Source organism: Ictalurus furcatus, chromosome 12, assembly GCF_023375685.1.
Source record: "Ictalurus furcatus strain D&B chromosome 12, Billie_1.0, whole genome shotgun sequence".
NCBI classification, from domain to species: Eukaryota; Metazoa; Chordata; class Actinopteri; order Siluriformes; family Ictaluridae; genus Ictalurus; species Ictalurus furcatus.
This window is the reverse complement of record NC_071266.1, coordinates 19,342,419-19,414,507: the sequence shown is the minus strand read 5'-3', so window position 1 is coordinate 19,414,507 and position 72,089 is coordinate 19,342,419. Positions and strand designations below refer to the sequence as shown.

The following is a 72,089-nucleotide window of genomic DNA, read 5'->3' as shown; positions in this document are numbered from 1 at the left end:
AAAAAAAAGAGCTCATCTCTACTCTTTGGCCTTTGAGTCCATATAAGTCTGTGGTGTGTAAATATATATCCCCCTGCTGTGTTTTCTCAAACTTACAGTCTACCCAACCTATAACCTCCGATTCCAATCTTCTGCTTATGCTCAAGTGTGTTATATGGAATATATGTACTCATTGTACATGCCTCTGAATTACTGATATGTACTGAATAAATAAAATGTAGTATTATTATAATTAAAGTGCCTAATCTTATATTGTCATTTCACATTTTACCATATTATTACTCCATCTTTTACTGCATATTGTGCTATGTACTGTATATACTTTTATAGTAGTTACTAGCATAATTGTTTATTGTGCTTCTACACAATTTATAACACATTAGCAAATTTTATTTTTCTTTAACCCTAAAAGGTCTATGAATATTTCTACCTCTCTTTGATACATAGGTTTAACAGTCAATAACAATTTCAAATAGATACTGTATGTGGTGTTTTATATAATTTATTATTTCAGCATAGATCTTTCAACGCTTAATAACCAGACTTATGATTGGTGTATGGACTGAATAATTAAGCATGTGCTTGTTTGTGGGACTGTGAGTTTTAGTACAACTAACATCTAGCTTAATAAACAGCAAAATAAATAAATAAATAATACAAAAAATCTGTGTGTGTTTATAATATGAATATACAGTATTGTGCAAAAGTTTTAAGCACCCTACTTTTTTAGTACAAACTTTGTTATAGATTTTTATTTTATGACTTCTACATGAGCAAGTCAGTATTAAGTCAATATCAAGTCAACATTTTCTAGCACAAAATTAAATGTTACATAAAACTGTTTGCAGTCAGTAAAGTCAGTAAAGAAAGCAGCATATTACATAAAAGACACTTTCCAGACAAAAAACACAATGAAGGCTGCTGGGTTTTGCTGCAAAAATAAGAAGCGAGTGTGACAGTCAAAGTCTCCAGAAGAACCATGTCTGCTTCTGTAAGATGTTCAATAAAACTTACAACTCATTTCCTTATAAAACTGCACTAATCGTACCTGAGACTACTATTTTTAGTTTTAGTTTTTTGTCACACCAAATATTGACTTTGTTGAATATTGACTACTGTTTACTGCTCTTTACAGGATTTATTTATTTATTTATTTTTTTAAATGTAGAAAAATTTTATTTAATTATTTTTGAAGGCATCTTTCCTCTACAGCATTTCTCTGCATGGGGCTAAAACTTTTACCCAGTACTGTATATGATATATGAATATTTAATATGCTGGTTTATAATATGAATAAAATTATTTTCTTATTCCTATGAGGATATGAGGATTTGCAATGATGTTTTTTTTTTTTCCTGTTATGCCACAGATCTCTGTGACAAGATGTGATTTAAAGTAAGTATATGCCAAATAATTCCTAAATTATGAAGCAATATGTAAAACATAATCTTTCAGCGTGGGTGCCATCACACCCACTTTTAGAATTAGCAAAGGTTTTGCTTTTACAGTAGACTCAATTTGAACTTATTGTACAGTTTTTTGGTTTTTAAATCAGCTCTGCGAACAACCTTGACTTGTTTCTTTCATGTTTCAGTATAATTCAATATCTGCAAATGCTGGAATTCAAGCTTTGGCAGATAATGGAGCCAAGCACCTACGCATTCATGCTGGAAAAATCATTTGTAGTCTTGTTCCAATTTTACAATAGGACATTTTGACATTTTTCATATGGCTTTATGCTGTACTCCTTCTTACATTGTTGGGGTGTGAACTTGTTAATGGCATCTCAGAATAACAACAGAACAGAGTAATGGAGATAACAGGATCATGTACTGTATGATGATCTCTAAGTAAAAAAGCAAGCCAGATATGGGGTTAGATTTGGGAATGGATGATTGACCAACTTTAAGTTAGCATGAATTGTCCCGAACAATATTTTGAGCAATATACAAGCTCATTCTAATCAGTTTAAATCATGTTAAATGTTGATGGTTACATTGTTTGTGTCTCTTAATAATTAACTCATTTAATTAGCTTGTAGAACAACTCTCATAAACAACGCCATCTGACATTTGTTTACATAATCATGCTGCAATGTATAGTGCAGAAGCTAAGTCCATTCTATTTATATAAAAAAAAAAATAAAGTGCCAAAAACATAATGATTTTGTTAACTCTTCCAAAAACCTATTTCCAAAGGCCAAAAGATGGACATCAGAATGTTTTCACCAATCAGCCGAGGTTTCCAAAAAACTGCTAGCTGAGACAAATAGCTACATAGCTAACACTAGTTACACTGGTAGGCTAGTAAGTTAGTTAACATTAGCAAACATATATTTCCTGTCATTTAATATTAACAGTAGCTTCCCAGCAGTGAATTAATAAATCCTTGGACTGAAAGAAACAAAAAAGGACCAGTGTCCCAGGTGAGGTTTTAATCATTTTATTGATTAGTCAAATGTAGCTAACTATTGTATTAACTGTAAAATACTGTTGAAAATAAATAATTAATTAAAAATAATAATAATAATAATAATAATAATAATAATAATAATAATAATAACAATAATAATAATAAAACCTTGGAAGGTAATATCTCAATATATCAGTATTTGGTAGTTATTATACACAAAGTTGCATTTCTTAATTTTATTAACATTTTGTGTTAATATTAGCTGAGAAAGTTTCATGCATTATTTTATCAGGAGATAGCGATGTGCATAGGATTATTATTATTATTATTATTATTATTATTATTATTATTATTATTATTATTATTGTTATTGTTATATATCCTGCTCCCATCTCCACCTAAAGGAATTCTGATCATTTCTGCCCACTCCCACAGAAAGTTTCAACCCCATCTGTTCCCACAGTTATTATTACCGTTTGTTCCTGCCAGCAATTGATTAACTGACAAATTAACAAATTGCTCATTTAAATCACTCTGACCCTGACCAAGATAAATCAGTTTCCAAAAAATGTACGAATAAATGCAATAAACACGTCACTCAATGTTGCACGGGCACCCAATGCGCTCCCATGTTAATGTGGCCTTTCTTTGTCCTGTGAGGTTCATATCTGACTGTCTGCTCTCACCCCCATGATAGTGAAAACCAATCACTCCCCCTGATGCACACCTGTGATACAGATTATTCCCTATATCTTGGTCATAATGTGTAGTAATGCTCAATGGTTTTCATAGGAAGGCCTATATACATGCATAATTATACACTTACTGTATTTACTGTATATAAAATATATTTAATTAAATGTTGAAATATATTACTTTACTACACTGAGAGGAGGCACGAGGGAGTGGTCTTGTTTTGCCGCATTTGTGCGTGTATGTGTAGTTTTTAAAGGGTTGTTTGGGAGTCAAATGCAAATATAAGAGAGGCTGCTTTCTCTGATCGTGGGATGAAACACCTGCACAAACTGTCATGTCACTGATGCAGACTGTTGAATGGACACACACACACACACACAGAAAAAAAACCCAACAACAACCACACATGCATAAAGACAGAGCAGTACCCATGCAACATTCTACTATTAATGTACGATTATACACAAAACATGAATTCATTGAAAAAAAACTAAACATCTAGAAATGTTAAGGGTTCTTCATTTGTCCCTCTGTGGGAATGCTTAAAGTTTCTATGTATTACCCTGAATAACAACCCCTTACCTATCAGAAATGGTACCAGATAGAACCGACTTATGAAGCTAAGAACCCTCAAGAATACTTCCTTGCATAACTATTCACCCCCCATGAACTTTTCTACAATTTGTAGTGCTACAATCTGGAACTGAACTGGATTTGGGATTATATGGTATGGATCTACAAATAATACCCTTATAATATTGAGGTCCAAAGGAAAACTATGGTTTGCAAATAACAATATTAAAAGAAGTGATTACATAAGTATTCACCTCCATTCCTGTGCAAAGATACTAGAAGTCAAATGATAAGTTGAATGGACTTTAGTCTCTTGGTTGCTTCTCTGAGTAATGACCTCTTTACCCAATCACTGACTTTTGGTAGGTATGTTGGTTGGCAGGTTTTAGGTATAGTCTGTTTTTTCTTCTTCTCCCTATTTTAATATTGTGGACTTCGGTGTAGATTCATGACATATAATCAAAATTAAGTCCATTTCAGTTCCAGGATATAACACTAAAAAATGAGGAAAAATTCAAGGGTGGTGAATATGTATGCAAGGGACTGTATCTAAAGCATTTCTTGAAGAACACTTTTCCTTGTAAAGTGTAAAGACTTTTTCTTAGAGTGTATAATTGGTTGTTGAGTATGACGTCCTGATGTTTGAGCTGATTGACACCTGGGATTTGACATTTCAGCTCAACAAATTACAGAGCTTATATGTTTAAAAAAATCATCAAAAGAATAGTTCTCATTCTAAACGACAAAGAGCAAATGTTGTACTACCCAAGGTCACAGCAATATGACTAAAGCCGAAATGCTAACTGTTTTATCCATTCAAACCTGTGGCCTTCTTTACACAATCTCAATGAAAGGGCCCTCTCATACAGCCAGCCTCTCGGCATTACTACCATGACCCGCATCTAGAATGACCACGAGAAGAAAAGAATGGCAGAAATTGGAGGATGAAAAATGGCCCTTTCATTCTTTGAATGTCCTTGAGAGAATATCTCTCCCTTCTGACCCCTGGTGACCCTCCAGACTCACTGGACTTTGGCAAGGACAGTGGCGTCTATGTGAAAGCAGCGGTTGCTCCCTCTCTGTCAATCGCCCCAAGGGGACGGCTGTGGAGCTCATAGAATCTGAGGAGTGGCAGCAGACGTGTTTACCGCCATCAATTACATCCTCGGGCCTTCGTCATGGGGTAGCAGCCCACTTTCATGATGGAGGTCGTTCTCATGCCCCTCGCCCTTTTTTTTTCTCTGTTTTTCCCCCGGGACCACACAGAGATGTGGCTGTAAATGGGAAAGAAACAGCCATCCCCATTCTCCAGGTGGAATATGGACCTGCGACTTGAGGGGAACAAATGGAAAGAGACAGGAAGTACGTACAGCTGTGTGTTGTGTTCCCAGAATTTTTTCTATGATTACGTACTCTGTGAGCTTGTTCAGTAGGTGTGAGAGAGACAAAAAGAGCTAGAGAGATATAAAAAGACAGATAGAGGGAGGAGGTGATGGGATGCCAGGCTTACAGTCTTGATACCTTTATCCTCTTATTCATCCATCTCTGTCCCTCAGCACAGTTGCCAAAATGAAGATGGTATGATGTGTCAGGTCTGAAAGGTCAAAATGGTAGAAACCCATAGAATGATATGAGACATTTAGTGAACTGCTGCTCTTATTGCATGATCCAGATCAATGACTGCGATCACAAAAAAGTAATTCTCTGATACAGAAGCCCTGAACTGCAAAAATGTCAAAATGCTATGGCATTATTTAGACTCATTATTTCAAGATAGTGTGTCATTATTTTAATTTATTATCTCATTGTTTCAACTTATAATTTCAAGATATTAAGTAGTTATTTCATGTTATCTCATAATTTCAAGATATTAAGTAGTTATTTCATGTTATCTCATAATTTAAGATATTAAGTAGTTACGTTGAATTATTCAATCAAGATAGTATGTCATTATTTTGGGCTATATCATAATTTTTAAAGATAGAATCTGATTATTTCAATATAGTATTTAATTCTCTCAAGTTATCTAATTATTTCAAGATAGTATGTTGTTATTATTTTGAGTTATCTCATTATTCAATCTAGTGTAACATTATTTCAAGTTATCTCATTATTTCAAGATAGTATGTCATTACTTTGAGTTATCTCATTTGAGTCAGTCACAAACAGTGAACACTCTCCCTCCAGACCTGCCTGATTCATCCCGATGCTCTGCTTCTTAGAGCTCCTGCACTTGTGACTCACCTTCTGCTAGATGATCCTGCATGGATACCTTAAAGATCTGCACTTCTCAAAACAGTTTATGCCCAAATCTCAGCCCTGCTTTAGTGGATAGTCTCACCTGGATACCGTAGACTTGTACCTAAGAACTGTTGCTTTAATCATAAATAGTGTCCTGTGCTCATCCTATGACTCTTATTTACAATACGCTCAAACTAAGCATCATTTCAACACACTTTTGTGTAAATGAAAGTTTGTTTGTCTTTACTTTTCCACATTTGTACACTGTAATGATTTATAATCCTGTTATCCAGTATGAACATGCTGAGTCTGGTTCCTCTCCAGGTTTCTGTAATGATTTCTGTAACACTTTGTGACAACGTCAATTGCTAAACAAAAAACAAAAAAAAAGAAAAAGTAATTGCATTGAATGTAATATGGAAAACTTGGACTAGTCTAGTAAATACAAGAACAAAAGTATAGCTGCGTATGGTTTAACCTGTAGTTGTTTAAAAATGTATTTTAAAATGGCTTTTAGATTAATTACAACCAAAAAGCATTCAAAACACTATATTAAAGAGTGAGAATATTAAGCTTCGTTGAGTAGACATGATTGGGGTGAGGTGTAGAGGGGCAATTCTATGCTCACGTGCCTTTTCCCATCAATCACTGCTGTTTCCAGTCTGCATTTTAGTGCATGGCCAGAAAGCTATTAAACACAGAGTGCTTTTTAAGCAGTGCGCAAAGCATTTGAGTCTTAATTTCCATTCAAAGCTGCAAAATATTCCAGTACCACTCATCAGACCATAAAATTGACTGCATAAATAAATTAATTATCTTCTTTCAATTCTAGAGCATGCATATTGCCAAAGAACATTCAAAAAAAAATTTTTTTTAAATAATAATAACACCTACATCCATTCAAATAGTATGTGCAATAATTTAGGGATAGTTTAATACAACCTGGCATGTTGTCACAAAATGTTATAGTCAGATAACTGTAAAAAAATAAAATGTAAAACAGTACATTCCCAGAATGGCTTATCCACTGGCTTATATTTTGTCAGCTACACTTTTCCCCAGGAAACTCCCTGTCTATCCTAATCACCTTTGGGTGGAGTGTAATGCAGGACTGTGTCTTCTCTTCCATAGCATTAATTCCTGTTTTGACAGTACAGGGTTGACCGTAGTGTTCTGGGGAACATCCTCAGATACACATTACAGGGTGAAAAATTCCGAGTTCATTACCATGAGCTACAATACTAGTCAAAAGTTTGGAAATACCATAGCTTCACACAGAAACATTCTTTATGTTCCTACTGATAGAGAATAATAATGAAGACAATAATAGTATGGAGTAACACATGTGCAATCATGTAGTGACCAAGAAAAGTGTTGAATCAAAACTATTTCACATTCTTATAACACTTCCACCCTGTGTGCGGAGTTTACATGTTCTCCACATATTCGGGTGTTTCCTCCAGGTTCTAAGGTTTTCTCACCCAATCCAAAGACATGCGTTGCAGGCTGATTGGCATTTCCAAATCGTCTGTAGTGTGTGGATGGATTTGTGAATGTATGTGATTGTGCCCTGTGATAGGTTGGCACCTTGTCCAGGTGCTCCGAGTTCCCTGGGATAGGCTCCACTTTTTGGTATCTTCTCAAAGTTCTTCATTAAGGAGCTTCACCTAGGAAACTTTTCTTAAAGTTCCCAAATACATAGAATTTTTTCGTTTTTTCTAAAATACATGAAGTTGGGATTTTTTTAAAGTTACATTAACTTTACAGCTTATAACTTTACAAGTTATAACTTCAACCACCTTTTTTTGTTGATGTTTTCACAATATTAAATATTCATACTATAAATGGTTAAAATGTATGACATGTTGTTGGTGAATACATTTTTAGAAATTGTCACCAAATTTCTGTGGTATAAGAGAAATAACATCCTTTTGGATGTCTTATTATAGGAAAATAATCAACTTCAGGATGTTGTTCCCATGTAACTAATAACAAGCTATATTTTAGTTTATTTTGTTTTTGAGTAAACACCACAAAAAATACATTTTGATTCAGAAATAATCGTACACATGGACATTAACATCTCTACCTATATTAGTCTTAGAAACAGATTTTTTTTTCAGATTTTTAAAATGTCTCACTCAAGATCTAGAACAGAAAAAGGATTTATTACAGAGTGACGGCAACTTATACTAATGATTTAATATGTTTATTTAACACTGTGTATTAGGAGCAAATATTTGAATTAAATTAAATTTATAATTTGATATGAGGATTTCTAAAACAGCTAAAAAAAATCTGATATAATTTAGATAATATATTCTTGATTAGTAATAAGCATAGATTAAATAAAATGATGTATTATGTACTAAAATTATAAATTAGATAAATATGTCTGGAAATTGCCTGTTAGAGAGAGCAGAGAGTGTGTGTGTGGGTGTGTGTGTGTGTGTGTGGTTGCTGGTCTGGACAGGAACTGGCGCTGTGCCATTATCTGTCAGCCAGCATGCCCAGGTGCACCTAGCCCAGGTGTGTGACTATGAATAACACAATGAGCTATACACACACACACACACACACACACACACACACACACACACACACACACACACACACACACACACACAGAGAGAGAGAGAGAGAGAGACAGGGAGAGACAGAGAGAGAGAATGAGAACAAATGCAAATGCACAGGGCCTGGTGTTATGGCTCACCTGTTGTACACCTGCAATATTCAGTGCAGCACAAAAGCTCATTGCACAGCCACTTATCACATTTTAAGGACGCAGAGCTCTTTGTTCATTCTCCGACCCTGTTTACATCCTGATTTGCATTCAAGGACGATTTCTTATTAATCATGTCTCTCTGTGTCCTTTGCATTACGCATTCTGCGTCTGTTTCACCTTCAGCCAATAAAACACACACACACACACACACACACACACACACACACACACGCACACACACACACGATTGGATTAGGGAGGCAATCAAAGTGTATAGAGTGAAATCCTTTAAGTCAGCCATTACAACACACCTCACAGAACGCAGAGGTGCTCTAATCCACACACACACACACACACACACACACACACACACACACCAATCTCGCTAATACATTCAGAGCATATTCAAACGTGCTACTAGCAGCACACACGCATTTTGATTCTTGCTATGAGCCAGGCCTTAATATTCTATATCAATCCTCACGGCTGCCTCACATGTTGATGAGAACAAATCCAATATTACATTGTATATTTCATTCTCTTCTCCTTCATCCGTTTACCCTCAAGTTCTGTTCGCTACTCTGCAATGGATGCCTCATTAACCCAGGGAAGTATCATTATTTCAATCACTTTAAAACATCTAATCAATCTCTTTCTCTTAGCTGTTCAATGCTGTTTCAGGAAAATAATCCAAAAGTGTAAAAGAGTCTCATTCCTTGTATACGAAAACAATTTACTTATAACTATTACATTTATTAATGAATTGTGCTTTTCAGGTATGTATTTATAGTTAGATTTTATGTTGAGGACTGTTCACTTACAGTTTGTTAAATCAGCTATGAACAGTCATTCTCACACCAGCCTCTATTCTTTTTTTTCCATTCTCTTGAAGTTAATAAGACAAAAGCTTGTCATTTTAAATCCACTGTCCTGAAGACTCTCCCGTTACAATGCACTGACGCTGGAGACTCCTTCCATAAATGTTAAACAAGTGTCTCCTTACACAAAATTTAACCACATCAATGATTATATTTTGTTCTTTGTTAAATAACAATACATTTTATTTATCAATTCATCATTATCCTTAGATTATATATGAAGCTTTCACAATACAAGTCCCTGTTACTATAGAAATGTATTAGAACAATGACATTAATATAAACCTATCATTTGAATTACATCCAACAATAATGTAAGAGCTGTACTTTTTATAAAAAAAAATTCAGCAGCACCTTCTGATCAATCAGATTCAAGAATTCAACAGCACTGTGGTATAAATATAAAATATTTATAGGAATAAACCCAAGAAGCTTGGGGGTGGTAAGCGCACGCACGCCTGCGTGTGTGTGTGTGTGTGTGTGTGTGTGTGTGTGTGTCTAAGTGTAAATGAGACACGGGGGTCATATGACAGGGACTAAAATTAACTATTTCCTTTTGTAACCCATTTTAAACATGAGTTTTCATTATTCTTTTAATTAATTAAAGACCTCGAGGAACTCTGTTTATATTTTTCTGGTCTTTTTATAGCAGCATTTCAGTGCTGCATGACTGTATATCACCTATGAAGCATGGAGTTTACAGACATGTGAAATTAAAGACATATTTATGTATATGTGTGGATTGTTGTTGTTGATCTGACACCATTTTTTATATAACTGCTAAAGGTGTATATTATGCTTGGGTGCTTTGCTATGCAAATTCTAGGGCAGCCAGACAGATTGGTGTGTGTCACTCATGATAAAATTCTATACATGAAGGAGGAAAGAAGAAAACAGAGAAATAAGCCAGAAAATACACTTTTACTGAGATTCATACATGATAGAAAGAAAAGCAGGATGAGAAATATAGAGACGGGGAGAGAGATGAAGGGATGGATGAATGGTGTCTCCCGTCAGCCATTGCAGCAGGTACATTTTCTCAAAGAGTGTAAACATATACAATAAAGTCAAACAGTTTGATTTCAGCAAACTAATGCAAAAAAAACCCTTGCATTAATAATGTATTATGTAAGGAATAAAACACAACTGAGCATGCTATTCTAGGAGAATCATCAATAAATCAATGTTACCACACTGAAGCTGATTATTTACCAATAACAGCACATCCCATAGTGTTTTATTACTTTTATACCACAGAAATTTGCCAATGTTAACCATGTTTCATTTATTAAAGAACAACATACATTTTATCTGTCCACAAACATCTGCAAATAAGTTATTATTTACATTATAACCATCAGAAACGATTGTTCCTTCACTAGCATCTCATTTTTTCCTCTCTCCTGAAGTTAATATGACAAAAAATTGCAGCTTGTCACGTGACTGAGAAACTGTAAAGTACTCCGTCCTGAAGATGATGGTCACCTCTGATTGTCTGACACTGGTGACTTCATCCGAAAACGTTAAATAAACATCTCCTGACAGAAAACTTATCAACATTTACACACATGTTGTTCATCTGGAACATCCACTATACAAGTCCCTTTGTAAAATAGAATAGAACAGAAGCTTTTATTTGTCACACATACATTACAGTACATGCTGGGGTATGCGAAGAAAAGAATTTCACTGTGCTGTAATGTACATGTGACCAATAAAGACTCATTATCATTATCATTATCATTATATTTTTGGATAACAGTTCTTTGGAAAACAGTGGCAGCTTAATGGTGCGGGGGCTTAAACCCCCTTCTGATCAGCAACCCAGAGCATTAACTACAAAAACATCAGTGCAACTAACCATGGTTAGAGCTGCCATGAAGTATTTTGCAGTGCCTTAACCATATATGTGTTCCTAGCCTCTTCTGTCCTTGTCAAGAGGAAGTAATAAGCTCGCTCTAGAACACAGTGAGGACATGGCAAGCTGGGTGCTTTGTAAGGCGTGGTACATGCCTAGCTTGGTAGGAGAAACCACTTTGGGCTGCCTTAATCAAACAGCAAAGTTGTTTCTATAGAAATAATAACACATATACAGTGTTTATAATAGTGTGTAGTGTGCGATTTGAGTTATAGCCGAAGTCATGGAAATCTGAACTGAATCCAAGGTCTAAGTCTAAGCTCAAAGGTTAATATATATGAGTCAGATCATGCATTGGTTGTTTTAGCAGCACTGTATTCCCTGAGCCAATCATATACTGGGCATGTGCACCATGTAATTAATGTTCTATGAGTTGAAATTTTACCATCCATGCAAGCATAGCTGTCATATAAAAAATGTAATAAATGGAACAATACAAATTATTCAAAATTACTTAAATAAAACCTCCCAGATCCACGACTGCTGCTTACACATTATGATTTACAGGAGTGCAAGTTTAAGTTAAAAGTTTGTTTATAAAAGAAATAATAAGAAAAAAATAAGAAGAAAAATAATCCAGTAACTTGAAACCTTTTTCTTTGTTGAAATGTCTCAATTTATTTTTGTTTATGATAGGATGCTTTAAACACATAACTGGCAATTATCTATTAATTTGATGATTTTTACCAACATTTAATGTAGTTGGTTATTTATAGTTTTCAAGGGTAATCATGATTAACAACTATGGTATCAGTAACACGTATGAGTTTTGTGTTTGTAGTATGTGCACACACACACACACAAACACACACACACACACACACATGCTGTCGCTCAAGTTAATTTGATCCCTTGTTCAGAAGTCACATTCATTTACGTTCTACTGTCATCCAGTTATGGTGATGGCAAAAACATATCACATGGTGATCAAAAACACCAGCTACTCAAACAGAAAGTTTGTTCAATCGAGTTGCAGGTACATATTTGCTCAAACTTTCACTCTCTTATTAGACAGATTTTCCACTTCACAACTTTGAGGTCATAACAGAACAGAAATCAATGCCACCCCACTCCACATCTCCGATCATCAATTGGTATCCTTTACCATTACCCTCCCTATCCTGCCTCTAACCAGCTATCAATACTTCTTCCCATCAAACCTCCATTCTATCTCTCCTTCCTCCATAGTTTCCTGCACCCTATCATTCCTTCCAGCCCCGACTCATTTTTGTCCTTACCATTGCTGTTAGCTACAGACACTTTCCTCTCCTCACTTTCCTCATCCATGGACCTCCTCTGGCCTATCCTCTAAACCTAGGAAGCTTTCTTACCCTGTTCCTTGGCTGTCGGATGTGTTATGCAACAATCAGAGAAAACTAAGAACAGCAGAGAGAAAGTGGAAGAAATCACAACTCTACACAGATCTTGCCTCTTACCACGCTCTCCTGTCCAAATTCTCATCTGAAGTGAATTCTGCTAAGACTGCCTTCTACAAGAAAAAACTGGAAACTTCTGCAAAAGACCCTTGCAAGCTCCACATCTTTTCTTCACTACTCAACCCTCCAGCTCCTCCACCAGATACTCCTCTGGTATCAGTTCTCTCTTTTCATTCTAAAATCCTTGAACGCACTGTCTACAATCAACTGTCTCTCTACCTTTCACAGAATAACCTCCAAGATCATAAACAGTCTGGCTTCAAAGCCCCACATTCCACAGAGACTGCCCTTTTGGCTGTCACTGAGAAGCTACATCCTGCTAGATCAGCCAAACTACTGATCAGAAGGTCGGGGGTTCAAGCCCCAGAACCGCCATGCTGCCACTGTTGGGCCCTTGAGCAAGGGCCTTAACCCTCCCTGCTCCAGGGGTGCCATATCATAGGTTACCCTGTGCTCTGACCCCAACTTCCTAACAAGCTGGGATACGCAAAGAATTTCACTGTGCTGTAATGTATATGTAACCACAAGATTCTGTTATCCACCATCATGAGTCTCGGAATTCATGGTGCCGCATGTCAGTGCTTTGCTTCCTACCTGGAGGTCGCTCATACCAGGTGATGTGGAGGGGATCCACATCTGCTCCCTGAAGACTCTTCACTGGTGTCCTGGACTGGTGTCTCTTCTCACAAGGCTCAGTTCCTGGTCCTCTTCTATTCTCCCTCTACACTTGATCTCTTGGTGAGGTCAAATCCTCACATGGGTTCTCATACCACTACTATGTGGATGACACTGAACTCTCCTTCCCTCCCTCAGATTCTCTTGTTCCTGCTCACATCTCATCATGGATGGAAACTCATCAGGTAAAACTTACTCTAAGCAAAACTGAACTGCTGTTCATCCCAGTTGATTCATCACCATGACAGGATATTGTGATCTCCCTGGACAACTCTCTGATCCCGTCTTCGGTTACTGCACGCAACTTTGGGGTAACCATGGACAATCAACCTTCCTTTTCCACACACTGCTAATCTGACATACTCATGTTGATTTCTCCTTTACAACATCAGAAGGATTAATCCATTTCTATCCAAACAGTCCACTCAGGTGCTGGTTCAGTTTATTGTCATTTTGAGCCTGGATTACTGCAACTCACTCAAGGCAGGTCTGCCTCTGCGTGCCATTTGACCTCTGCAACTGAACCCGAATACAGTTTATCAACTTGTTTTCAACCTTCCTAAGTTCTCCTACACCACCCCATTGTTACACCCCCTCCACTGGCTTACTGTAGCTACCCACATCAGATTTAAAACTCTGATGCTTGCCTACAAATCAAAAATGGACCACCACCCACTTACCTCAAGTCACTTATCACACCACACACTGCACCACATTCCCTGTGAAACTCTAGTACTGCTAGACTGGTGCCACCATCTCTCAGGGTACAAGGAAGACATGCATCAAGACTCTTCTCTGTTCTGACACCGAGGTGGTGGATTGAACTTCCCCTAAATGTCCGAACAGCTGAGTCACTGTCGGTCTTCGAACAACATCCAAAGACCTACTTCTTCCTGAAGTACTTAAATTAGCATTTTTCATTAAAAAAAAAAATAATAATTTATTGTTGTCTGTGTTTTTCGTACTATATTAACTCCCAACAGAGTTATAAGACTGATGGCATTCTTAGTCCATGACCTAGTGAACCAGTATCAGGATGTATTTATTGATAGAGACTTCAAAGCACTTCTGTAAGTCGCTCTGGATAAGGGCATCTGCCAAATGCCATAAATGTAAATGTAAATAGAGGATCTTACTATTTGAGTCAGTACCTGGGGTTTCTCATTAGGGGACAATTAACACTGTGTGTAAGAAGCGTACACGTCACTGGTTAATGTAAGTATCTTGTTACAGTTGGGTGTAAACAGGATAATTTATATATACAGTATGTGGGGGTCTGGGAAAATCCATCACTGTCACTGTGACTGAATTCTGGAAAATGGGAAAAATGGTTTTGACAAAAAAGTGAGTCTATAATATACTTAGACAACTTGACTTGATGAAAACAAAACATTAATTTAACAAAATGACAAGGAAATGTTTAGGCTTTGCTTGGCATCTGCCATAAGTAAACATACTTCATAAGGAGCCAGTTTAGCAGTTTGGAAAAACATCACCTGGTGTGATGAATCTTGATTTCTGCTGAAACCTGCAGATGGTTGGGACAGAATTTTGGCATCATCAGAATGAATCCATGGACACAACCTGCCATGTGTCAACCATTCAGGCTGGTGGTTGTAGCGTAAATGTCTGGGGAATTATTTATTGGCACACATTTCACCAGTTAATACAAATCGAGAATTGTTTAAATGCCACATCTTATCATATTGGTGCTGACCACATGCATCTGTTTATGACCACAATTTTCCCGTCCTATAATGGCTACTTCAAGCATGATAATTTGCCCGAGGCATTGCAAGCAAAAAGTCACCTCAAACTGGGTCCATGAACAGCACAGTAAGGTGAGTGTACTTCACTGACCTCCAAAGTCACTGGATTTGAATCTAATAGAGCTCCTTTGAGATGTGGTAGAATGAATAGATTTGTGCTGCTGTCAAATCTGCAGCAAATATGCCATGCAATCACAAAGCTCAAAAGAATATTTCTAACACCTTGTGGCATTCATGCCATGAAGAAGCGAGGATGTTCTGAGAGCAAAATGAGGTCCTACCCAGTATTAGTATGGTTTTCCCAATAAAGTGGTCAGTAAGTGTATATTTTCAAATTAATGTGAGAATTTCTCAAACATCTGGTTATTTTAGCTTTTGCTAAATGATTAAATAAAACCTTACTTACTGTGGATTACATGTGATTATTGTGAAGTCTGAATGCTGTGTGTAGTTCTTCCACTGCAAATAACTCCCATTTGCACCATTTCTATGCCATGATTATGATTCATTACAAGACAAACGCAGGATTTTTTATTTTTATTTTTTTTGTGGGAGGCATACTCCTGTACATGTTTGTGGGAAGGAGGTAGCCCCAACCAGCTGTAATTACTCTGCTTGACATACTTCACATGACTAATGCGACAATCACAGGCCACCAGAACCAGTCCATTTGTCATCCCGGAAATATGTTGTCGCAGAGCACGTCTCTTAGCAGTGCAGCTAAGGTCAAGTTAAACAGCGGCTTGGTAGTGCCTGATTAATTCCAATGTAAAGACACAGGGATAAAATCTAATAGATCATTTCTAATTAGCCAGGTTCTACAGCTGCCAAAATCACAGAGGATTCTGTATTAATTGATGTCTGTGGTACAGACAATGTGTGGTTACTGAAAGAAGAGTTGGAGGGAATCTGATTGAGGAAAGTCAACTGATTATGTAACTAATAGAAAAAATGGAAATAATGTTTTTTACATACTAATTTGTGTGGCAGCCTGGGAAAAAACTTAACATGTTAAATCTTGACATTTTATATTTTATATATATATATATATATATATATATATATATATATATATATATATATATATATATATATATATATATATATATATACAAATATTTTGACAGCCGATATCTGATTAAAATCTGAATTATTAGACTAATTAATATGTAGGCTTATGTCAGTTTCTCTGCAACACATACTTGTAACTACATATACAACAACTTGGTCAAAGCCTGACATTCACTGTGTGAGGAAATCCCACTTGGTGTACGTCTACATTTATCCGGCTAGATCTGAAAACTGCGTTTTCATTTTAAAACACTCTCCATCTACACTGCCATTTTAAAACGTTTTCCAAACATTGGTCGTCCACACTGAAACAGCTGAAAATGCTCACATTTCCCTATACTGCGTATGTGTAAAAAAGTAACAAGCTTTGGTCTGTTACATATATATATATATATATATATATATATATATATATATGTGTGTGTGTGTGTGTGTGTGTGTGTGTGTGTGTGTATATGTATGTATATGTATATATAATGATAATGAGTCTTTATTGGTCACATATACATTAGAGCACAGTCAAATTCTTTTCTTTGCATACACCAGCCTGTCAGGAAGGTGGGGTCAGAGTGCAGGGTCAGCCATGATACAGCGCCCCTGGAGCAGAGAGGGTTAGGGGCCTTGCTCAAGGGCCCAACAGTGGCCCTTGAGCATATATATATATATATATATATATATATATATATATATATATATATATATATATATATAACATTTTAATAATTAAATAATATCATTAAATAATAATAAAATAATAATAAATAATCACTGAACATGAAATGTGGCACATGTCCAGCTTGGCGAACTTATTTGCCATTTAAAACACTCAACAAGTCAATAACACATTAATATTCATGGTTCAACTCAAGTCCATTGTGAACATAAAGCTCCAGTGACACTGTGACAATGGCGTCACATTCATAAATGCATGGGCTTGGCTATAGAAGTGATTATGAATGGCGTGCCGTTTTCCTCCACTAAGTCGGGCTCCTGCCGCTGCTCTCTATTTGCCACCTGTTGCTCCTAATGAGTGTGTGAATTTGAATCGTGCCCAGCTGCAGCGCGGGGTTAGTGAACTAACACGGCCCCACTGGCTTGAATTGACATCGGTGGCACTGGGCACAGGCAGGGCACGCTCCTGCGCTATAGATGCCAGCGGCATTAACACCCTTCCAGCACGAACAGGCCCTCAACCAGCCAACACGGGCAAAGGTGGCACCCCGGGAGAACTAACAACGTGAGTTGCCATGGTAGCAGCTGAGGCTCTCTCTCTCTCACATACACACACACACACACACACACACACACACACACACACACACACACACACACACACACAAACAAATTAGTTATAAAGCTAAGACTTGATACACAGAGGGCTCCAAAACTCAAGTTGCACTAATAAGATCTGCTTTTTCGTAATCAGTTATAAAAACAAACAGAAAAATTATTCAGTTCATAATCTGAATATCCATGGCAATATCATAATCTGAATTTCAGTGGGTGTCTGGGAAAACCATTCAGGTGTTGCTGCATCCGAATTTTACCAAACAGCCAAAAATGATTTTAAAAAATCAGGCTGTGTTTATGCTTATTGCTTATTACATGCTTATTACATGATTTAACAGCTCTAATTGAATACTTTAATAACCAATAAATATATTTTCCCACAATCATGTAGAAATGTTTGTATTTACTGTACTTTCTAACTTTGCCAAGGCTTTCTGCAGAGACCATATTAGATAAATAAGAGTCGGTTTAACAAACAGCTGTAAAAACAGCTGTTTTAACTGCTAGATTGTGAGCTACAATATGTGTACTTTTGTCACACAGTGAATGTCATGCTTTGATCAGGTTGCTGGATATGTGCCCTAAGCCTTATAGAGTCAGTTTGTAAACGGTATAAATACCAGCTGTCAAATTCACCGCAACACACACACGCTGTCAGTGATGCTGTGGAGACGGCTGCGGACAACATTGTAATGTTTAAATGCTAATCAAGAATATTTGAAATTTAGCCAACAAACTAACTGATTATTTCATCACTGATATAAGAGCGAACCTGAGTCAAGAGCAACGCTGAGGCTCCTGTTTGTCAAATGACTGGCGTGACTGACATTTACCTCAGGAAATAAGACTACACTGACTGATGTGAATGATTTGTGTGATTAAAGTTTTTACTCGTTTTCCTTCCTTAAGTTGTCATATTAGCCATTTTTATATTTTTTGTGACATTAAATTAAATACAAATTAAATAAAAATCTAGCAGTTGCTAAATATACAGTTCACACACTGCTTTGACTTAATTAGGATGGTTCTCTAGACACTGTTGTCACTACCTCTTTTGGTAATTAACACACTTTTCTGACAGGTTGTTTATTTTCTATAAAAATGTGACACAACAAACAGTGAATTGTTGTGTTCAAACCTTGAAATCTACAGTGTGCTGAGTAATTAAGAGTGAGTTAAGAGTCACAGTTTCTTGCTGTTTGCTAGTAATCATCACAAACAAGATAACTATGAACTGCCATTATATATTATAGTACAACCCCAATTCCGGAAAAGTTGGGACAGTATGGAAAATTGTAATAAAAACAAAGAGGAGTGATTTGTAAATGGACTTTGGCTTGTATTTAAACAAAAAAAATGTATAAAGACAAGGTATTTGATGTTTTACCTAATCAACTGTATAGTTTTCTGAAGATAAATTTTATTTTGAAATTGATGCATGCAACACCTTCCAAAAAAGTTGGGACAGGGGCAATTTAGGATTAATAGTGATGTGACAAGTTGAAATAAGAAGGTGATGTGAAACAGGTGAGGTAATCATCTAATCATAGTATATAAGTAGCCTCCAAAAAAGGCCTACTCCTTCAAGAGCAAGGATGGGTCGAGACTCGCCAATCTGCCCACAGATGCATCAGCGAATAATCCAACACTTTGAGAACAACATTGCCCAAAGACAAATCGGTTGGACTTTGGGCATTTCACCTTCTACAGTGCACAATATAATTAAAACATTCAAGGAACCGGTAAAATCTCAGTGCGTAAAGGGCAAGGCTGAAAACCACTTCTGAATGCGGGTAATCGCTGATCCCTCAGACATCACCGTCTTAAAAACCGTCATGAGTCTGTAATGGATATCCTGACATGGGCTTGGGAATACTTTGGTAAACCTTTGACATTCAACACCATTTGCCGCTGCATCCACAGATGCAAGTTAAGGTTTTACTATACAAAACAGAAGCCATTCATCAACACTGTCCAGAAGCACCGCCGACTTCTCTGGGCCTGGTCTCATCTAATTTCAAATAGTTTTTGGACAAAACAGCCGTTGTGTTCTCTGGGCCAAAGAGGAAAAGGACCATCCAAGTTGTTCTTAGCATCAGGTCCAAAAGCCAGCATCTGTCATGGTATGGGGGTGTGTCAGTGCCCATGGCATGGGTAACTTGCACATCTGTGAAGGGACCATTAATGCAGAAAGATATGTACACATTTTGGAGCAACATATGCTGCCATCCAGAGCAGCACTACACCAAACCACATTCTGCCCTGATTACAAGTGCTGGTTGCATAAGCAGAGAGTGCGGGTGCGAGCATGACCTGCCTGCAGTCCTGACCTGTCTCTGATTGAGAATGTCTGATGCATTATGAAGTGCAAAATAAGGCAACGAAGGCCCCACACAGTTGCACAGCTGAAGAAATGCATAATGGATGAATGGGGGAAAATTCCGCTTGCTAAACTTAACTAACTTAAGTCTTCAGTGCCCAAACACAAAATAAGTGTTATTAATAGAAAGGGTGATGTTAAACAGTGTTAAACAGTCGACTGTCAAAACCTTTTTGGAGTGTGCTGCAATCATCAGATTTGAAATTTGAGTCTATATTTTCAAAAATATTGAATTAAATTCACAAAGTAAAACATAAAATAATATGTTTTCAATATACTACAAGGTGAAATTAATTTTCAAATGACTCTTTGTTGTTGTTTTGTTTTTTGCATTTTCCATACTGTCCCAACTTTTTCAGAATTGGGGCAAACACATATATGTATGGTTTCTTTGTTAAAAATGTTGATGTGCTATTAAAATACACAATGTGGGATATTGTTATTAGCTATGACTTAGCACTCTGTTAACTAGCTAGCTAAGTGAGCAGTGTTATTGCTAGGCAGCAGGAGTATTTGTTGCTAAAAACTTGTTGCTAAACAATTAATGCCTGGAGAGCAAAGGGAACTATTTTGTTTTTTATTGTTTGTTTGTTTTTCTCTTTTTTATTATTTACAAGTTTTCATTGAGTTGACACTTTATAGCTGAGACTAATATAAATGAGTAGTTGATGGTCAAGAGTCTTGCTCAATATTACTCAGTAGTGCTGGGATTTGACCTAAGATTGATATCGGCAATCCGATGTGTTTAATTTCTGAGCCACCACTGTTTATATGCTCAAAGATTTGTGCACTGTACAATGTAAATATGGTTATTTACAGCAATACAAGTGTCTTATTTAACATGCGGTCCTAATTCATAATACAATACTGACCCTATGCTAGCAGGAGACTAGTCACTAGTGTCACTTGTAATTTGTTTCTTGTGGTTGTGTAGAGACTGATAAGAGTTGTTGCTTGTGGGTGTGCACTGTCCAGCATTTTTATATTTATGTTTTTTTTTTGTTCTGATGAAAAATGGTAGTAGACAAAATGTATAGCCCACTAAACCGTTTATACACATCCCTTTTTTAAAAAAACAAAACAAAATGTATTTAAGCTTGTTTTACATGCTCCTTGCTCGGCTATGTACTAGCTTCATTGGCCAATTACTAAGTGTAGCTTATCAAGCTAAGTGTAGTAGCTAAGTACACACACCAGATGCAATGGTCTCTGCTGCTTCCTCTTCTTCATAATGTCTCTATACACATTTAATGAGAATTAGACGAAACCATGGTTATACATTTTCCTTCCATTTTTGGAAGTAATTGGTAGGAACTAAAGTCAGGAATTGGACAAACATTGGACTGCACACAGCAAACATTTGGTCTGAAGAAACATTCGAGGCAACTGTTTGGATTTGTCACTTTACCGTTAACATAACGAATTTGCTTAGAATTGACAAAATCTAACATTCATAAGCAAATGTTGCCGGTTGCTCCATGCAGTACACGTATAGTACACAGAAAATGAACAGTCGCCTGTTGCTTCATTGCCTGCTTGTGTGAATGTAAGGTGAGAAAGCTAGCTTTTATCAGACAAATTAAGCATTTCAGAAGAAGCAAGGAGGAAGAAAGAGCATTACCGTACATCCATAAACAATTCATGTTTTATTATAGTCCATCAAAATCCTTCAAAACCAATGGAGTACAAAAATGTTTCTTTGAGTTAAACATCAACTGATGAAAACAGCGATCCTTCCTAGCAAAATGTGCTTAACACTAATCCTGAGCAAAAGAAGTTTCACACAGGCAATAACACCATAAACCAACTTCCAGAATTTGGACTAAAACAAGTCAGTTCTGAATGTATACATGAGTTCCAATATTTAAAAAATCCAAATTCATCTGGAATGTCAAGCTTTATATTTCACACATGCATACAAGTGAACCATGCAGGTTCTTAAGCAATAGAGGGCTCAGTAAGATCTTCATGACATGTCCTTTATTGCTAGCGATTTATAGACACTGATTATTTAAGGTTCTAATAAGGTGGGCAATGACTCTACACACATGATCAGTATTCTTCATACACACTCATGGCTTTATGTCTTTAATATCCTGAGCTGTGGAAAAAAAAAAAAAAAAAAAATTAACACTAAGATTTCCATAAATCCTGGAAGATATAAAAACAAAGAAAGCACTGGAATAGAAAAGAATAGTGTTAAGCAAGGAAAGATGTAATCGTGGTTCACTCCTTGGACTCTTAAAAGCCATGTATAGTGCCTGGATTTTGATTAAATACCCTCATTTAATTAATTTTTTCTCCCATAGGAAAATATTGCCCTTCAAAGACAAAACCTAGGGTTCCATCACTGGGTTCTTAACAGACACAAGAAGGGTTCTGTTGGAGTAGAACACTTTCTGATTGTAACACAGCCTCCATCCTCGCTGATTCCTTTGTGATCTGTTGGGTTCTTTAGTCCAGGTCCGTGTCCAGATTCAGCTCGGTGCTCAGATTGAGGTAGAAGAAGGCGTAAACCCCCAGCAGGAATACCAGCACGGCCATGATCACCAAGATGGTGTCCTAAAAACAGGTACAATTCAAAATCCATACCAAACCTGAACATTCTTTTAAAGCAGATGAATACAAGCACTTCAGTCATAACTAAATTACTATGATAAACCACTGATATGACATAAACCACTCAGATTTGAACTGCAGCCAGTCACAGGTTCTCATACATACATTCTAGACCGCAGTAAGTGCACTTAATGTGCTTTAAAATGTGCAGGTGTGTGTCATATGCCAAAAATAAATGCTTTTGTGCAAAGAGCTCGATCAACTTCCAGAACTCAAAACACCCTAGCAATGACAGTGTGCTACCTTTATGTGAATGAAACAATCTCCAGACCAGGTTTGCAAAGCTTTTCAAACAAAAAAACTATTTTGATGAGGCAAAGTGCAGGAAAATTCAACCTGCAATGCTCTCATCACTGAAACCTGTGTATACTTTACTGTTTATATAGGCAGCTCTAAAAGCACATACGACATGCATATAGAAATGTTGACATACTGCAGTGTTCAAGCCTACCACTACCATAAAAATATTATTTGATCATTTATAAAATCTCCATGTGGTCTGTTAATTGTAGTATTTCTCAAGTAAGGAATAAAACATGACAAATTTATTATTTTCCAATTACAGCCTGTCCTGAAGTGTTTTATTCCTCTTATGCCACAGCCATTTATCAATGCAAATATTATTTAATTTATTAAAGAGCAACACATTATACGTTTTATCCATTAATAGTTATATTTAACTTTGTGGAAAATCCAAGAGCAAACAATATCATATGGCAAACATATATGTAGCATCAAAATAAACAAACAAAATTAAATACAGTGAGGGATAAATGTGCATTTGGACCATTTTGTTTTTCTTATTTGATATACTCCCAGGGTATATATCCACTTAAAATTTACACACACACAATGTCTTTTGACTTTGTACTTACACTGATCAGTGATAACATTAAAACCACTGAGAGGTGATGGGAATAACATCGATCATCTCGTTACAATGGCACCTGTTAAGGGGTGGGACATATTAGGTAGCAAGTGTACAGTCAGTTCTCGAAGTTGATGTGTTGATGAAAAGTCTGAGCGACTTTGACAAGGGCCAAACTGTGATGGCTAGACGACTGGGTCAGAACATCTCAAAAACGGCAGGTCTTGTGGGGTGTTCCCAGTATGCCGCGGTTAGTACCTACCAAAAGTGGTCCAATGCGACAGGATCACGGGTGCCCAAGGCTCTCACTAATGTGCGTGGGGAACGAAGGCTAGACCATCTGGTCTAATCCCACAGAAGAGCTACTGTAGCACAAATTGCTGAAAAAGATTGTGCTGGCTATGATAGAAAGGTTTACAAATGTAAACACAGGTATGAACACACAGTACATGGCCGCAGACCGGTCAGAGTGCCCATGTTGACCCCTGTCCACCACCAAAAGCACCTACATTGGGCACGTGAGCATCAGAACTGGACCATGGAAGAAGATGGTCTGATGAATTTTTTTTTACATCATGTGGACGGCCAGGTGCATTTGACTCGATTATAGTATATATACTATACACGATACACTATATACTATAAATATACTATATAATACAGGTATTATATGATATAGATGTCCAATACTTATTTACTATCAATTTTTTTTGTAAACATCTATTTTATGCTTATACTTATAAGTACTTTATAAGTCAAAAGACAGTAGGTGTGTAAATTTGTTATATGAAAAAGTTATATGAAGATATAAGTATTGGAAGCAAATTAAATAACAAAAACAATCATGCAAATAGAAAAATTAATACATAAATCATTTTCTTATTTATTAAAAATAAATATATTTTTTTAAGGTAAACTCAGGCTTCTGTGGCTCAATTGCGAAAATAAGCAGAGGAAAAAAAAAAAAAAAGCCTTTTCTAATAAGCCGAGGAAAAAGGCCTTTTCTAACTGAGGGTAGAAAAAAGCTGAGAGAATTGGCTAATCTCACAGAAAAGGCTACTATAATTAAGACTTTTCCTGGGTTTAATGGCAAAGTTAAACTAATGATAGCTGCAAGACTGGTGTTCAAACATGAATGAGATTTTTTTTTAAAGAAAAGAAAAAAAAAAGTTAGTCATTACAATTCTCATCAACCACGGTTTCATTAAGTGCAATCGTGTAGTAAAGCAAATTAGCAAAGCCGGTGTTCTTCATCTTGACAACTTATTATCAAACTTGTAATCAAATTTGGGTACTTTAGGAGACTTTCTCTGTGCACAATGTGTGCAAATTGCTCAGATACACACCACAATGGAAAGAAAATTGCACTAATATATTGGACAGTGTATGTAGATTTTTAAGTGGAGAAATTCTCTGGTTTGCTTTTGAACCTCTGGGCTTCTTGCTTTGTCTTATGTGGCACATGGTTCAATTTATGGTCAAATCTGAAATTTGATTTGGGACAATGCTTAATCAGCGACATTGTGCTAGATCACAAACAGCAATCCCAGCTCTCCTTCAACTCTTCGACTAAGAGACCGAGAAAAGTATAAGGAAAGGAAGAAACAAAGTATATCACGCATACACTCGTACAAAGGCACATTATAAAAAGTCGCTATAATGGCCATGACTATCTGTGTACAAACTGCAGCGGCCATCATAAGCACGCTCATCCTCATTAGCACTTACTAGCTCCTGCATTTCTATCTCATCCACCCAGGCTCCAGACAGCTTTAGTCAACCATAATTGGAAAACTTTTACATTTCATGCCCTTTAGTTTCATTTATTGGACCCATGTTGATTTAGCTGTCAAGTAAACTGCTTTGTGCGCAGGCATAATTGCTATTGCATAGAGTGTTTGGATTGTTTTGCATTTGTCTCTTATGAGATGTTTCAGCAATATTTTCGCCACCTCAGGCAAGTGTAGTTTAGTCATACTTAGAATAAAATAGTATGTTATTTTATACATTTGAAATCTAGCCTGTGTCTCAAATGCTAGGATTAATGTCTAGTTAGTGTTTCTACTAGAAAAGCATCCATTAAAAAAAAAATAAATAAATACTATAATACACAAGACATTTGGTTGTTATTTTCGAGTGTTCATACGTTGTAGTAATAAGTCCTTCCAGGATTTTGTAGATTTTGAGATAGCAAAAATTAATCAATGCAATATAAAATAAAAAAAATTATATATAATATATATATTTAATAAATATAAATATATAATTATAATAAGTCAGAGTGAAATTGACTAAAATTAATAAATATGATATGATGAAATGTTGATTAATATAATATATAATAAATATAAAATAAATTAATGCAAAATCAAGCAAACTTGGCAATACAGAGATTTTCCGCAGATCTGGGTGAAGACGCGTCATGTGAAGTCATCACAACGTGCATTCAGCCAAAGCCCGAATCAATTCACATGCGTTAAACATGATTACAGCTAAAAGGTCTCATTTATCAACAAACATCACTGTGAAAGACCGTGCAAAACAATTTTGCCAATTCAATTAGTTCTCTGCAAAAAAAATAAAAAATAGCAAAAAAAAAAAACCCACAAAAAAACTCTTTTTTTTGGCTGAAAAAAGGAACCTGTGTGAAATCCTGTATGGACTGAGTAATGGTGTTTTTTTCCCCAGTTTTGCATGACAAATGAGGTTAAATTTGAAATAAATGCAGGCAGGAACTGACGCTTGTAAATAAAATAATTGTAATTTGCATTAAACTAACATAAGCGAGACACAATTTTACCTCAAAATAAATTTTAGCGTTTAATATTCCCCAAGAACATAAAATGCGTATTAAAAGGCAAATAAAGTAACTATATATCTGTTTTACAGATGGATAATGTGTGCATATTTTGTTGTTAGTTGTCAACAATCAGAGCCCTTGTTCGAGAATGAAAAATAACCCCTGCCTAGGCCTGTCACCATAATTACATTATCAACTTGGCATACAATATATGGACATGACTTCGATCATTTTTGCTGCCCTCCATATTGCCCATTGTGTTTACGTGTGTTTGTTTACATTAGAATGAATGTATGTTGTGTAGCAAGATGTGCAGCACCGATTTTAATTAAAACACACTGTTGAAAAAGTGCAAGATATTAACAATGCACTAACAATGTTTTTTGAAGATGAAAAATCTAGAAAGAATAGTTCTAGTGTTTGAAATAATCCAGTCGTAGTGAATAATGCTGGGGATTGAGACGCTTAAACTGCGTGAGCTGAAGCTGAACAGTGAATGAACGGCGGTAAACTGAAGCGCTTTACTAGCGGGTTAATTAACTCACCCAAACACATCCTATACACATATGAGATTAATCAGACATTTACACAACGGCAACATAATATTACAACTCGATTCTGCACAAAATAACACGAACGCACACGTGAACTTGAACTTAAGTAAGGCGCTAGGTAGAATGGTCACACTGTGAATACGCTTCTTCTATAACAACGCACTAAAACATATACAATGAATAACTAAAGCAAAAAGAATTCACAACACTGTATTACAGTAGTGTACATATTGTAACGTTATTATTTCAGGAGATCAGGTTTACACAACAAGGCCAGTTCGCACATGTTTTTGCTGATACATGTTTAAGTTAATATATAAAATGTGTGAATATTTGGTTTAATTTTTGATTTTTCTCGTCAACTAAAATGCCTTTGACTCATATTCCATGCCATTTGAGTCAGAGTGAAACTGACTAAAATTAATAAATATGACATGATGAAATGTTGGTTAAATTTAAAGAATATTTGTCAAAAAACATCTTTTAATAGAAAAAAATATTTTTTGACATTCCAATTCGAAAGTCTGAATAGTCTTAAGAATTAAAAGTTTGTTGCTCTTTGAAAGGGTGTACTTGCATTATTCATCCATCCATCCATCCATCTTCTATACCGCTTATCCTTCTTCAGGGTCACGGGGAACCTGGAGCCTATCCCAGGAGGCATCGGGCACAAGGCGGTGTACACCCTGGACAGGGTGCCAATCCATCTCAGGGCACAATCACTCACACATTCATACACTACGGACACTTTGGACATGCCAATCAGCCTACCATGCATGTCTTTGGACTGGGGGAGTAAAACCGGAGTACCTGGAGGAAACCCCCGCAGCACGGGGAGAACATGCAAACTCCGCACACACAGGGCCAGAGTGTGAATCGAACCCCCGACCCTGGAGGTGTGAGGCGAACGTGCTAACCACTTGCATTATTATGCTATTATATTATCATTATATCAGTGGCATAAAATGGTCTTAAAATGACAATAATTTCGTTTATTGCCATTATTTCTGGGACAATATATCATCCAACAAAAGTCGTTATCGTGACAGGCCTACCCCTGCCTTTTTTCTATACACAGTTACACACTTTATTTCTTTTTTATTTTACATTACTATTATTCAGCTACAGTGTCTAAAGCAGGTAGGTTTAGGCTGCCAACACCGCTGGCCAACAGCAACACACGTTATGGGCTTGGATTTCACGTTAACTGGCTGCATAGATGTTCATCAGGCCCAGATGTGTTGTATACATTCTCCACTGATGGTCTCTGGCCAGTGTGTTGGTGTACATGTGCAGAGTAACAGTGGGGTTCAGCACTCAAAGTACAGAGGTGTGAACAAGCCTCATAAACACGGCTCAGATAAGGGCTGCAACACCAGCGGAGATGTTACGCAGAGTTATACGGTATGAGGTGCTGACTAACTGCTGCTACTCCGAACCTGTAAACTGAGGTGCATAACGAGGTAATGGCAAGAGGTTACATCATCCGACAAGTACTCCTGTGCATTATCATGTGTGGACTGGTGGTGTTCACATACTAAGTGAAAGACAAACCAGAACGAAAATTCAGTTCACTATTTAACAAGGGCCAACTGTTTAGATTTTAAAACTGCAAATTCTAAAGTTTATTTTAAAATACCTAAACATTGAAACAATGTTAATAATACCATAAAAGCAAGTGTGTGATAGCAAGTGTCACTGTGTGTGTAAGAGTCAAAAAAACAGATGGATTCGATGTCACGGTGACTAAAGTCACATTTCTGTTTCATATTAAGTTATTTCTGACATTTTATTTCACTCTCTTACACTTTGTAAAAACTGACTTTAAATATAATGACGATGCCTTTGTTTGAGTATTTCATAAACTGCTGATCTCCTGGGATTTTCACACATAGCAGTCGCTACAGTTTACACAGAATAGTGTGGAAACAAACAGCATCCAGTGAGCACAGAATGATGAGAGAGGTGAAAGGAGAATGACCAGACTGGTTCGAGCTGATAGGAAGGCTACGGTAACTCAAACAGCTACTCTTTACAGTCAGGGTGAGCAGAAAAGCATCTCCACATGTCAAACTTTGAGCATCTCTGTAATTGAAATATTCAATATTCAAAATGATGCCTTTGGGTTCATTAGAGAAATTAGAGAGTTTCATTTTGGAAACGTTGTAGTTTTGTAATTTTGCTCCTCTTTTGGCTAAAATTAAAAGTGTAAGATCAAAACACAAAAAAAAACCCTGTTAAAATATGCAATGGAATGTAAAATGGAAAGGGGTTAAACGTCACGTGGCTGTTTAGTGGCTGTTTAGTATTCAGTGCCAGCGGGCAGTGCATTCGAATGGCATCTTTTCAAGCCACTGAGTCTATGGTGAGGATGCAGCCAGCTCGTTTCCTTGGGGCCAGGCTGTGCCATCCACTACGTCTGTCATTTGGGGGTGGGGCCATGACCATGCCAACTGGCCTTGTGCCTGATGCTACCTGTGCCAGCATGCCAACTGGTCAGTGCATGGTGCACAGCAGCTCACAAAAGCTGCCAACCTGCTCCAACCACAGCTACGAGCTGAGCAGAACACAGGAGGATGTGAGGAAAGAGACAGAGAGAGAAAGAGAGAGAGAGAGGGAGCTCTACAAATGTCAACCATCATTAAAGTACCACCTCTTGAGTAAGCAATGGTCTGGCACTCCGAGCCACGTGCCAAGCATTTACCACCACAGTGAACAAGCAATGGAAATTCAAGCAAAGAATTCTGAATCAACTCCCTGAAAGAGTGAAGACAAGGCAGGCATAATGCCTAGCAGAACAAAAAATAAAAAATAAACAGACAGACCTGAGGAGTCCATTATTCACCACTCAGACAAATTCCAACTCGAACTGCAGAACACGTTCCTCTAACGTCCTTTTCACACAAGATAAACAAGTGCTGACATTCACAAAGGATGCAAACAAACTGAGAAAATGACAGGAACAATGGGATGCAATCTCATGTTCACCTTCGTCTGCATAAAGAAGCTTATTTCTACATTTATTTATTGGGCAGACTCTCAGACAATTCCGTTCCAAGAACAGAGTACAGCTGGGGCTCTCTGGAGATCCTGAGAATCATAACTTTCCATTCATAAGCACAGAAACATCATCACAAACCCCCCCACTACAACCTGACAAGAACGCCCAGACTGGTCTGAGCTGACAGGAAGTCTACAGTAACTCAAATAAACACTCTTTACAACCGTGGTGAGCAGAAAAGCATCTCAGAATGCATAATATGTCAAAGCTTGAGATGGATGCGTTGCAGAAGATCACATTGGGTTCCACTCCAGTCAGCCAAGAACAGGAATCTGAGGCTACATGGTCACCGTGTAACTAAGTAAAACATGCATGATCATCCTGTATCTACCTAAATTCTTTCTGCCTCCACTCCACAGGACAGAAGCTGCCAGGCCTTTTCATTCTTCAGAGTGTATGTGTTAAAGTGAAAGTTCTTTAAAAAGTGAGAAGAAAGTTCAAGATCAGCATGATGTTTGTGTGCGTTAAAGAAGTATCATTGAGGATAACAAAGAAAGTCTCACCCTGATGCCTGGAGCGCTCCTCTTTGCCTCGGCCTTCAGTCGTGTGGCTCGCAGAGCCGGCTTGTTTTTTTTATAATCCTGCTTTCCTGGAAGAGAACACACAACACACACGCACACACACGTTACTTCTGTTACCTTACTGTCCAAATCAAGCCATTTAAAACATATTTTCAAGCGCTATTTTAAATAATATAGCAGTAATTATTTACTGAGATGATCTTCCACTTTTGTTACAAAAGGCTTTGTAAATTCTTTATTAACACTTAAATAAAACAACATACATTTGCATTAATGCTTCATTAGGAATCTATATTATATATAATATATATATATATAATATTAACAACTAATCTATAAATGTACTGACAGTACTGAATGTACTGACAGCGCTCTGTTGCATGCACAGAGCGCTGATTGCCCACACAAGCTGCAGTTTATGCAAGACTGTTTTGTGCAGTGAACCCATATGGCACATACACCACCTGGCTGAGTGTGTGTGTGTGTGTGTGTGTGTGTGTGTGTGTGTGTGTGTGTGTGTGTGCGTTCTGTGTCAGCTTGGAAACAACAAGATGAAGGAAGAATAAATAAAAACAGAAAAGTAAACAGCTGGGAGAGGAGGGACAGCGAGTTTGAGTGTGTGTGTGTAAGTTAGGACTAAATGTGCCGAAGTTGATACACGCTGGGGCCGGTTTAAATGCAACTCCCCTTTCATTAAGACTTGGAGGAGGAGGAGGAGGAGGATACAGAGTAAGCAGGTGACCTTAAAGCATCTAACGCAGCTAGTTGAGGGACTGTGGGCTCCTATGGGCTCCCGGTTCTCTGTATAATTACAGTATTTGTTCTTTGTAGTGGAAACTTACTTACTTACTTACTTACTTAGTCAGTATATTAGTTCGTTATTAATATTTGTGGTTTGGGTAGTCACATACAACAAATTTTTTGAGATAGCATGGAGCGTCATCGTGGTCATCATCCTCCTCCTCCTCAGCTGGACACTTGAGCTGTCGTTCCAAATGTCACTAGCCAATGAGAGTAAATCGCTGTTAAGCCCCACCCACACCTGGGATTTGTGCCAGAATGGCGACCGTAAACTTGCAGAGTGTAAACGAAAACTTTGCAAGCATAAATGAAAACTCTGGCAGCGCATTCTTAAACCATGATTAGCGGAAACAAAGCTTAAAATACTGTTAACAAGGAATGCTGTTTATTTGAAGACCACTCGGGTCACTGTTTTAGGTTTCAAAGTGTTTTTCCTCTTTCTCAGTGTATATTTTTGTTCACGTTCAATACTTTCGGCACAAACTTAATTCCATACTATGCACTGCCAAGTATCATATCATGTTTGTGTTTATTTTTGCTGTTCTTAACAACTATTTGGGTATGACATACCAAACTTCTTTTACAAGCAATAGTATAGTATAGTATAGTAAATGTGTTTGCCCTTGCAAACACAAATAGATGGCTGACAATCTGGAATCAGGGATCTACTGCACATGACAGTAGATGAATTTGATTTCCTCTCAGATTCTTATCTCACTGCTCTTCCTACTAGTCGCAAAGGGGATCACACTACACGTTTCATTGCCGAAAATATCAAATATGCCAACACGAGTCCTACAAGTCTCTGGAACCATATTGGACACCATTCACCATTTTTACAAAAGATATTCCCTCAGCTGGTGTGTTGTTGATGGTGGTAGAGAACGCTGTTGCAAGGGTTGCACGATGACAAAACCTCCTTCACAAGCTTACAAGTTTCAGTACTGGGGGGGATGAATGTTCCCACCACAGGCTTTTTCACATACAGGGTCTCTACAACGATCCTTTTGCTCAGCAATTACATCACATTTTTCGTAGTAGCTAGCGGAACATCATTTCCGCAAGACGTATGCTGAGGCTTGATCACATCACTCCAAATTCTACCATAGGTGTTTAATATGCTTGGGATCTGTTGACTGTGAAGGCCATAGTATACATTTTTACTCCTTTTCATCCTCATCAAACTATTCAGAGCATAGAAACTCAATTTGTTATCCATCTGTATATTGTTATGAGGGAAATATTGGGATCTCTTGCGATATTTTTCCATCATAATTTTCAGAAAGAGAAAACAAAATCACTCTGTGTGTTGATCAAGGTAACCTAATCCAATGGGTGCAAGCCAAACACACACGGTGAGGAAGAATCTGGAACTCATTTGTCAAAACATTCCGGCGCTGCCTAATAACAGCTAAATATGATAATCATGACTATTTTGCTCAATGCTGAAAACATAATTATTCAGCCAATTTAGCACTTTTTTTAAAATCACACTTTGTTATTTTAAATCAGCAGAAAAGTCGTATAATATATGACATGCATGTTTATGTACGAATCTTGGAATGAAAATTGACCAAATGGAGCAAATGTCTATTTTAATCAGTTTCTCATTTTATCGCGTTTTAAAGCAACCCCAGCAAATTTGCTGAAAACATATAGTGTTGAGTAAAACTTGTTCAGCATCATGGAGCCATAATGTGTTAAATATTTAATTGAACTTTTTAATTTTCCACACTACCCGTATGTCATTCAATTACCGCGTGACATGTAGTTCGTTGACTCCAAGCCTGGAGTTTCATTTAGGTGCTTTCTCACTATGAGTAAGTAAATATATTGTGTAAATTGCCTGCGATGGACTGTCAGATTATTGTAAACATATGTTCCCACTGTATGTGATTAGAAAAGTTTATTAGCTTAACGAAATAAACTTATAGTTGAGTTAAAATGAGCATCTATGAAAATGGTGCTGTTTATACTGCTTCAGTGAGCTTTTAATTTCTTTTCAGCACTCCATCACCTCGCATTTAAACACATGCAGAGCGAAAAAAAGACGTGAGGGAGACAAAACAGGCTGTGTTACAGAACAGCAAAAGACTTTCCACAATTAAGTTTTACAACCCCAATTCCAAAAAAGTTGGGACGCTGTGTAAAATGTAAATAAAAACAGAATGCAATGATTTGCAAATCTCATAAACCCATACATACATACACACACACACACACACACACACACACACACATATATATATATATATATATATATATATATATATATATATATATATATATATATATATATATATATATATAAAATGTTTAGGACAGGGCAACAAAAGGCTTGGAAAGTAAGTGTTACTACAAAGAAACATCTGGAGGAACATTTTTGCAACTAATTAGGTTAATTGGCAACAGGTCAGTAACATGACTGGGTATAAAAAGAGTATCTTAGAGAGGCAGAGTCTCTCAGAAGTAAAGATGGGATGGAATCTGGATGGAAGCATATGTTGTTATAAAACCTGTATATACCTTTCAGCATTGATGGTGGCTTTCCAGATGTGCAAGCTGCCCATTCCATAGGCACTAATGCACCCCCATGCCATCAGAGATGCAGGCTTTTGAACTGAGCGCTGATACAAAGCCGGACGGTCCCTCTCCTCTTTAGTCCTCTTTAGTTTAGAGGATACAGTGTCCATGGTTTCCAAAAAGAATTTAAATTTCCACTCGTCTGACCACAGAACAGTTTTACACTTTGCCTCAGTCCATTTTAAATGAGCTTTGGCCCAGAGAAGATGGTGGCATTTCTGGATAATGTTCACATATGTCTTCTTCTTTGCATGATAGAGCTTTAAGCAGCATTTGTGGATGGCACAGAGAACCGTGTTCAGACAGTGAGTTCTGGAGGTGTTTCTGAGCCCATGCAGTGATTTCCATTACAGAACCATGCCTGTTTTTAATGCAGTGCCGCCTGAGGGCCTGAAGATCATGGACATGCAGTATTGATTTTCACCCTTGTCCCTTGCGCACAGAGATTTCTAAAGATTCTCGGAATCTTTTGATGATTTTATGTACTGTAGCTGATGAGATATTCATAGTCTTCACAATTTTACATTTAGAAACATTATTCTGAAATTGTTCCACAAATTGTAGATGCAGTTTTTCAGAGATTGACCTCTGCCTCTCCCAGATACTCTATTTAAACCCAATCATGTTACTGACCTGTTGCCAATTAACCTCCAGCTGTTTCTTTTTAGTAACTATTATGTTTCCAGCCTTTTGTTGCCTCCGTCCCAACTTTTTTGAGACGTGTTGCGGCCATCAATTGAAAACTACCTTATTTTTTTCTTAAAATGCTACAACTCCTCAATTTAAACATTTTATATGTTTTCTATGTTCAATTGTGAATAACACCATGGGTTTATGAGATTTGCAAATCATTGCATTCTGTTTTTATTTACATTTTACACAGCGTCCCAACTTTTTTGGAATTGGGTTTGTATCAACGGAGCAAAAACAACAGGCCCACATGATTACACCGCATCATTCTTTTTTTCCCCAAATTATGTCAAAAGTGCTAGCTGGAAAATGATGCAGCTTTTGTTTGGTGTTGACAGACCACGTATAAACGACGATATATAGTAAGTTAAATTTGCTATAAAAAATTATCTCATGCAGGTTTTAGTTGTCAAACTGACACAGGACAGTTAGTGCATTTATTGTAATATAAATTAAAATAAAAAATGGGGGGTTGTACAATGGTTAGTGGTTAGCACGTCTGTCTCACCCGTCCAGGGTTGGGGGTTACGGATCCCACCACCGCTCTGTGTGCACAGAGTTTGCATGTTCTTGATGTGCTTCAGGGGTTTCCCCCGGGTACTCTGGTTTCCTCCCCCAGTCCAAAGACATGCGCTGTAGGCTGTTTGGCATTTCTAAATTATCCATAGTGTGTCAATGGGTGTGTGAATGTGTGCGATCGTGCCCTGCAATGGGTTGGCACCCCACCCAGAGTGTCCCCTGCCTTGTGCTCTGACTTTCCTGTGATATTTTCCAGGCTCCCCTGCAACCCTGTGTAGGATGGATGGATGGATGTAAGTAAATTGGTTGGTTTTTGTCATATGTTTGTCCTTTGTGGTTAAAGAAAAATCTATAATTTATAATCTATAATAATTTTCAGATTTTCTTGGTGGGGAAATTATTAGGACTTATCAGGTCATATTGGCAGAGCTGTGCTAAAAACGAAAAGATACCAGACACTTGGATTGTAAACATTTTTAAAGATTTTATACATACCAAAATCAAAAGCATACAAACACAGCTAATATACTGTATGTAATCATTTTCTCTGTTATTCAGGTTTCAAAGTTCAGATAAAACCAGTTGGATGGAAACTCCACACAATGAGTTTCTAAAGCTGAGGTCAGAGAAATACAGCTTCCTTACCACACTTTGGCAGAAGCCTGCTGGCAGAAAACATTTATCCTTCGATTATGGTTAAATCTGTCAGCCAAAATGAAGAAATAAAAGATAGCATCATGTGTTGCTCTAACATATCCTGTATTACTCCCAATGCAGCATTTCATGTGTGACATTTGAAATACTGCGCATTGGCAAACTGAACATATCCATCTATCCAGTCACTCATTCCACAGATCCATAAAAAAGCAATTACTCCATGTTCAGAGCACTTAGCCTACACCTTCGGTGATACGCGCTCATACACAAGTACTGCAGCAATTCACTCCTGCATCTGCACTGATTCTATTCCGTGTGGAAAGCAAACCTTGTTTTGTTCGAAAGCAGCAGGGAGAGATTAGGTGTGTCTTATTTTTGCAGAAAACTCCTGTTGTGGGGCAAAATGCACACAGCAAACAGAATCGACCATCTGTTCCAAATGAATAGTTAATTGTGACCAAATCAGAGTAATTGCTCTGAGAAATGTGGATAAATTGTGTATACAGTGAGAGGCCTTGCTGGCGCACACTGACTTGGTCCTTTATGCACTCTGATAGATAAGAAGCACAAATGCATGTTAATGCATGTTACACTATGTGTTCTAATGCTTAACAATTTACCATTCTCGCCAGTTGCTCTTGGGATAATCCTCATCACCTCATCATCTTAAACTGGTAGGAAATTAAAGCATTTTTTTAAAAGGATTATTATATGTCACACTGTACAAGATGATCCCAGTAAAATCTTAGCCTAATTCAGTAAGAGTGTGCTCAGATTAATCTCAGATTACACAATGAAGACCATTACAACGACAGATCTGTGATTAAAGAAAATATGCCATCAATCTGGGTGATCCAGGCTCACTACCGTATCCGTAGCTGTCCCATGCGTTTTGCGTAACCCTATGCCATCCTGCTATTGATGGCTTTTAGATGAGCAACATAGCAGCGCTTACTCTGAGATTTTCGTAAAAAATTTTGGACACTGCCAGATCTCAACTCACAACCAAAGAATTCTTTTACAATGTGCGAAAATCGTACAGTGTAACGTCGACTTTAAGCCGTCCCTCCACGATTCCGCGATTGCAGAAATTTACGCAAAACCAAGCAAACGCCGCAATATTTGGAGAAGCTTGCAAATTTTCACGATTACCGCAGATTTGGGCCAATATGTGTCATGTGACGTCATCACAACGCACAATCGGTCAAAGCCATCTTCGACTCACGTGCATCGAACATGAGAACAGCTAAAATGTCCCATTTACCAACAAACATCACTGCGAAAGAGCATGCAAAACAATTAAGTGCAATTTCGACAGTTCAAGTAGTTTTCCACAAAAATTTTGAAGAAAGCCGCAACAAAATCAAGCATTTCTGGTCGCAACAATCGCAAAAGAACTCCTGTGCGGACTCTTTAAGGGTCATTCCAAAACGACCACAGATTTCAGAAGGAGAAGGCATTATGATCTGATCTGATCTAATTTCTTTTTTTGAAATAAAGGCAAAAATGGCAGCACATGCCAATAATTTCTCACATTCAAATGATTTGGTACATTCATCTATACATCTATACACGTGAAATGACGTATCACTTTTATTGCTAGCACTGTAGCTAATTCCCATGACAAGTAGTTACCACTAGTGAAGGACACGAGTTGCTAACTAATCAAATACCACTCAAATGATTACTTGAAATTGAATCGATTTTCACTTAAAATGTAAATCCACAATTTGTACTTTTGCTACTCGACCTGGCTAATAGAGTGTAAACATTTTTAGCGGAGGGCCAATACGGAGAAAACTGCATACAATATTAAAATATAACAAAAATACATTTCACGTTATGAGTCCCTATTCATGTCTATGACACGAGTCTCAAATAGTGTTCTATTAAGCAAATGGTGCACAGTGTAACTTCATACAAGTACAACATCATGATGCACTTCCACAGCCTCCATAAAATACAGCTTTGTTGCGTTGACTCAGATTCAGCAGTGTTGCATCAAGTGTTGCAGTCTACATGCAACTTCCTGTAACAAAGTTGTGTGTGTTGATTTAATAAGTAAAAGAATAATGCTATTTAACACCCATCCAAACACTGCATATGATTAAAAACAAATCAAGATGCTATTTGCATTCATATACGGTACATGTTCTTAAAAATATTAAATGAACATATATGACCCCAATTCCGAAAAAGTTGGGACAGTAAGGAAAATTGTAATAAAAACAAAGAGGAATGATTTGTAAATGTACTTTGACTTGTATTTAAACAAAAACATATAAAGACAAGGTATTTGATGTTTTACCTAGTCAACTGCATAGTTTATTGAAGATAAATGTTTATTAATAGCGATGTGACAAGTTCAAATAAGAAGGCGATGTGAAACAAGTTGAGGCAATCATCTAATCATGGTATATAAGGAGCCTCCAAAGAAGGCCTAGAGCAAGGATGGGTTGAGGCTCGCCAATCTGCCAACAAATGCGTCAGCGAATAATCCAACACTTTGAGAACAACTTTCCCCAAAGACAAATCGATAGGACTTTGGGCATTTCACCATCTACAGTGCGCAGTATAATTAAAACAATCAAGGAATCCGGTCAAATCTCGGTGCGTAAAGGCCAAGGCCGAAAACCACTCATGATCTCCGATCCCTCAGACGTCACTGTCTTAAAAACCGTCATGGGTCTGTAATGGATATCCTGACATGGGCTCGGGAATACTTTGGTAAACCTTTGTCAGCGACACCATTCGCCGCTGCATCCACAAATGCAAGTTAAGGCTTTACTATGCAAAGCAGAAGCCATACATCAACACTGTCCAGAAGCGCCGCCAACTTCTCTGGGCTCGGTCTCATCTGATTTCAAATAGTTTTTGATCAAAACAGCCATCGTGTTCTCCGGGCCAAAAAAGAAAAGGACCATCCAAGCTGTTATCAGCATCAGGTCCAAAAGCCAGCATCTGTCATGGTATGGGGGCGTGTCAGTGCACATGACATGGGTAACTTGTACATCTGTGGGGGCACCATTAATGCAGAAAAATATATACACATTTTGGAGCAACATGTGCTGCCATCCAGAGCAGGACTACGCCAAACCACATTCTGCCCGGATTACAAGCAGATGGTTGCGTAATCAGAGAGTGCAGGTGCTAGCATGGCCTGCCTGCAGTCCTGACCTGTCTCCGATTCAGAATGTGTGGCGGATTATGAAGTGCAAAATAAAGGCAAGGAAGACCCCGTACAGTTGCACAGCTGAAGGAATGCATAATGGATGAATGGGGGGAAATTCCACTTGCTAAACTTAACCAACTGGTGTCTTCAGTTCCCAAACTCTTAATAAGTGTTATTAAAAGAAAAGGTGATGTTACACAGTGGTGAAATGTCAACTGTCCCAACTTTTTTGGAGTGTGTTGCAGTCATCAGATTTGAAATGAGTCTATATTTTCAAAAATAAATAAAATTTCACAAAGTAAAACATCAAATAATGTTTTAATAATGTGTTTTCAATACAGTACAGGGTGAACTGAATTTTCAAATGACACCTTGTTATTTTTTTGTTTGTTTGTTTGTTTTGCATTTTCCATACTGTCCCAACTTTTTCGTAATTGGGGTTGTATTATGTGCATTCTTGATTCAATTCCTATTTATAAATCTGTATTGGTGCAAACAAAAAGTGTTCCACTAGTGAGAATTTAGTAAGACAGTATTTACTTAAAGAGTTCAACCATCATGGAATCAGTGATAGAAACTTGTACTTAATTGAGATCTGCAATATTATCAGATTTTAAGCTATTTATAAAGGGAATTGTTTCAGTTCACTTGAAAAAAAAAAAAAATTAAATGTGACTACCCTGGTTAAATAATGGGAAGGTAATTATGTTGCATATATAAGGGCTGTTTGGTGAAAAAAAAAAAAAAAAAAAAAAAAAAAAAAAGTTTTACTACATACAACTGATTGTACCAAACTACCAAAAAGTAATAGCTACTGCCCAACACTGATCGAAGCTATGTATAATTTATAAGAATATGTTTGTGTGCTAATTAGATTTATAGGCAACTGCTCTAATTCATTTGTTTTGTCTGTAGTTCCAACCTCAGTTTAATTAAACACATTACTTTTATAAATATTAGTTCATTGAACCAACTAAGCTGACTAGTTCCTAACATTAGCACCACTGACTGGTCATACTTCGATCCTCCAAAAGGAACAAACCTCATTCATTTTTCTTCAGTAACCGATTTATCCTGATCAGAGGTGTGGTGGATCCAGGCATGAGGCAGGAATATACTCTGTATGGGATACCAGTCCATTTCAGGGCTGCGTGTACATGAATATTCACACTCATTCACACTTAGGGACAATTTATAGTAAGTTTTGGGAGTTAGGAGGAAAATGGAGGTCCCGAAAGACAACCCACACAGACACTGGGAGAAACCAACACAGACAGTATGCCAAGCTCTGGATCAAACCAGAAAGACAAAAAGTAGTGGTAATATAAGATAGAGATGAAAGTGAAATATAGTATTGCTAAAAAAAAATTGCTAAGTGAGCACGTTTTCTGTTGAGACCACCAGTGACAAAATGCTAATATCAACAGTAGGCATGTGGCCCAGGCCAACCTGGGAAAGTGGTAGCTCAGTGCCTCTCCTGCACCCCTGAGCAAGGCCCTTAACCCTCAACTATTCAGTTGTATAAAAGAGATAATTGTAAGTTGCTCTGGAACTGGGCATCTGCCAAATGACATAAATGTAAATGTAAATGTAACCCGCTCGTGGTCTGTCAAACTAGGTGTTGTTGAGTTGCCATTCTGAAAGCAATCAATAAAATCCTTGCATGGTGGCATAGTGAATTTTGTTGTTTTCAGTACGGCAGTGTGGCACCTTTCAGGGAGGCTGTCAACAGCAAATGCAAGTTTCAAAGGCTAATGCAGTCTCACTCATAATATGGATTTAATACAGAATGTTTTGTGAACATAAGTGCCTTGTTTTTTGTTTGTTTGTTTATTTTGAGTTTGGGCTATACAAATACTATTCAAATAACGCCCTGAAAATTTGAGTAGTCCGAAACGCTAATTCCTAATTACTGTTCAATAAACTTCCCAGCTGTTAATATGCTGATTTGAAATACCAACTGGAAATTTAGTCTTTTTATTCGTAGTGTAAATTTTATAGCATCACTTCCAGCTCGATTACCACACAGGTGCTTAGATTGGATTCGACCTCACTCGAATAAACACATCTACCAGAATAATAAATGTAAATTCATATGTAATGACTTACTGAATTGATTCCATGAAGACCAGAAGACCCATCTAACACTTCAAAGAGTACAAGATGCTTCCTATGCTATGCAATTATTGGCATTTTCCAATTATCAGTCAATTCTTGAAGGCAGAAACACTTTTACATGTTCACGCATAGCAGAATGGGTGTGCAATTTGTTTGAACAATTACAGCCTCAACCAGAGTGGAGGACAGGAACAAAAAAACAAGCAATCATGGAATCAGAAAAGCGTCAGGTTTTGAGGGGGAAAAAAGGGCAGGTGCAGGAATCAGGAAGCTGTCATGGTGCAAGCACACACACTGCTCTGAGAAAGAAAAAGGAAAAAAAAGCAGTGAGAGCTTTTGTGACAAGGCTATAGGCAATGCTGTTTGGAATTAAAGTTAAAGGCAGTGTGATGCCTGATTGGAGAGGACAGTCTCGAATCCTAGCTAGAGGGCCAGGAACAGTGACGGCTTGGTGAGAGGCCTCTGTTTTAGAGTTAGAGAGAGAGGCAAAGTACTGCCATCATTCATCAGCAGGAAGCAGTGCTACAGGCTGACTCCCACCACATGAGAGCCATTTGGCCCTTGTCTCTCACATCACATCACAACGACAGAGGAGATTTTAAAAAATACCACACACATACACAAACACACAAGCCAAGCTGCCTTAAGTAAACATACAAGAACACAAAGAAAGAACATGACAAAGGCCAAGAAAGCAGAGAGAAACCATAAGAACTGCACTCAAGTACACGAGTACAGAATTGAAGAGTGAAAGCTGGTTGCAAATCCAGAAAAAGCAGTGAGTTATTGTATTGCTGCTGTTGGAAATCAGTGTGGCTCTGTTAGAAATAACAGAGACTTTCTATTATTGAGCATGATAATTACACAAATTCTATGATACTGTCCTCTATGGAGTTTGAGAATCATTCAATCTCACCACAGAGCACAAGGGGTCCACTGAAGCAACATTCAATCTGTAAAATCGCCTTGTTGCCACGTCGCAATTGTCCACAAGTGAGCTTCATCTTAGTGTTGACAGTTGGTAGTCACATCCAAATGATGCTTGAGAGCCCTTTACACAGGGCTGGTCTGGCCACATACCCATGCAAGTGCACATAGATGGATATTAAAATGCCAATATCTTTGACAGGAATGAGGGGTCAGGCCACAGCTTGATATGAAGTTAATTCCCAAAGTAAACACTGCTTGATGACCAATAATGCATGCAATTCTTCAACTGGTCTGCATCTTCGGTTGGTTCAGTTGGCAAGTTGCGCAAACAAAAGTCGAGATTTACTGGATCATTGTTGTGTAACCTATGAGAAAAGTTCTGAAGTGCTCCCAGTGGTCAGTTGTCAACCACCTGTCCCACTGTGGACATGTTAGTCCCAGGGGCCAGACCCATATTGTCAGGATGCGTGGACTGCTGTGCCACAGTGACCTCTTCATCTGGGACTACTGATTGTAGTCACCACTGGGCCATCAACACACCAGTTGCATAGTCTGCTTAATAATCTGATCCGCGCTGTGTCAACAACAGCTGTTGTACTGACACCGTCATATTTGCCTAATGCTTTTATCCAAAGTGACTTACAAATGAGATCAACTGAGCAGTTGAGGGTTAAGTGTTTTTCTCAGGAACCCAACAGTGTCAGCTTGGTGGTTCTGGAATTTAAACTCACAACCTTATGACCTGTAGCCCAAAGCCTCACTACTCTGCCAACATGCCCAACACCAAGATTTTGTGCCAATGCATCTTGACAATGCATGCTAAATTCCAAGGGTACTAACAAGGGTACCTAAATGATCTTACACCTACACAATGCCCAATGACACTTGGTCCAATTGTAATATATCACCAGATCTACCAACCTTTAAATCAATCATTTTGAATCATTTTCAATTCAATGAACGGTGAACCAGGCTGAATACCCAAGAAGTACTAGATGTTTGATACACCACATTGCAGTCAATATGTATCAAATATTTTTATTTTACTGTGTCACATCATAATGCATTCTGGAACCATCATCTAACAACTTCACTTGATTAGTTTGAAGACAGTGATTGCGACAGAGGACATGGAAAGGGGAAGCTGACACGGGTGTGTTCAAAACACTAGTGGAATATAGTACAGCTCATGATAAAAACGTATCATGGCCATGTGATTTAGGAAACATATAGCATATGATGCTACAGCTGTAATGTCCAAACTTAACTGTGAGCACATGCCTGGTTCATCTGCATTGACTTAGCAAAGAACTACAAGTCATGCAAGACAAAGACAAAATCCAAGATCCAACAACAGCAACAACACACACACATATACACAATCACAGAAACTCTCACTACATTATGAGAAGTAATAACAACAGCATTGAAGGATGACGTATCAACACTGAAACACTCAACATCACAAAAGCTCACTGGCTAGAAAAAGAAAAAAAACTAAACCTGACAGGATATAAATTACCTTCTCATTACGATTTCAAATTGCGCTGCGTATTCTTTCTTTTGTGTTTCTTTATGGCATTTCAGGTGACACTTTTCTTTTTTTTTTCGTTAAACAGAGATTAGTTGAAATTGGTCGATGGAGGCTCTTTTCAAAGCAAACTCAGACAGGAGGAGGGATTCTTATTGTCCATTACCTGCTGTTATGTTTTTGAACAGACGAGATGAAAGAAAAAAAAATGAAACAAAATCGAATATGGCTGAGATGCGGAGGTTTCAGCAGGGGTTCAGCTTGTTATGTTTCTTCCAAGACATAAAGCACAGGTGTGATGAAATGGGGTGCGCCATGCACAATAAACTAAATAACCCTACTAAGGGGTTAAAAATGAGCTCACATAAAATAAAGCATGTGGTTAATGGCAGAGATGACACACTGTGTTACTATGTACACAATATCAAGGCTATGTCAACACACAGCAAAGATGCTGCGCCCGGTGAAACAACATCATGAAGTTAAACCTTACAAATTTGCATTTTCACAATTAGAACTTTAGAACAAAGCCTGGATTTATAATTCATAACTCTTCATCATAAAAGTCTGCCTGTCCCTTTCTCAATGTAATTGTATTATTCACTAACAATGCGTATGATAATCCACTGACTTTATAACTGCCTCCAACCTTTTTTCTATCCTCTGAAAAGCATTTTGGTTTTTTTTAAATTTGTTCATAAGAGACTCATTGTTCAGTTCCTTCATATATTTGTACCTACAATGCCATCACATCTCATTACAATTTCTTAGCAGTAGAAATGAATTAGGAAAAGCTGGAAGTACCTGTTGAATATTTGATAAAGGTTACAAACTCACCGATCTGTTTGCGGTACTGATCCACTGGTAACTTTGCACTGCTCGCATCCTTCTTCACCATTTTGTTCCCTGTAAAAAAAAAAAAAGAAGAAGAAAAAAAGAAAAGAAAAGAAATATATGAGGTGACATCAGGAGAACTGTAGAACTGCACTCCACATTTCAAAGTCTTTCAAACATCCAATCAATGTTTAGGTATATTAACCAGATGTAAGTGCATTTACTCGACCCAATTCAGATATAAGAAAAAGAAAGGAAAGCATATTTAAACGTCTCACGATGACATGAAAAGAAAATCAATGACGAGAAAGCAACGCAAAATGAAAAAAAAACTCTCTTTGGACTAAACTGTAAGTGAATATCCTTGAATTTCACAAGTGCATTCATGTGTTTTAAAAGCAGTCACTCGTACATTTTTACACACCCACATTATTATCAACATTATCTTCTTTGTTTACATCATTGTCTTTCATCTTTAATGTAATTTGCAATCTCACTTTATAGCCTAAATGTTCTATATTTTTATTGTATTGTAATAGCAATTGAAGAACCTTCATCAAGGACCCAATGATAGATTTCCTGCAATCGTGGGACCTGAACTCACAAAGTTCTGCTTATTAGCACATAATCACTTCTGCTGAATTTCCAATAGCCCTAATGTTTGGTATAAAGAACCGAATCTTTAATTCCAGGTAGTCTGCTTTAGACAGCCTTCTTGAATGCTATACTGAAAGACTCATGGATATTTTAAGCATTCAGTTTACACCACACATCTCTCTGATTTATTCCCATAACAACCGAGGAGAGGACAAAATAGCCTTCCATGCTAATTTACCTTGGTGTGGTTGGATTTGTAATTAGGGTATAGATGGGTTAAGCACTTACGAACCACAGCGCTGTTTAATTCTCAAATCTTATTGGTCCGAATGTCTTTTGATTACATTTCTGTAACAGAACGGGTCTGACAATAGTGTCGCCTGCAAGTGCATTCTAATATGCTATCAATTGGAAAGTAACAACTCATTCACAGGGACTTGTATGGCAGATGATATTAATTGAAGAGAAGTAATAAATACATTTTAGAAACGTTATTTAAGAAAGAAAAACATCATTGCTGATGTGATGAAGCATTGTGTGGGGAGTTTATGTAACATTTATGGAAGGAGTCTCCAGTGTCAGCATTTTGTAACAGTCAGAAGAGAGGATGCTGTACTTCACAGTTTCTCAGTATCATGACAAGCTGCATTTAAAAAAAAAAATCTTATTAACGTTATCTATAATATTTGGGAAATAACAAAAAATATAATACTTTATAAAACCATTTAAAAAAAAAAGCTCTCACCACTATTATGTAAACACCATCAAGAAGATTCATCTTTGTGAAAGTTGGCATTTTGGGAAATTGAGGGAAAATGCTAATGCAATTTTTTTTTGTTCAATGTTTGTTAAACCCAACCCCCACATAACCACCAAGCCTTTACTATCATTCCTCCATGTATGCTTGGAGATCCAGGGATTACCCATCATGCAATGCAAGCATATGTCAGCTATATACTGAGAAATTACTGTGAGCTGTGACATTTAAATCACTGTGTAATGTAATAACGTGTTATATTTGTGCCTCGTTGTCAGTCTTTACCTGAGCGTGTTGACTTATTTAGAGCATCGACTCAATAATTATGAATTTACCTCCACATACACAGGATAGAAATGCTTTAAGTACAAAAGAATGTTTAACTACTAAACAGTGCAAAGTTTTTCTTTACTAACAGCAACCTTTTTTGTGACACAACATACAGTATATGTACACTGTCTCAACTTACATGTAAGGGATAAAACATGACATGATGTGCTGTTATAGGAAACTAATCAATACCGGAGTGGTGTGATGTGGCCTGATGCAAATCAGAGTTACTGTTCACCCCAAAGTTGATTATTTTCCAATAACAGCAATTCTGAAGTGTTTTAATTCCAGAGCAATTACAATGTGTAACGAACAACACATTGTACTACTGTAAGTATCCATCTACAGTAATATTTAATGATGTGGAGTGTCTCAAGACAAGTCAGTTAGGGTTAGGGTTATTATAGCAGCTTTTTTCCCTATGCAAGTTAATATATATTTTTTCTTTAAATGCAGCTTGTCATGTTTCAAAGGAACCCGAAAAATGCAAAGTCCACTGTTCTGAAGACTCTCCTATGGTGGAAAATCTACTGACTGTTACATAGCTCTGACATCTGAGACTCCTTCCGTAAATGTTAGGCTAAATTACAGAAAGCTTCACTATACACTATTCTTTGTTAAATAACAATATGATTTTTATTAGCCTCAGACATTAGCGTTTCATTTTACGAACAGTTACTGGGAATCCAACCCCCCCCACCCCCCACACACACACACACAGATTAATGAGGTACAGAGATGAAGAACAGGAATGAACAATGTTCAAGTGGAGGTCAGTTGGAGCAAGAATAAGGAAAAAAAACAATCCAAGCGTAATCCAAACTCAAAGTGATGTCATTACAGTGTGTCGGCATGCCAGATAAGCGGAAATGGCATGAATGACTTTCCTGATGATAATGGAGGAAAAAGGCAATTATAACGTTTACACAACAAAATGCAAAGCCACAGGGCTTTAAAATCTTGTAAAACAAGTGACCGTGACTACTGCAGGAAGTAAACAAGGGGTTGTGAATTTCCCTACACCTTCAGGCACTTTCTCCTTTGAAGACTCAGCTAGTGGTCAGGAAGTGAAGAGGGTCACAGGTCATGAATATTAGATAATAGCTTCCCGAATCACCATGCATGACTGCACAAAACTAAATAGTCTAATAGAGTTCAGCCTTAAGCATGACCCATTTGTTAATAATGCTGCTAATAATATTTTTGGTTTGCACATTCAAAACCTTTGTGAAATGCAGAGGAGAAGCTGTGAACAATCCATAAATAAGGCTGAAGGTAGCCACAGGCTACTCCTGCTCTGGGGACTTCAATTGAACGCAGGATCTCTTTAATGCTGCCTCACCACGAAGATTTTCAAGTGACCGCGATTAAAGGTTAAAATTATCACCTCAGGCAGCTTCTGAAATAAACATAATGAGCAGCTACCAGTGAACGAAAGAAAGCAAACGTTATACTGAAAGCAGGGAAGGTGAGGTGAGGCGATCTTTCTTTACTGAGATCTTCTGTGTATACAGGCAAAAATAGAACTGGAGGAAATGAAATTATGCTTGATCACAAAATATGACCCACTGACTAGTTAATTTATACATGAGAGTCGACATTACGCTACTAATTTTACAGATTGTTGTAAATTAATTGATCAATGAATACCTGACTGACTGAATGAATGAATGAATGAATGGATGGATGGATGGATGGATGAATGAATGAATGGTCTGTTTATTGGGGCCACATTGTCCTACTGAATTGACAGATTATTATAAATTAAATTGATAAATGAATCAGTGAATGGCTGAATGAATGAATGAATGTAGGAAGAAAGGAAAGATTTGTTTATGAATTTATGCTGTAGTGAGGCAAGGTGAATTTCAGACACATCTGACATACTTTATCCTTCAGTTGACTGAATGAATGAATGAATGAATGAATGAATGGAGAGTATAAGTATGGTATGATACGAGAATAGTTTAGGAGAACCCCTACTGATTTAAAATGATTGAAAATGAATGTATACATGAATGGGTGAGAGGCTGAATGAATGAATGTGTTAATATCTATCTATCTATCTATCTATCTATATATATATATATATATATATATATATATATATATATATGTGTGTGTGTGTGTGTGTGTGTGTGTGTGTGTGTATGTATGTATGTATGTGTGTGTGTGTGTGTGTGTGTCTAAATATATTGAAACACACACACAGCTTTCGTTTTTTCCCTGCTACGCAGAGCGCCACGTACACAACAATACTCTACAAGCCGTTACACTGAGGCTAGATCTACATCCCAAATGGATCCCTACTCCCTGTTCATGTGCACTACATAAGGTGTGATATGATATAATGTCTGCTGTAGCCTATGTAGTACATAATTTGCCCAACAAACCCATTTGTGATTCAGTATGTTCTTTCTGGACTTTGGTCAGTGTTGCCACTAGTTTCCTGTAGGAGGGTCTAATAAAACGACAGGCATAAAATCTATCCAATCACAGCGTCGCCGTCACAAAACTGACCAATGAAATGACGCCAAAGAGACACAAAAAAACGAAAACATTTGCTACGCATTCTGTAGAGCACTGTAAGTGTACGGTCGAAACACAAGAAAATAATTGACTAATTGAGCGTATATCTTCTATACACGCGTCACTTCTTATAAGTATGAGAAATGTAGTTGTTTGTTTAAGGATTTTGGTCTTACCAGATAGAGAAATATTTTCTACTGTACATCCAGTTCCTCATTCAGTCTACGCAACCCCAGCGGGAATGCCGCTGCAGCCTATCAGCGTCGTTTCCCCGCCCACTTAGTTCTTCAAGCTGCAGTACTCCCATTAAATTAAATAAGCCACTAAAACGAAATAATAATAGTAAAAGAGTTACGTGTAAACCAAACAGAAAATAATTTTATGGAATCTCATAAGCAGGAATATAAATATGATCAATTATTCATTCATGCATGCCCACTGGATGATGTACTGTAATTATGAAGCCATGAGGGAAGATCATATTAGCATACCTGCAGCTACATTAATGGCTTTCAGTCACAACCCAATTGTGCCAGAAAGACAAAGAGAGCTACACTTTATTCCTGTCTCTTTCTTTTACCTGCTTCATCATTTAGAAGTCATTTACATGTAACTTTTTTCCCCACAGTTTTTGTCTGCATAATTGCATGCAGGCTTATTGCCTTATTATGCCTGAAGCAAACATGGCTTGCAAAGTGGCTGCCATCATTTGGCAGTTTCAACGTTTAAAAAAAAAAACATATTTTTCTTCTTTCCAGTGGGCAGCTAATTTTCAAACAGTGCAGCAGCAACTAATAATCGTTTTATTATATGCCTGTAACAGTGCCGCTTATCCTATAGCTGTGAGGATGTAGACCCTCAAGTGTACATGAAAAGCTTTGATGTCCTCTGAAATTTGCCTGAAGCAATCTAAGTCTGAATGGCTGGTGCTGCCTCATAGCTCCAGGGTCCCTGGTGCCTACAGTATGTGCAGTTTCTGTACATGTTCTCCCCCTGTCCACTAGGGTTTCCTCTGGGTTCTCCTGTTTCCTCCCACCTCCCAATAACATGCCAATAAGTGAATTGTCTATGCTAAATTGCAGCTAGGTGTGAATGTGTGTGCATGGTGGCCTGCCTCTGCCTCACAATCAGCGTTCCTGGGATAGGCTCTGGATCCATCAAGAATCAGTATAAAATGGTTAGTGAAGATGAATGAATGAACAAATGAATGAATGAATGGTAACATAAGCACAGGACAGCAGCAAATGAAATTTCCCTAAAAACAATTAACGGCAACTGTGTTTTGTTATATAGTATACAAAGTTCATTGTAGCTAAAGGGTTTATTTCTAACGTGGTTTATATATATATATATATATATATATATATATATATATATATATATATATATATATATATGCACAAAAGTGTATAAAAAATGATGTACATGTACAAGGTCTCTGGGTGACCTCTTTCACATGTTCAGACAAATCATGGCACATGTATAAAATTATGACGTGCAACGCAATCTTATCATTTGTTTTGTATAATTAATTTTCTCTCATTTGCATGCAGCATCCAAATGCACTGTCAAATTGATAAATGCAGAGCGCTTAAGGCTCAATACATTCATTTGATGGAGAGAAAAATCATTCAGCAGTGCTTTTACACATTAATGCAGTATTTGAATACACTATACCAAGGCAATGAAAGATAATTCAAAACAAAATATCTCCCACAAGGCCATAATTACTAAATGAAAAACTGAACTTGTCAAGGAATCCATTATTTACGTCAAGTGACAAATGAATTCTCATCAGCACTTATGATGTTGCACCATCGTGCCACATTAGTGAGAAAAAAATGTAAACATCTCTTACAAAGAGCGTGCTTTCAACTGAGTTTAGTAAATATTCGCAGTGGATACAAATTGTTAAGAAGAAAGAACATGTAGGAGAGGAAATATAATGACATTTATTCAGTAAGTAATGCTGACATTTTGGTTCTTGACCTATTCACCATTAAGCTTTTTGACTGACTGTGCAATATACAGCAGAAACTACACCAGATCCCTACATGCCTTCAAGGGAGATGAACACAACCTATATACATATATTGTAAGTTCTATGTACAGCAAAAATGAAAAAAGAAGGCCTTGTCATTTCAATACTTTGAAAGGGAACTGTATATAAACATTACCTAATCTTTTCCCAAGCTTTTGCCTGATCTCAAAAAAAAAAAAAAAAAAAAAAAAACATTAAAAAAACGTATTTTTGCTTTACAACTTAACCTCACCTACATGAGATGCACTGCTGGGTTTTAATTGCTACTCCTTTTCTATTTCAAGTTAAAATAGGCACATCACAATTACCCTTTGACTTGTACAATTTCATGCCACCTACAGTGAATCTGCAGCTCAGACTCAGAAATAACTGGAACCTGCATTTTGCTTTTCTTAAAATGCATTTTTTTTTTTTTCCTATTGAAATGTTCAACAGACACAATGGAAAGCAGCATCTATTTTCTATATCCTGTATCCAGTATTCAGTGATGGCACTTATACTCATTCACTCATTTTATCTTGGTCAAGGTCAGGGTAATATGGGTTTTAAGTTTAACATAATGGTTACACACACTGTTCCCTCTAAGCTGTGTGGTCAAGCACTGCTGATGATGCTCCCCTGCAGAAAAAAATAAAACTGGAAAACTGTGTTCGCCCATTGAAGTAACAGATGATTGCAGTGCAGTTCAGGCCAGTCATGGTTGTTCTTTGAGTCTGGTCATTGTACACTGAACTCATTCATCAACATGCCGTTTCCTGCTGCTCACTGGATTTTTTGTTTGTTTGTTTGTTTGCGTCTGAAGATCCCAGGAGACCGGCAGATTCTGAAATACTCAAAACAGCCCATCTGGCACCAACAACCATGCCACATTCTGAATCACAGAGATCACATTTCCGCCTCCCATTCTGATGTTTGATGTGAATATTAACTGAAGCTCTTCACTTGTAGCTGACTGATTTAATGCATTGTGCCACTGCCGCATAATTTGTTTATTGGATAATAGCATGAAGGAGCTGGTGTACAGGTGTCCCTATTTTGCTATCTGGTGAATGTGTGTATAAAATAAATAGACCAAATTATATGCTGCTTTGTTTCCTGTTTAAATTGGGAAGTGCCAGTATGGCAAAAATGCATCACTGTGGACTTTAATATCCTGATATTTCCACGGACGTGTTTTTATAGGTCTTTCATCTGTGTGGGGAATTCAATGCTCCTACACACTAATGCGAGTTTCGCTCTTATTACCAGCCCAAAGTTATTGGTTTGGGGAGTGATGTACTAACATGTTCAACTGTTTAATATTCTTATCTTTCCTCCACGGCATGCCTTAAGCCTGTAGTGAATTTCTCTGCTCTATCGTTGCGCTACAGGAGGTCCCACACTGACAAAACCATGTAAGCAGCGATAGCTGTAAAATGAATTTGGGCCTGTGAGATGCCTGGATTTATAAACTACCTTTCCACTGATAAACGCTTATCTGAGCATAAAATTTGTCCATTTCACTTATTATCAGCTCACTTTGGTTGAAATGCATGGCTCTGAGAGCAACTGTAGCATAAACCAGTCACATAGTTAATTCATTGCATATGAGGCCCACATTTGGTCTGTTATCATTCTGGCATTTTAAAACTCTACATTCTAACTAAATCAATTTTTCCACTTGTGGTCCAGCAATGGTAGAATGAAATGTTTGCTTTGCAGTTTCCCTCACAGCCTTCAAGAAATGTTTGAGTAAAGACTCAGCTCTTCTGACAGCACATGAACATTGGTGTTGATGGTGTGTGTGTGTGTGTGTGTGTGTGTGTGTGTGTGTGTTTGTGTGTGTGGGTGTGTAAATGCTAGTTCTGTGTGGCTGTGCTTTTGAGGTAATAAACGGCCCATCTTCCCTGAGGTTATGGCTATTACCCTATTATTGTTATTATTGTCTGTTACTTGTCTGACTTCTTTTTGTGGAGTGTTTTGCACACTAGCACTTACTCCAGCCATCAGTCACAACTTCAATCAGTCTTGTGGCACTTTCTCAGTGGAGGCTCCATAACAACTCTGTTACCTCACTTGTAAGTTGGATTGGCTAAAACTATTTGAGATTTTATTAAAGTAAATCATGCAAAATAAAATAATAATTGGTAACACTTTACATTAAGTGATAACTAACATTAGACCACAGCACTGTTGAATGCTTGAATCATATTGGTCAGAAGGTATTGATTAATTTCCTAAAAATAAAATAAAATAAAATAAAAAGCAAGGCCCTCGCAATAGATCCAGCTGTCATTAACCCACTCATTCTAATAAATTAAGCTTTTCATAAGGAGTTGTTTAAAGGGACATTAAAGGGAAGGTGTCTCCAGTCACCAGCGCTTTCTAATAAAGTGAAGCTGTTTCTGTTGTGTTCCACCATGGGAAAATCTTCAGAACTATTTATTTATTTATTTATTTATTTATTTATTTATTTATGTGTGGTTTTTCAGTTACAGGACAAGCTGTTTTTCTGTCCTATTAACTTCAATAAGACAGAAAATACGCTACAATAATGAAAGTGATAACAGGAACTAACTTGCTTTGTGGACATTCCATTAAATTCCATTCCATTAAATGTAGCTAAAAATGGTTCATTAATAATAATTAAAAAAATTAAATTGTAATAGTTGTAAAATTACTGTGGCATAAGGAACTCTGCTTTGCATCAGGCTCCATCACCCAAACCTGTCATTGATTATTTCCTATACAAGCAAATTCTGACATGTTTTCTTTCTTTACTTAAGCAGTGAATGAATAAATGAATAGTAATCTTTGATTTTAAGGGGTTGCTATATCAAATAAACAAGTATTGGTTAAATATTATTTAAGGCTTGATTTACCATTTTGTACAAATATGTCTAAATTATGCTTTAATAATATTTGATTTAATGTATATGTACGCATTTTTGATTAAATAATCCTCCTAAAACCTACCATACATACGTTTACCACATTGTAATGATTTTATTAAAACATGATTAGGTTGCTGATTCATTACATCAGGCATGTAAGATAGTCAGAATTTAATTGATTGAATCATGGTCCCAAAGACTCCATTGACATGCAGGATAGGGAAATTTGATTAAATTATGTTGGTCAAAAACACATGTCAAGCATGATCTGCCTGCTAGTAGCAGTACATGTCTCTAAACTATGCTAGTATATTAGAGTTGTACAATATGCTCCTCTATTTTCTGTAAAGCAAGTTAAGGAAGTGTGATGGTTCTGCTACGGCTGTGTAAGCCTGTTTCTCAGAGTGTATTTATCCAGGTGCAGCTGCTGGTGTTCTATCAAGCCCACTGTTTATGCTGACAAAACCAACTATAATGCAGCAGGATCTTCAGCAAGTCAACACGGATAGTCGTGATGTACACCAGCATAGTGATACTATTAAGAAGGATATCGAATAGATACTGAGCTTGCAAACAGCCTGAGTTGTTCATGCTTGTAAAGAGCTATCTTCAAGCTAATAATTTTGATTTTGAAACATTAAACATCACCTACTGTTTGTCCACTGACAGACTCAGTTCTCCAGGGTCAAGATACTGCAACAACACAGCAGTGTGTCAGACCAAAGAATGTCCTTGACACACTAATGTTTGACTTCTGCCAATGTTGTTGAAGTCTATAAACAGTAGTAACACAAATTAACACCAATCCTAGGAATCATATCCAGATGCTGTGGTGTGAGTTTTCCACTACCACACATAACTTCATAAAAATAGAACTCATAAAATACAAGTCTATGTCATGTTTCAGTGGTATTTTGTAAGAGGCTTTACAAAGAGTCGTCTACTTAGCTTAATAGTTCTGACACGCAAATCACTCCCAATCTGTTTTTGTGCCATTTATATCACTTTTATATCAACTGCATGTTCTGCCAACTGTTCGGTTGGCATAGGCAAGTGGGTGAGCATCAGCAGCTGCGTTGCATATGCTCCATCTATAGAAACAAACATGGTCACCCACGCATGAGCTGCGATTGACAGGTATGATTCATCTCGCGCTACCGGAGAGCACAAGAATAATAAGCACAGATAGATCATTTCCTATTGAGGAGCAAAGCATGAAGGCTAGCGGGGGATAGAGGCAAGATCATTGGCCTCCCACAGCAGCGCATGTGACTCCCCACACACGCCAACGCGACGGGGTAAGATTAAAGCCGCATGATCCCATCACTCCTTTAATTCAAAAAAGTTCTGCGCTGTCTGGCTCGGCCTGAGATGAATCAACACACCAGGCTCATCAGTGCTCTGGGTTTACCGTTGAGAATATTCAACAGAGTCAGTGGGGAGGATTAGTCTAGTGTCAAGAGCATTGTGAATGCCTAAATAGCAGTTCATTTCTTAAATCCAAGGACAGTGGCGTCTCATTTCTGCAGACAGCACAATGGGGAGAGCCATTTCAGCCATGATGAGGAGTAATGGCTTGAAACAATATTCCCTCGGGGCCTCAAATTGAAATCCGCAACTGTGAGATTGTTTCATCGCTGTTCAATTTGAGATGTCAAAACGACTTTGCCAGGGTCGACCCACTGCAATTCTGCAGACAGTTCAGAAAGAGAAGCTCTGTTCTTTTGCAGAGATAGAAGCATGCTTCATTTGCACAAACAGCTTCCCAGAGATGACTGGGAGACAATTCTGTTACAGATTATATACTACAGCCATCACTGCTCTTGAGCTCCAACCTTGGTGTTGAGTTCTGTCTGTCCTTCAGCTAATTTGTACTTTCTTCTGGTCATGTGCATTATTCATTAACTATAACCTGAAACACTACAGTAAATAGGAACAATATGTAGTCATGAGAGTGAGAAACGTTAACTAACTAGTTTAAGCAAGTGCATCAGATCACAGTGCTTTCTGGATATGTTTTTCTCCTTAAGTCTACAGCCATTGCTCACCATTTAGACAAAGGCATATTCTATCCATCCATTTTCTGTACTGCTTATCCTACGCAGGGTCGTGGGGAGCCTGGAGCCTATCCCAGGGAACTCGGGGACACCTTGGATGGAGTGCCAACCCATCACAGGGCACAGTCACACACACATTCACACACCCATTCACACACTACTGACAATTTGGAAATGGCAATCAGTCTACAGCACATGTCTTTGGACTGGGGGAGGAAACCAGAGTACACGGAGGAAACCCCCAAAACACAGGGAGAACATGCAAACACAGGGCGGAGGTGGGAATCAAACCCCCAACCCCAGAGGTGCGAGGCAAACATGCTAACCACATATTTATTATTATTATTATTAGACTTCTCTATTATTATATTAGACTATTAGATTAGATCTTCCATTTAAACATACAGTACTGCAAAGAAAACACCTGTTAGGTCTACTCCTACTCAAGCCACAAACTCCATTTCCCAGCCTGTACTGCGGCCTACAAACATGGCCACCATGGACTACAATTACCAGAACACTCACACATTGACACGCTCACTCTCGCCTTCATTTTAATCGTGCACACCTGCATCCGATCCTCAGCACTATCACAACCACAGTTTAAAAGGACTTTCAGTTGCAAAGTACAGTATATGCTGCATTCGTGTTTGTGACGATACCAAGCCTGTTTATTTCTCTGCTCGTGTTTGTTACTGACCTCTTTTTGCCCAGTGTTGTCCTGCCTTTGATATCCTGTTTGGTGATCGCCCGCCCTTTTGCCCATTTCTTGATTCTGATTTTTGCCTACATTTTGGATTTGTCTGCCTGGATCTTAATAAACATCTATACCTGCATTTGCATCTGTCTGCCTGTTCCCTCATGTGACATCACCATATTTATTTTGTATTTATATGTCTTCTGCATTAACCTGTCAGTGCAGAAGTGCAAAATTTCCAAATATTCATTTTCCAAAAACAGTAAATGTTACAGAGAAGTGTTTTGTATGTTGTTAAAAAAAAAAACAACAGTAATATATTAGGTAATATGTTAAGAACATAAAAATATTACTGGTATTACCTGTAGAAACAAAAGCATGTGAGAGAAGCAAGATCTGCAGAAGTACTATAGCAGGTTCTCCACAATATTTGGGGGAAAATGTTCCATTTTCCAAATGCCATAATTAGTCTAATTGTATAATTGACTGAATACTCCACTTAATCAGAGTGAATCTACTGTAAATATTTAGAAAGTTTTTTTTGTGTGAAATTAAATGTTAAATGCATTCTTACTATAACTGTTCAAACTGACTGGAGGAAGCCTGAGACATACTGTGAGTTGAGACTCCAGCAGGCAAGCAGATGAAGTTGACTTTAAGCTCCGGATTATGCAACACACGTTACATCTTGCAATAAATTACAAAAGAGCACATTTGAAATATGGAAGTCCACCCAAATGAACAGGACCACTGCGCGCACATACAAACACACACAAGCTGTCAATTGTATCATAAAATCCTGAGCAGTGGACGGTTTCATCAGAAACCTTATAATCTGTGAACACATCCAGATGCAATGTCGCTACATAGTTATGAAGTCTGTCATCACCTGCAGTCTTGAAGAAATTGTAAATCTACACACACACACACACACCTGCATGTTAGAACGAAGGAAGCAGAGTAGAACTCGGAGGAATAACTACTGCAGGGATATCTCTCTCTCTCTTTCTCTCTCTCTCTCTCTCTCTCTCTCTCTCTCACTCTCTCTCTCTCTCTCTCTCCACACTTTCTCCCGCTGTTTCACTCATGGCACAGAAATAAATACACAAATGTCCCAATACATTGTCCCTTAAAGTCACATTTATCATCACATGTGAATAATCACCTGGTTTCTTCACATGTTGTTTCACACATTTCAAAATATAGTGGATTTCCACATGTGATTTTTATATAAAGTCTTCAGTTTTCCATGTTCATTTTTTCACATGTTCGATATGCGGCTTTCATTTTTAGATGTTTTTTTTTTTTCATTTTTCAACGATGTGATCACATTGTTCGCATGATGTCACACGTCTGCTTGTGCAATTCACAGGTGCAATCTCATGTGCAATTTTAGTTTTGTTCTGCAAGGCTCTGGCAATGTACTCGGTTGATCTATTTCAAACACTACACGTGAAACGTTCCGCATTATGTTTACTCACAAGTGAGCATTAATTTGTCAGTTCCAAGTTAATGTTGTTAGTAGATTGCTTATTGTAAACATATTTGTAAGCAAATGAAACAATATTAATGTGCTGCAAATTACTATTCGCATGAATTGACATAATAAAATCCCTTACCTCAAAATGGACTCATACCGTCCTTAATTTCTGTTCTGTAAAAGCCTAGAACAATAATTTATTTGTTTACTTTATTCACCAATCATTGTCTAAAAAAAAGCAGTCAATTATAGTTTAACAGCACTTAATGCACATAGTCAGTCAAGAATGCAGCATCCATAATGGGTGTACTATACATATTAAGACAGTTTAAATAGATGACAGTTTGTCTACACACAGACCTCCATTAACAAACCTCGGCTCCGGCGCCATGCTGAAAAAAGCCACGGACACTTCCTGTGGTGGAAAGATTGGCCAAAGTCCAATTAAACGCACTGGAAATGCAACCTGTAGAGAGAGACAGAATGGAGCAGTAGGTTCAGGAGACCTTGTTACATTTGCATTATGTTGCCATGGTTGTTGTTTTTATATATTTAGCTTTTTTTTTTTTTTAGCTTTTAGAAACAGAGGCACTGAGCTAGATGCAAAGCTTGTAAGGACTATCCACTGAGCTGTTCCTTTATTACTGGCAACATGAAATGACCTGTAATTATTAAATGGATAAATTTACAAAACGTAAATATATTTAGATTCATTATTATAACTTCTAATCCAGAGATCACTGCCAAGAAATATTTATATTTAAGCAACTATCTAAAACTTACCAATGAACTAAGGTGAAAAATAGTGCCTACTACAAGTTGAAAAACTTTACATGCAGTAATTTGGTCAATATCAGACCATTAAGAGACAGCAAGTAAATATTGTTACTAGTTAATTCTCAGAGTAGTGCACTGTACAGTATAGTGTGATAGTGATATTGTGCAGTTTTAGTCATACCATGTGTATTAGGAACATATAATGTCATAACAGAATGACAGAAAAGAAAAATGGTGTGTGAACAGCACATTCAGATATATCTCAATTTCTTGCAAGGCTTTATAAAAAAAGCAAAAACAATTCACTTTTTTATTTTTAAATAATGTATTAGTACAACTCTACCTATGATGGTGCCATGTTCATGGAACTCTGTTGCAGTAGCTAAGTTACTATGTGTTGTTTTTCATTATCTAGCATTTTACACTCACTTTGAAAGACACCTGCTTTTTCATGCAATTATCTAATCAGCCAGTCATGTGGCAGCAGCCAAGCAATGCATAAAATCATGCAGATACAGGTCAAGACCTTCAGTTATTGTTCACATCAAACATCCAAATGTGGCATGGTTGGTGATATTTCAGAAACTCATGATCTCTTAGGATTTTCACACAAAACAGTCTATAGAGTTCATACAAAATGGTGTAAAAAAAAAACAAAAACAAAAAACATGTGGGCAGAAATGCCCTGTTGATAAGAGAGGTCATTGGAGAATGGTCAGAGTTGGCAGGAAGCCTGTGGTAACTTAAATAACCACTCTTTACAACCATGTTGAGCAGAAAAGCAGCAGACCACATCATGCTCCATTCTGGTCAGTCAAGAACGAGACTCTGAAGCTACACTGGGCACTGGGTCACTTAAATTAGACAGTTGAAGATTGGAAAAACATTGAATGGTCTTTTTCTAGTCTTTTAAAAACTATGAAATGCCATTTGATGCTTTTTTTTTCTCCAGATGGAGGGCTTTGTTGAAGACAGCATTGAAAAAGAATTTGCTCATAAATTAACATCAGGGTCATAAACAGCAGAAGATGTCATGGGCTTGATAGCTCACAGAGAAAAACCTGCACACTCCTGGTTACAAAGATTACAGTCTTTGACTTACAGTCATCCTCTACACACACAGCCACACATGATGTATAATTCTGTTATTACTTTTTGAAATTCTAAAAACAAACAAGAAATCTTTTTTAGTTGTTGCCAAGGTTCACTCGTCTCTGAATAGTTTCGTTATTATTCCAGCATGAGAGATAGCACGATCCAGGCTCAGGGAATAATTAAGCTGACATTTACAAGTGCACACATACTATCATTAATTAATATAGAGATTTGAAGAGAAGGACACATACACATCCACTGCATTCATTAAATCTTTTGACAACTGAGAGTTATTATAACATATAAACATCCAAAACTATTCAGGTGTTTTATTCCCACTTTGAAATAAATAAAATTTAGGTAAATTTTTCTACCTTTATACCTTTCCATTTTGGTACCAAATTCAAAATACAGAACTCTGATTTTGGTTTATTTCAGCATGATATAAGATGTATGATAGGGTTTGTTATTAAAGAAAACAGTGGCCAGCATGCACAGCCTCTTTGATAAAAATCCATTCGTCCACAAAACATGGATGACATCAAGCATAAAAATGTCCTTGACATCAGAGATGGCAAATTGGCCCTGAGCTGAAAGGATTGGTTCAATCATCCTCCGACCGTATAATTAGTAATTAGGCTGGGATTAAAGTCAACTCATGAAGGAAGAGTGTGGCCAATTTAAATCAGCATATGAAATTTGATTAAATTAATGGGAAAAATTGAAATATTAATGTTCAGATTTGCAGCCAGGTCCCAGGTCACAGGCATCAGTCATGAGCTGTTTGAACTTTTCTTAATTATAGACTCAAAGGGATTCAAGAGGAAAGGCACATTGATCCCTTGACATTTCATGTGACTTTCTTTATTTCTTTCTGTCTTTCTGTCTGTCCATCTCTTTCTCTTTGTCTCTCTGTCTCTCTTGCCCTGTCTCTCACTCTGGCAAAAACTAAATCTTAATCATTTTCATTTGCATGAATTTAATGCTTAACAAATCCGACACCCCATGCCTGATTACCAAGTTGCCATAAAAGTATGGTATATTATAGTAATATCAATTGAACATCATTAAATATATTTGCAGTACCTTTCAACAAATGAAACGAATCGAATGGAACCTTGTAAAGTTTAATATGACTGTGATGCAAACAGAAAACCACAGAATTAACACAAATATATTGAGTAGATATTTAGGAGATTCCACTTTACATGTAGTATTCATTTGGTTTACATTTTTTAATTAAATTTTAAGTTAATTCATTAATTTGCCCATTTTTAGTAACTGCTTTATCTTTGTCAGTGTATCGGTGGATCCAGAGCCTATGTACAGCCTAAATGGCAGGGAATCATACTCATACACAGAGGGCCAATTTAGTCTAGCCAATCCAACTACTGACATGTTTTTGGGCAGTGGGAGGAAACCAGAGAACCAAGACGAAACTCATACAAGGACAACATGCAAAACCCCACACAAACAGTAATCTGACCTCAGGATCGAACTGGGAACTCTAGAGCTGTAAGACAGCTACCTGCACCACCTTCCGCACCACAGCGCCACCCAATTTTGACTTAAAGATACAGTAGATACTACAGTTTGATTACATATAGCTGACAAAAATGGACAAACCTAAAAAAAAAGGGCAAAATTATTATTTAAAAACATTATTGAAAAAGGAAATAATCTATAACTTTTGTTGCTGAATGACACACATGTAGTTTGAAGATTACAATACCAGTGATCCTTCACTCATTACTTTGTCACATGATCATTGCCACAAAATCTCCAAATTACTTTTTGGACTCATCTCTTCAGAATCACCCACACTCTCGTGAATAATCCAAATAAACAAACAGATTTATTTTGATTTTGCTCGCTCATCATTATCTCATTAGCCATGTCCAGTTTATGTCTGTTTGCCAATTCCCTGACCCATTTATCTCATGCTTTTTTTCAGGTTATGAATCCTTGCAGATTTTCCGGGTGCTTTGTGTGGCTGCTTCTTCAGCTGTACCTTTTGTAAGTCACTCTGGGTAAGAGCATCTGATAAATTTTATAAACATCTTAGACGTTTGAATGACATCTACAAGTAAAGTCTTACTCACCTGTGCAAACTAAAGGTGTCACACTTTATTAAGAGAATAATTTAAAAATTCTAGACAAGATTAGAAGTCTGAAATATGACCTTGAGCTCAACATACAAGTTGGTACATCACAAACAAATGTTAGTATATTCAAACTTAGAGATATAAACATATTTCATTCATTCTAAGGAGATGCAGAAAGAACCACTGAATATGAGAGACATGAGTTCTGCCACATATTCAGGTTGGAAAGCTAAAATCTGATTTTCACATTGAGTTAAAAAAAAATACAGCCCAATACATCATAGATACAAATACAAATATAATTGTGTATACAGTATAATTACAAACATAAGCCTATTTCATCTGTTTAATCTTTCTAAAGAACCGTAGAATAAGAGCGGAAGGAGAGCCACATATTCAGCTTGATCTGAAATTCAATTTTTACCTTGAGCTCCAAATTAAAAAGTTGGAATGGCAAAACAAGTACACTAAAAATAACTCCAGTGTACTTCAGCTTCCTGGAAGCATGTCCTGTGCTTTTGTTACGACTGTCTTTTGTAAAGGAGCTTTACGATCAACAGTCATTACGGCTTGCCAAAGAGAGGGATAGCTTGAGGCATTGCTAGTTATGAGGTTCTGACATTTGACTGGTCAAGTACATTTTGATTCTTAATACTTTCAACACATTTTCTACTTCTTTCTTGTGTATCTGTTTCTAGAGAGATTAAAAAAAAAAAAATTATTATTATTATTATTTTACACATGCAAGTTTTACTCCTAGGACTAACCTCTACTCTTCACTAAGAGTTGCTCTGACAACCTTTATAACACATTTCTCCCTCATTTTTTAGATTTCTAAAACTATTTTTTTAACAGTAGAATTTTAGAATTAAAAGTCTAAAATGAGCTCAGTGAGACAACTTTATTTTTATGAAAGCTATAGCAATTCTCTAAAGCTTTAGAAGTCTAAAATGAGCCCAATGAGAGCATTATATCCTAAGACCATTTTTGAGACAATGTCTTCTACATATTGAGATTGTACTTCTAAAGGCTGAAATTTTAACCTTGGTCCTTAACAGTGAGCCTGAATCTAGCACATTCACATAAATGACCAGAGGCTATTTAGCTGAGACTGATACAGAATGTGTATAAAGGAACGAGGCACTGAGAGTCTTTGATTCAATCAGTAGGGAACCTTGCAAATGTACAATCAACCTTTCAATGACTATTTCACTCTTATATCAAGCTTCTGTCAAACACTGGCTCAGGGCTCAAGTTGAAAGTTTCAGTTCCTGTCAAATGTGCAATTGGATTAATTCTTAACTTTATGACTATCATTAACATATGCAGCCTGAATTGAATTAATATGTGGCTTTGATATGTGGAAGTCTTCAAAGCCTAAGTGACAACCATAAATTTTCAAAATTGCTGAGAGAGATACTGGGATATTAAAATAACAGTTTTATTTCATTAAGGCAATGAAATAAAACCTTGACTGTACCTTACCTTTTTACCATAAAGAATTCAGAGAACAAGAAGTGTGAAACATTATGCAATACTCCACTTTGAACTTCGAAGCTTATTTTTCCATACTTGTTAATATTTTATTAATCATGAAGTTTAATTTTGGACCTAAAATACAGTAACTTCTCAGAAATCGTAATAGTGTTCTAACAGCTAAAATTCAGCATTCTTATGCTGGTATACAGTCAGAGGTGAGTAGTAATGTGCTACAGTTACTTCATTACATTTACTTGAGCAACTTTTTGCAAAAAAAAAAAAAAAATACTTTTAAGAGTGGGTTTAACTGGCCATACGTTTATTCTTACTTAAGTTCTTTTTTTATTACAGAAATGTACTTTTAATTCACTACATTCTCTCTCTACACACACTTTCTCTTCTGTACTGTTCCATAGTCTCTTATTTTGTTCTCTGTTGTCTTGTTTAAATGCAGATGCTGACAAGTTTGTGTTGTTAACATGTTGTGAAAATAAAGGCAGTCAACTGTTGGGAAAATGTTTGTTTTTTGGGGTGTGTGTGAGATTTTGTGTTGAGAATGACAGGTTCTGTGTTATTTCTCCCATCACAGGACTGGGATATGCTGCTTCATCTTGAACCTCGGTTTTATATTGTATAAACAGAACAGACAGACTTTCAAGGAGTTGTTCTCTTCTCACATAGAACAACCTCCTGGACACCAAGCAGTCTGGCTTCAAGAGCAATCACTCCAGGCATACTGCTCTGCTTTCCGTCACTGAAGCCTTATGACTAGCAAGAGCAACCTCTAGATCATCTGTCCTCATCCTAGTCGATCTCTCTGTTGCTTTCGACACTGTGAACCATCAGATCCGCCTGTCAACTCTCTCCAGACTGGGCATCACCGGAACGGTTCTGCGCTGGGTGGAATCCTATCTCTCAGACAGATCCTTCAAGGTATCCTGGAGGGGAGGTATTTCTGAAACTCAGCAACTCACAACTGGCGTTCCACAGGGGTCAGTTCTGGGTCCACTGCTCTTTTCTATCTACACTACATCTCTAGGGCAGGTGATTGAGTCTCATGGCTTCTCATATCATTGCTATGCTGATGACACCCAACTCTATTTGTCCTTCCAGCCTGACGATCCATCTGTCTCTGCACGTATCTCTGCTTGCCTGTTGGACATCTCGGTCTGGATGAGGGAACACCACCTTAAGCTCAACCTGGCAAAATCTGAGCTTCTCGTCATCCCAGCCTGTCCCTCAATCAACCACAACCTCACTGTACAGCTCGGCTCAACCACACTCAAGCCAACCAGGATGGCCAGGAACCTTGGGGTGATTCTCGATGACAGCTTGACCTTTACAGACCACATCTCAACAACTGCACGGTCCTGTAGATTCATTCTGTTCAACATCAAGAAAATCAGACCCTACCTCACCGAACAGGCTACACAGATACTAGTCCAGGCTCTTGTTATCTCAAAACTGGACTACTGCAACTCACTACTCTCGGGCCTCCCGGCCAGCTCCGACAAACCCCTTCAAATGATTCACAATGCAGCAGCACGCCTGGTCTTCAACCAGCCCAAGAGAACCCATGTCACACCCCTCTTCATCTCCCTCCACTGGCTACCTGTAGCCACCCGCATCAAATTCAAGGCCTTGATGCTCACCTACAAGATCTTGTCTGGAACAGCACCCTCCTACCTCAACTCTCTCCTGAAGGCTTACCTTCCCTCACGCAATCTGCAATCAATCAATGACCGATGCTTAGTAGTACCTACTCAGCGCAGCTCAAGGTCCCTTTCAAGAACCTTCAAACTAACTGTTCCTCAGTGGTGGAATGAACTTCCAACCTCAATCCGCACCACAGAATCTCTCACCATCTTTAAAAAACAGCTAAAGACCCACCTCTTCCGTGAACACCTAACCAACCCATAAAAAAATAAATAATAATAATTACTCTGGCACTTACACCTCTACTCTACTCATAATCTTGTATGGCAGCACTACTTGATATATCTGCTTGAGATATCGCTTTGCTTGTATTTTCTGATTTGTAAGTTGCTTTGGATAAAAGCGTCTGCTAAATGAATAAATGTAAATGTAAATGTAGGTGAGACTTACAGTTCTCTATGTAGTCTGAGATTCAGGATTTTCCCTTCATTTTAAATCTGAAGTAACTAGTAACTTGCTACTTAAATAGTCTTCCCATTGGATACTTTATTACTCTCACTCAATTACTTATTAACATTATTACTTTAACTATTACTTGAGTAATTCTGTTTATCAAGTAATTTTACTTGTAGTTCAGTAAATTTTTTGGCTACTCTACCCATCTCTGTATACAGTCAGGGATAGATTATATGCACAGCATCCTGATTTGTAGGAATATTAACAACTTAAAGAGATTTAATTTTTTTTGGATTTTGTATGTTGGAAATAATAATAAGGCCACCATGTGTTAACTATTCTTGCATATGTGTGTGTACTAGAGATGCACCGATACTAAATTTCTTGGACACTACCGATAAGCAATTATTCAGAGTGATATCAGCCAATACCGATAGTTCTGCCTTTTATACCTTCTTTTAAATTAATAATAATTAATTCCACAATTCTGAAAGAAATGCAGGGTTGGGGAGGGAGTAGACTCGATTTTGCTTCTGCTCACTTCCGGTGTAAAATTTAAGCTGTGCAGAGCTTACAAACTGCAGTTTTGTCATCATTCCACACAAGAGACATCTTCTTTACACACAGCACGAAATCGATGTGTTTTCCCACCCTCTTTTGATTGACAGGATATAATTGGCCCTGATCATCGGATATTTTTAAACTTTATCGGCCGATACATCGATGCATCTCTAGTGTGTACATATGTGTGCAAGTAATATTGCCAGATCTTTTCATAGGAATGTAACTAACGCATGCTCAAATTTTTTACATCGAAAGACTGAAGAAGCATCATAAAAGAGTTTAAAATGAAGAACAAAGTACACAAGAACAATGGTGATCAGCAATTGGTCGTTGAGAAACACTGACTATGTTTACATGAACAGGTGTTTACATGAGTCGTTTTTAGAATATTCCTTTCATGTTCCTGTTTTACATGTTATAGAACATAGTTCGATTAACAGCACATGTCATTACGTCACCGCGCCACACCGTCCGACGTTCCCTCCAGAATTTCACGTATCAACATACAGTTCGTCTTCGTTATGGTATCGTATACAGTTTTGTGTGTTTCATTTTTAATTTTACGAAAGCTTCAAGTGCAGTTAATTATTTGTCATGTTGTACGTGCAAATAGACAACTGCTTGGAGCCGTGGGCAGCGTCCCAACTGCGTACTCACCGTCTATATAGTAGCTGAGATACATGTATTTCACCTACTATAGGCCTATTGTAGGTAAGAACGCGGTTTCAGACGCAGCCAAGCTCTCATTTTTGCCCTAAAACAGTTGAGCACTGCCGTGTGTGTGCGTGTCCTGTCCCAAAATGTCTGTAATACACGTCGATAATGCGACTAAAACAGGAATACTCTACATGTCAAATCGATTTGTGTTTATTTAGATTATGACCTTAATCAGATTAAGGTAATTAAAAATTGCTGTTTACATGGTAGTTTCTTAATCAGAGTATTGTCTTAATCGGGTTAATATTGGATTATTGTTGTCCATGTAAACGTACTGAACGCTGATCACTGATTGGTCAGTGGGAAACACTGGTGATCAGTGATTAGTCAGTGAGAAACAGTGGTGATCAGTGATTAGTCAGTGAGAAACAGTGTTGATCAGTGATTGGTCAGTGGGAAATAGTGTTGATAAGTGATTGGTCATTGGGAACAATGGTGATCAGAGAGTGGTTATTGGGAAACAGTGGTGATCAGAGAGTGGTTATTGGAAAACAGTGGTGATCAGTGATTGGTCATTGGGAAACAATGGTGACCACTAATTGGTCATTATCTAGCCATATCAAGTGCAGGACAGTCTCTAACACCTGCCCAAAAAGTTGCTAGATTTGTTGCTAGGTCTTTTCTGCTAAAGGGGTCTAAAAGGTCACCAAGCTGCCAATACTTCATGTATGGCTGCCACAGTTTGGTGCTGTTAATGGAATTGGTAATGTACTGCATGTGTGAAACATCATAAACGAAAGCTACCTAATCACACTGAGTGCAGTATAGGTGGAAAAGATTTCTTCCACAAATTTATGCTAATTTGTAAAAGTTCACATGATCCATTTCATCCAAAAATAATGAATGGTAAAATTTAGTAGCTTGATTAGCACTTGTGGCTCTTCTTGTTACGATTTATACATAGGAAATCCAACAAATTCACTCTCACTCTTCAGAGTCCCTAAGAGTTTGACATGTGATCGGGTTGATATTTCAGCTAGAGAGTCTCAGTACATGTGTTTGAGTAGTCTGAGTAGGGAGTGTATGTCTGCTCTCTGGCTCAGAACAGCTACAGAGTCTGCATTTTGATGATTTCTTTCCCCTGTACTTTTTAGTTTATCCATAGGGTGTATCAGACTAACAATTTACTCAGTCCAAAAACAACAGGTTCACAGAATTCCTGCAAAGTTTCACACTGTGTCTGCAATGGGTTCATTATATTCCAGGTTTGAAGTGTTCTTAAAAGTTGCTTGTGACAGCTTGGTGTGTAAGGTTAAAACAACACATTTCAGCTCACTTAAAATAAAACAAAAAACCATGTACACACACTGTAGAGTCCATACATCTGTCCTTTACCAAGATATGGTTATTGGTTTCACTATTTTCAGTAGAAAATGTAAAAATTTGTCTCAAGTGTTAATTAGGATTTTATTATGATGCCACAGCACTGTTGAACTCTTAATTCTGACTGGTCAGAAGGTGTTTAATTTTCTATGACCACATGGCAATGACAATAGTGCCGGCTGAAATTCTAATCACAGGGTTATATTAATGTGCTCATTCTGTAGTCTCATTCGTTTCTGTAGTAACAGCTATTGCCAAAAGTATGTGGACAGCTGCCCATCACACCCATATGTTGTTCTTCCCCAAACTGTTGTCACAAAATTAGAAGCTCATAATTGTGTAGGATGCCGTTCTATGCTGTAGCATTACAATTTCCCTTCAGAGAGGCTAGTGAGAGGAGGACTGCTATAATTTAAGTGATAACATTAACTAACTAATTCAGTTGTTTCACAACATTAAATGTGACTATAAACAGATGAAAATTATTACATGTTGTTCTTTAATAAATAAAAAAAGGTATTTGTTGGCAGATGGTATTGCTGTACCAGAGGAATAAAGCACTTACCCCCCCACCCCCCTCCCCTTTCATTAAGTAGTTATGAAACTACTTAATATGGCCTCCACATGTTAGTCAACTCTAAGGAGGTGGAAACTAATTTAATTAAACACATGTAACTCATGATTGCTTGCATGGATTTGCGAAAAAAAAAAAAAAAACTTGAAAGGAATACACAGGACAAAATTCAGAGGTCATGTTACAGACTCTCGATTGCTAAGACACATTTCACGAAACTGGGATCCATTTGTTCATCATCTTCTTCTTCTTAGAACAGCAGAAGTCTTTTCTTACAAATGTTTTAACACCTTTTCATTGGTGTCAAACATTTTGAATGTTTTTTAAATATTTTGAATCCTTTTTAGAAACAGTTAACATACATCTCATCGGAAGACCAAACTCTCTGTTGGATTAATTGTGTCAAACAAAAGGAAAGCCTTTATTGACAGCTAATAGAAATTATTTATATATAAATATGATACATGATTACATAATTATGATTCTCCAATGCACCTGTGTGAAACTCAATTATTCAATCAGCAATCAGTTATTATCCATCTATAAAAGATGCCACCTCTGGGATGCTATTTGCAAGCATGGATCAAAGAGGCCAAAGGCATGTATTTGTAAAGTGAGACCATGGCAGAGAGGCACCAATATCACCATGTGTGCTGCCATCTCCAATGATGGTGTCCTTTGCCAGATACTAACTCTGGGCCCATACAATACAGAGCACCTGATCATATTTCTGCATGCGCGCAATGAAAGACTGGTTCTACCTGAATAGAGAGGGCTGTTGAGGCCTGACATGACTCTGTACATTATCATTTGGGACAATTTTGCCTTCCACCACTCTTGCCCTCTGAATGAATGGTTTGAAGCACACCGCAGTATGATGATGCAATTCCTCCCTGCATACTCTCCTTTTCTGAACCTGGTTGAGGAGTTCTTTTCTGCTAGGAGATGGAAGGTATATGATAACCTACCATATAACCAGATGTACCTCCTGGAGGCAATGAATGCTGGTTGCTTGGCAATAGGTGCAGACGACTGCAAGGGATGTATATGCCATGCAAGGAGGTTTTTCACTTGGTGTATTGCAAGGGAAAACATTAAATGTGATGTATATAAGAACCTGTGGCCTAATCATCAGGAATGAATGGTTTAAATGTGATTATTTCTGATTTTGGGTGAAATTCTTTCTTATTTCTTTGGTTACCTAATACCATAAACAATACAATACAAGAACTGCGCCATAATGAATGTCTGAATTTGTCTTAGGTCTTACAAGCAAACAATTCGTAGGCATGAAAAAAAATTTCTTTTACAGTATTTCAGCATTTTATACTTAAAAGTGTAGAGTGCAGTAGGGTTTGGTATTTCTGGTAAAATCCCCTTTGGAGAAAAAAATACTGTTCCTTGTGTTATATGCTTATATGCTTGCTTACCTTTTTTGGCACACTATGATTATGTCAGATTCTACAAATGGCACAGGCATACAACACAAATGAAGGTTGAACAGATTCATACTGATAGCTGTATGTTGTATTTTGTTGTCCTTTGTATAATGATTGATTGAAGGAATATAATAATTTGAGCACAATTTAATGGAATAAATTGCTTTTGATGCATGTGTTGTGCGTGTTAGAGCATTTTGCAAACAAAATGTGTCATTTTGGCCAGTGGCTTTCAATTTAGGCCTATGTGTGAACTGTTTTGAAAAAGGAACTTCTGACTGGACAAATGTATTTAAGCAAATGAGAAAAACTGTAAGCAAAACTAGGGGTGTGGTCCTACACAGGGGATGGAGGTAAGTTCTGATAATTCTGTTCTCAGAATCCATAAGTCTGATCAAGCTGAAATTTGGTATGCTGCATCTATGTGCTAATCTTTAAATGGATTTTTTAAAATCAATTTTCTGCAGTCATTTGACTGGGTTAGCATTGAGCTCATCATCAGGAATCTTGAAAGATTTATTAATCTACTGTCAGTTTATTGTTTTTTGTAAGTTGTCAAGAACTAGGCAATTTATGCTGCTAATTGTGGCTGCAAACTAAATTTGTTGTTGCTGCTGCTGCTGCTTAAATGACTAAAATATACTGATGGTGAAAATAATACCAATATTAGTTATTGGTAAATGCTTATGTAAAATAGCTTGATAATAGATCATTGGATCCTATTGTATATGCCATGTTACAAGGCTGTGTAGGTAATTGTTACAAGGTTGTGTGAGTAAAAGTTGAGCATTAATGTGTTAGCTGGCTATACAAGAGGCTGTGAAGAATCAAAAACGTGTGTGTGTGTGTGTGTGTGTTAATTAATGAGCAACAGTACATGTAGAAACTTAAAAAAAAAAATGATCTCAGTTCATTAAAATGCATGCTTCCAGGGAGACAAAGACAATAAAAATAAATATAAAAATTGGCTTTATGAAATATTAAAGTCAAAGCACACAAATGAAAAAATAGAGGGATTTTGGCAGTGGTCAAGTCTGCCCCAGGGCATAAATTTTAAAAGGTGATGAGGAGCTACATGGAGTTTTTTCTCTGAGTCATTACATAGCACTTAAAAATGTGGGCAATTTCTGGTGCTGGACTGAGAATAAAGTTTTATTTCTTCCCAAAGGTTCTCCTCCTGCACAGAGAACAATATAATTTATTTTTCTTTACTTGTTGCCTGCTATGCCACAAATGAACAATATGCTTATTAAATTTTTATCTTGTCGTGCAGGCCTTATTTACAAGTGCAATGGTTGCGGTGTGATACTTACTGGTGGCTGAGGGAACAAGAAAAGTTCTTCAAATTGGTTTGTATTAGAATGCAAGTAGCTGAGCAACTTGTTCTTTTCATGTTTTATGGGCTGGAAATAAACCCTGATAAACAGTATCATTTCAGTTTGCAAAAAAAAAATTATACATTCTGAAAAATTTCAAAGCCTTAGCTTCTCTTTATATATCAGTCGACCCATGGATTGATCTGTAAAATTAAATATAGAATTGATTCATCATGAATTGCTCGACATAATTTGCCATTATGGCAGCTAGGGGTTTAACTGAATATGAATATGTTATTTGAATTGAACAGATAATACATCGCCCTCCAGTGCCCTTTTTTTTAGTACACCTGGATGACTAGGAACAGGAACTTGTTCAACCATGACTTCCTGTTTCACATGGATATAAATATGAGGTAACACATAGGCCAAATTCCCTTAGTCATTCATAACAATGGGTAAGACCAAAGAATATAACTGTGATGTGCGGCAAAAGGTTGTTGAGCTTCACAAAATGGGAAGTGGCTATAAGAAAATAGCACAAGCATTGAAAATGCCCATTTCCACCATGAGGGCAATAATTAAGACATTCCAGTCAACTTGAAATGTTATGAATCAACCTGGAATTGGACGTGTGTCTACAGTGTCTCAACGCACTGTGAAGAGAATGGTTCGAGTGGCCAAAAAATCTCCAAGGATCACAGCTGGAGAATTGAAGAAGTTAGTTGCATTTTGAGGACAGAAAGTCTCCAAAACTACTATCTGAAGTCACCTACATCACCACAAGTTGTTTGGAATGGTTCAAAGAAAAAGCCTCTACTCTCCTCCAAAAACAAACTCAAGCGTCTTCAGTTTGACAGACACTATTGGAACTTCAAATCGGACCAGGTTCTATGGTCAGATGA

General features: G+C 37.3%; 1 protein-coding gene and 1 non-coding gene across 2 annotated transcripts; both read right to left on the bottom strand.

The window, feature by feature from the left end:
• Positions 1 to 11,379: 11,379 nt before the first annotated feature.
• Positions 11,380 to 11,492, bottom strand: LOC128616393 (U6atac minor spliceosomal RNA). Its single transcript, XR_008387442.1, has one exon. It is a non-coding gene; the product is annotated as a U6atac minor spliceosomal RNA (small nuclear RNA).
• Positions 11,493 to 21,681: 10,189 nt separating this feature from the next.
• Positions 21,682 to 48,816, bottom strand: triqk (triple QxxK/R motif containing). The gene is made up of 4 exons (XM_053638280.1): positions 48,712 to 48,816; positions 44,326 to 44,394; positions 30,470 to 30,555; positions 21,682 to 22,626 (listed from the first exon to the last, which is right to left on the bottom strand). Exons 2-4 carry the CDS (start codon positions 44,384 to 44,386, stop codon positions 22,519 to 22,521), a joined length of 255 nt encoding a protein of 84 aa, XP_053494255.1. The 5' UTR covers positions 44,387 to 44,394; positions 48,712 to 48,816; the 3' UTR covers positions 21,682 to 22,518.
• Between the last annotated feature and the right edge of the window lie 23,273 nt (positions 48,817 to 72,089).

Coding starts and splice junctions, on each gene's coding strand:
- triqk (XM_053638280.1), bottom strand. CDS start 44,386: ATGGTGAAGAAGGATGCGAGCAGTGCAAAGTTACCAGTGGATCAGTAC. Junction 30,556..44,325: donor TCAGTACCGCAAACAGATCG/GTGAGTTTGTAA, acceptor GTTCTCTTCCAG/GAAAGCAGGATTATAAAAAA. Junction 22,627..30,469: donor GGAGCGCTCCAGGCATCAGG/GTGAGACTTTCT, acceptor ACCTGTTTTTAG/GACACCATCTTGGTGATCAT.